Raw genomic sequence first — 72089 nt, 5'->3', positions numbered from 1 at the left:
AGTAATGGCGGCAGCAGAGGCAGCAGAACCAAGACTGGTGGGAGACAGCATGGTGAGATTCCTGGCCCACAGAGCATGAAAGCTGAGCATCTCCAGGCAGGAGGCTTGTTGGCAGATGGGATGCCTCTGGGCACTTGGCAGAGCTAGGCTTGCTGTCCCACAGAGTGAGAGAGCTAATTGCCACCAGGCAGGAGCCTTGCTGGTGGAGTAGGGTGACTCTGGGCACTTGGTGCAGTTAGGAGCAAGAAAGCTGAGACGCTTTGGGCCGAAGCTTACTGGTGGAGTGGGGTGGCTCTAGGCATTTATCAGTGGAGCTACAGAGTTTTGTAACACTTGCTTAAGCAGGGCAGAGGCTAGATCAGCCCAAGATGCCTGAGGGGCTGTGGGGCCGAGAGCCAGAGAGAGTCTGGCCTGTGGGCAAGGCTGAGAAGAGGCTGTTCTGATTGAGGAACTGTATCCTGACTTGTTGCTGATCCTGACTTTCGACCTGCTACTTCCTTAATAAACTCCACAATCATATCGTCTGTGAGTTCTGTGTGGCCATTGTGATGAATTTTTGCACTCAGCAGAGAAGTAGAGAGTGCCTTGTGTGGGAGGGATGGCTAATGTCCAAATTAGTAAAAAGGCTGGAGAGAGGCAGTATGCCTGACCTCCATCTCATAAGACTCGGCTTTGGGTTGATGCTGATGGTGATTCCCTCACCCCTTCATGAAGTTAGAGTAGGTCAGATGCCACCCTCACACAATTTTTACAGGCAGTATATAAATAAATTGCACAATATCCACACTAAACCACATATGGTATCAGAAGCTCTTGTTTAAACTGGATTTACTGCAAGGTGAGCCAAGGCCTGCATAATACTTGGTTCTTTATATTTAGCTCTTACCTTTGCTATATTTTCAGGTAGCTAATACATTTTAAAATCTTAATCCTTATTTTGTGCATTCTCTGAAAAATGATTTAATATCCAGGTAAGGTTGTTAGTGTGTTTCTTGAAGATCCTTCAGGTAAAGACCACTTTCCTGCCTTAGAGGTAGCATGAAAAGATGCTGAAAAGGTGGACTCCTTCACAAATGAATCTCCTTTTTCAGTCAGTATCTCCCAGTGGAGAATTATTGGCATATGTTGTTAATCCTCAAAACTATCTATGTCTTTATTATAGGTATATAAGTTCCTTCAGATCAATATTATAAAGAAGACTTCTACTGTCTCCATTTTAGAAATCGAATTACATGTTGTTGCTGTTGTTGTGTGCCGTTGAGTGGATTCCGACGCATAGTGACCAAATAGGCCAGAGTAGATCTACCCTATATGGTTTCCAAGGAGCTCCTGGTGGATTCAAACTGCTGACACTTTGGTTAGCAGTTGTAGCTCTTAGCACTACACCATCAGGGTTTCCAAATTACATATAGTTACATAAAATGTCATATATTTGATATTAATTTCAATACAAAATCTAATACATATATCCTTATGAATGTTAAAATATACTTTTACTAAAAGAGACTCTGAGAGTCTGTGGTGAATCTCACCCTGATGTTACTGGCATGAATATATATATATATATATATATATATACATATATATATATATATATATATATATAAGAAATGTTGAGGCTGTGGGGAGTTTGAAACTTTTATGCACTGCTGTTTGGAACACAAAATGGTGCAACCATTTTAGAAAACAATATGGTGCTTCCTTAAAAATCCAGAAATAGAAATACCATATGATCCAGCAACCCCACTTCTAGGAATATATCTTAGAGAAATAAGAACAGTCACATGAACAGACATATGCACACCCATGTTCATTGCAGCATTATTCACAATAGCAAAAAGATGGAAACAACCTAAGTGCCCATCAACAGATAAATGAATAAAAAAATTATGGTACATACACACAGTGGAATACTACGCAAAAGAGAAGAACAGTGATAAATCTGTGAAACATCTCACATCATGGATGAATCTGGAAGGCATTACGCTGAGTGAAATAAGGCAATCACAAAAGGACAAATACTGTACGAGACCACTATTATAAAACTCATGAAAAGGTTTACACACAGAAAGAAACAATCTTTGATGGTTACAAAGGAGGGGAGGGGTTGAGAGGGAGAAAAACTAACTAGATAATAGATAAGTGGTAACTTTGTTGAAGGGCAAGACAGTACAAAATACTGGAGAAGTTAGCACAACTTGATCAAGGCAAAGTCATACAAGCTTCATAGACTCATCCAAACTTGCTGGGCTGAGGACTGGGGACCATGGTCTCTGGGGACATCTAGCATAGTTTATAAAGAGAATATTCTACATCCTACTTTGGTGAGTAGCATCTGGAGTCTTAAAAGCTTGTGAGCAGCCATCTAAAATACTCCACTGGTCCCACCCCATCTAGAGCAAGAAAGAATGAAGAAAACCAAAGGCACAAGGGAAAGATTAGTCCGAAGGACCATTGGACTACAATTACCACAGCCTCCAGGAGACTGAGTCCAGCACAACTAGATGGTACCCTGCTACCACCACTCCGACAGGGATCAAATGAGAGGGTCCCAGCGAGAGCTGGGGAAAATGTAGAACAAAATTCAAACTCACAAAAAAAGACCAGACTTACTGGTCTGACAGAGATGGAAAAGCCCTGAGAATATGGCCTTGGACACCCTTTTAACTTTGTACTGATGTCAATTCCAAGGTTCATCCTTCAGCCAAAGATTAGACAAGCCCATAAAACAAACAATAATGCACATAGCCTAACCATGTATAGACTAAATGAGCACACCAGCCCAGGGGCAAGACTGAGAAAGCAGGAGGGGATATGAAAGCTGGACAAATGGGAAGGGAGAACCCAAAGTCGAGAAGGGGAGAGTGTTGACCTGTTTTGGGATAGGCAACCAATGTCACAAAACTATGTGTATTAACTGTTTAATGAGAAACTAATTTGCTCTGTATACTTTCACCTAAAGCACAATTAAGAAAAGAGTCTGGTGAGTGGTGCTTAAGATGGTTAACGGATCTGGTGATGTCTCCGCTGGATGCATTCATTAGTCTAGAAAACGTGGAGATAACACCAGGTTTTTGAACTTTAATGGCAAATGTTGGTTCTTCCTGGAAACAACAAAATTCTTTATCCTTTGTTAAAATTTGCTTAAGCAACAAATAGACTTTTGCTTAAGTCACAAAAACTGGTTTTCACAATTCATCCGCTGATGACTTGATCTCATTTTAATAGTGCACAGTAATAGAAAGAAGGGAAAACATAAACTGAGAACAAATATTTACCTGGCAAAGAACACTAGACTATACACTAAAAAAAATAGGAGTGCACAATTTTTTGATGTTGATAAACTATGCTCAATTAGTGGATTTTTTCATCTGTGTACCTGTGCTGTTGATATTACAGGATATTGTGCATACGGTTCTATGTATGCGAAGTTCTTTCAATGGTACTATGACCTGTAATATAAGAATAAAATGTAATATGATACAAAATAACCCTATTTTATACCAGTATTACAAATCGTTGTGATCTGTAATAGTGATATAAAACTAAAACTCTTAAATCAAGACATTTTAAAATATTCTGCTTGAAAGCAGTATACAAATTAATATCAGGGCACAAATTAATACTTATTTTTACTCTCAGTTCCTCCACTACGCTCATGGTGTTTTAAAGAGATAATAAAAAGTACCGCTCTCATTTCAGGGTAGAAGGTCTTCTGCGCTCCTTCATGTATTCATGATCAACGTGTTTTTGGTTAAAAACAAAACAAAAAAAAACTCCCTTTATTTTAGGAGCCTGGATACACTATACATTGTGAAGAAGAGCCCTATGCTTTGGCCTCTAAATTGCTCTGGTTAAGCATTCTGATATGCTTCCAAGTGAATACGCGAACTAGATGTGGTCATCGATGCATTTGACGTTAGTGAGGCCAGCTGGTCTGAGTGATTGTGGCTAAATTCAATGTGCCTGTACTTGGTAGCCATGTCCAAGTCGGCTCCAAGAAAAATTGAAAGGTAGATAGATTTTACGTTTCTGTGAGAATTTCCATGTTCTCTTATTCATTGCCCTTTCCCACACTTGTTCCTTTTTTCTCCCTTTTCAACAGACACTTGGTATCTTTGTATATCTCACTCTGATGTCCAATCTATGTGTTTCCTGGCTGTACAAGCCTGAAACATGGAACTTCTCACTTCTTTCCCTCCTGCTACTTCCACCCCAGGTAGTTGTTATGCAGTCAAAACTCAATTCTCCTATTTCTTCAGGCTCTCTCTCTGACCTATTACTTTAGGCAGAGTAATTCATTTAAAAGTATTTATTAAGCTTCTTCAGTGTGTCCGTGGATCTTTTAAGTGCTGGAGAAATTGGTGTGAGTATGAAAGATTCCGCTGTCATAGAGCTTATAATCAAGGGATCAACGGTAAGCCTTTAATATGTTTTGTTGATGTTTGATTTGTTTTCTACATATGGCACTATTTTTGCATTTTATGAGGAATATTTAAGGAAGCCCTTTTAAGACGGCAATCTAAGACCTTGAGTCGGGGAGCCCATGACATATTTCTGTATAGGGAGATAATAGCAGGATTCCGCAGATTATACCACATACATGGTTGACTCTTTTACTTTTCTGAGGTTTACTGAGAAGTTACCTAATATGGAAGGACTAGAGTTTATAGATAGATGAAGCGAAAAGCCCAGGAAAATCCCTGAGTCTATGGATTGTCTAAAACTCAGTCTGTTGAGCTTAAAAAAAATTTATTATTATGGCAAAATATATATAACATAGATTTTCCATTTTAATAATTTTGAGTGTACATTTCAGTGGCATGAATTACATTCACAATATTGTGCAATCATCACCACAATCTACTTCCGAAACTTTTTCATCATCCCAAACATATACACTTTACTCCTGTTAAATATTTTTAAAGGATGAATTCACTCAATCGCCCAGGTCCTTTGGGGAATCTTGTCTCTTAATATTTTGTTTGAATTATATTTTTGTACTTCAGTGAATTATCTTATTGTCCTTTAGATATTCCTTTGCCCTATTAACACCAAACCCTACTCTCAGCCATTTCAGTTAATTCATTTTACTTAGAGGTTACTGACAATGGATTTGTTTCAAATTATTATCAATACTTACCCTTCTTGGTTCTGATTATTTCCTAGAAGGGATAGTAATTGTCCAGAGTCACAGCTTAGAGTAAATCCTATGCGTGCAACAAAAAAACAACAAAAAATCCACACATGCTGAATATTTTTGTGATTTAGAGAAGCATTAATTCACATAAAACCAGACCACATTAATGAAACCAAAGGCAATGTATGGGCTTGAAAGAGAAGACATTTCTGGAATAAGATCTCTCCATATTTGCTCTACTTATCAAACAATAAAAATCATCAAAATAAATCTTTCTCTAGCAATTTATCAGTTAGTATATATATTAACTTGAAATCCTTATATATATTAACTTGAAATCCTAAACCACTGTGTAAATATTTCTTAATTTATATCCTGTAAAGGGGTGACAATCAGATGAAAAATATCTCCTAGACTCAGGGAAATAAAAAGAAAAGGTCACATTACTAGGCTTTATTATTATTATTGTTTTTGCTGGTGTTTCATTTGAATCAAACAAAAATATATCCAGTTTTATAAAAGACAAGAAGAAAACACTTTTTTTATTAAAGCAATTAAAGTAAAAACAACAAAAAAATGAGTACTTATGGCTTACATGTTATATGGTTTCCATTCACCCTTTGAATGAATGCTGAGAAGGAGGTTAGAGAGGGGGGATAAAAAATTACTCCCTGGAGAAAAAGGCTTGTGAAAGACACTTGAGAAATTGGATGATACAGTTTGTAACCTCATAGGTTGCAAAAAGTGAATCCTAAAGGAGATTTTCTTGTGGCCTTTTGGGATTTGAGGCTCTCTCTCAGGATTTGATAGTGCTTATTCAATAGAGAAGACTACTTTTTAATTTTCACTTATAATCATACTCCAAGTCTTGCTATTCCCCAAAGAATAGTGTAGCTGTGAAAGTAGATTCTTTTCTTTCCTCTCTAGTATCCAGGCAAATGTTGCAGTTTCCTGGGGAATAATTAAGCAGTAATAGGAATTGTTGTGATAGATACAATAGCAATCTCTACTGTTAGGCAAAGTAAAACAGACTAGGAAGAAGGACCCAGGGGTCTACTTCTGAAAAGAATTAGCCAGTGAAAACCTCGCGAATAGCAGCAGAGGATTGTTTGATATAGTGTGGAAAGATGAGCCCGTCAGGTTGGAAGGCACTCAAAAATGACTGAGGAAGAGCTGCCTCTTCAAAGTAGAGTCAACCATGATGACACGGTTGGAGTCAAACTTTCAGGACCTTCATTTGCTGATGTGGCCTGACCCAAAAAGAGAAGAGACAGTTGCAAACATCTATTAATAATCAGAATATGGAATGTACGAAGTATGAATCTAGGAAAATTGGAAATCGTCAAAAATGAAATGGAAGGCATAAACATCTGTATCCTAGGCATTAGTAAGCTGAAATGGACTGGTATTGACCATTTTGAATTGGACAATCATGTAGTGTACTTTGCCAGGAGTGAGAACTTGAAGAGGAATGGCATTGCATTCATTGTCAAAAAGAACATTTCAGGATCTACCCTGAAGTACTACTCTGTCAGTGATAGGATAATGCCAGAGATTGCATGATAGAATTTTGCAAGACCAAAGACTTCTTCATTGCAGATACCTTTTTCACCAACATAATCGGTGACTGTACACATGGGCCTTGCCAGATGGAATATGCAGGAATCAAATTGACTATATCTGTGGAAAGAGATGTTGGAAAAGCTCAATATCATCAGTCAGAACAAGGTGGGGAGCCACCTGCGGAAAAGGCCATCAATTGCTCATATGCAACTTCAAGTTGAAACTGAAGAAAATTAGAGTAAGTCCAAAAGAGCCAAAGTATGACCTTGAGTATATCCCATCTGAATTTAGAGACCACCTCAAGAATAGATTTGATGTATTGAACACTAATCACTGAAAACTAGACGAGTCGTGGAATGACATCAAGAGCATCATACATGAAGAAAGCAAGAGGTCTTTAAAAACATAGGAAAGAAAGAAAAGACCAAAATGGACGTCAGAAGAGACTCTGAAGCTTGCTCTTAAACATTGAGTAACTAAAGCAAAAGGAAAAAAATGATGAAGTAAAAGAGCTTCTTTTTCCTTTTTCAAAGGACGACCCAAGGAGACAAAGTAAAGTATTATAATAACATGTGAAAAGACCTGGAGATAGAAACCAAAAGGGAAGAACATGCTCTGCATTTCTCAAGCTGAAAGAACTGAAGAAAAAATTTCAAGCCTTGAGTTGCAAGGATTCTACAAGGAAAGTATTAGAAGATATTAGACGACTCAGGAAGCATCAAAAGAAGATGCAAAGAATACACAGAGTCCGTATACTAAAAAGAACTGGTCGATGTTCAACCATTTCAAGAGGTAACGTATAATCAGGAACTGATGGTATTGAAGGAAGAAGTCCATGCCGCACTGAAGGCATTGGCAATTGCCTCCAGAAATTGATGGAATACCAATTGAGATGTTTCAACAAAGGATACAGCTCTAGAAGTGTTCACTCATCTATGCCAAGAAATTTGGAAGGCAGCTACCTGGCTAACTGACTGGAAGAGGTCCCTATTTATGCCTATTCCCAGAAAGGTGATCCAACCAAATGTGGAAATTATTGAATTCTATCATTAATATCACACAAAATTAAAATTTTGCTGAAGTACATTCAAAAGTGGCTGCAGCAGTATACCCATGGGGAGCTCCCAGAAATTCAAGCTGCATTCAGAAGAGGACATGGGACCAGAGATATCATTGCTGATGTCAGGTGGGTCTTGGCTGAAAACAGAAAAAGAAAGTATAGCAAGGAGGTCAGTGTGGTTATAGCAGTGTAAGCAGTGGGCAAAGTAATAGGAGATGATGTCAGAGAGGTAACAGGTGAGGGGAGATCATATAGTGCTTTGCAGGACATTGGTGGTTTGAAAGCACTGGTGGCTCCATGGGTGAAAGATGTGGCAGTCTGTTTCTGTAGAGATTTACAGCCTTGGAAACCCTGTGGGATCGCTACGAGTCAGAATCAATTAGACAGCAGTGAGTTGGCAGTGCTTAGGGTATCATAAGGACTTTGACTTGTAGGAAAGGTCCAGTTTCTCGAAAGTGTATTGGATTTTGTCAAATGCCTTTTCTCCGTTGACTGAGATAATTGTGTGGTTTTTTTTCCCTTCCTTCTAATAATGTGTATTACATTGATTAATTTTCATACGTTGAACTAGTCTTGCATTTCTGGGATAAATCTCACTTGGTTGTGTTTATATAATCCTTTTAACTTGCTGCTGTATTTGATTTTCTACTACTTTGTCGAGAACTTTTTCATCTATATTCATAAGGAATATTGGTCTGTAGTTTTCTTGTGGTGGTGTCTTTGTCTGGCTTTGATAGCAAGGTAATGTTGGCCTTACAGAATGAGAACACAGGAACAACACGTAGTACTATGAAGTGTCTTCTATTTTGTGAAGAGTTTCAAAATAATTGGTGTAATTTTCCTGTTAAATGTTTGGTAGAATTCACCAGTGAAATGATCTGGTCCTGGGCTTTTCTTTTTTAGGAGGTTTTTGATTACCGATTCAATCTTTTTATTCATTATAAAAACAAAACAAAAACCAAATCCGTTACCATTGAGTTGATTCAGACTCATAGCAACCCTATAGGATAGAGTGGAACTGCTCCATAGGGTTTCCAAGGCTATAATTGGTACTGGGTTTGGTTTGGGTTTTTTGGTAATGTTTACGGAAGCAGTCTACCACATCTTTCTCCCACAGAGAGAAATGTTCAAACCAGAGACCTTTCGGTTACCAGCTGAGCACTTAGCCACTGGCCACCAGGGCTCTTTTTACTCATTACACCAAACTAAACCCATTGCCATCAAGTTGATTCGCACTTACAGTGACCCTGTAAGGACAGAGTAGAACTGCCATCTGCTCCATAGGATTTCCAAGGCTGTAAATTCTTACGAAAGCACACTGCCATATCTTTCTCCTGCTGAATGGCTGGTGGATATGTGTCATGTACACTTGAGCAGAATATCTAATTAGCTGTTTTTGAGTGGAGTGTTCTATATATATATTTGCCTGTTACATCTACTAAGTTTATAATGTTCAAGTGATCTATTTCACATAGGGAATTAATTTCCAGGCAATGGAGAAAAAAGAGCAAAAAAGGAAACATGGAAAACCCTCAAATTATGGCTTCATGGTGAAGCTACATCTTCTAGGCCTGGGGAAAGAACAGTAAAGTGTTACCAAAACTTAGAATCTCGGAAGACATTTTTCATGGGGTTGGTGGGCAGGTCTCTGAGGAGTGGTCACTTGGTTGCTGCTCTTATCTCTGAGGGGATATGATGAAGCCACTTTTGAGAGTGCTTAAGGAAGCTAGGGATAGAGCCATCTGTTGCTGCTGGGGCAATGCTAATTGAAATAGAAAAAAAAATCAAACCAAACCGAAAGAAATAAAAGAATTTTCTTTCTCCTCCTATCTTTCATTCTCCCTCTAGTGCCTTCTATTGGCAGAAACTGACAGGAAGCTAGCTACCAAAAAAAAAAGGGCCTATAAAATGTTTTTTTTTTTATATAAAATGTAGTTTGCCAAGTCCCAGCTCCAGCTTCACGGAGCAGTGCATAGAAGAATGAATGTGGGGCTGAGAGCCATTAGGTAAATAGTCACAAGTTTCGATGTGTCATATTTTCAGTATTAATTATTGCAAAAATATTTAATAATTTCCACTGGGATTTCTTTTACCAATGGTTTTTTAGGAGTAATTTCTGCCATATATATATATGGAAAAATGCTAGTATATTTTTGTTATTAGTTTCTAGTTTAATTTTACTCCAGGCAAGAGAATAAACTCCAGATATTTTCCATCCTTTACAGTTTGTTGAGACTTGTTTTATGTATCAGCATATGATCAATTAAAGAAATGCTCTCTGATTATTGAAAATAATGCATTCTGCATTTGTTGGTGAGTAGTTTTTTTTTTATTCTCTGTCAATCAGGTTAAATTAGTTAATTTTGTTGTTCAGATCTCCTGTATTCATATCAATTTTCTGTTTTATTTGTAACTGAGAGAAGTATATTAAAATCTCCTCTGATGATTGTGGACATGTTTATATCTCCTTTACTGTCAGTGATTGAGCCTATGATATTTCGTGTTAAAAAATGAGAATTGTTACTTCTTACTGATGAAACTTTTATCCTGATGAAATGTTAGTCTTCATCTTTAGAAATACTTTTTGCTGTAAAGTGTCTTTTACTGATATTCATATAGGAATATCAGTTGCTCATATGTGGTTGGACTTATACCTGGATTCACAGTTCTGTTCCATTCGTCCATGTGCCTGTTGTTGTACCAGTACCAGGCTGTTTTGACTACTGTGGCAGTATAAAAAAAAAAAAATAGGTTCTAAAATCAGGTAGAGTAAGACCTCCCACTTTGTTCTTCTTTTTCAGTAATGCTTTACTTATCTGGGGCCTCTTTCCCTTCCCTATGAAGTTGGTGATTTGTTTCTCCATCTCGTTAAAAAATGTCATTGGAATTTCGGTCAGAATTGCATTAAATCTGTAGATCCCGTTTGGTAGAATAGACATTTTTATAATGTTAAGTCTTCCTATCCATGAGCAAGATATGTTTTTCCATTTATGTAGGTCTCTTTTGGTTCTTGCTTAAGTAATTTGTAGCTTTTTTTTTTTTTTTTGTATAAGTCTTTTACATCTTTGGTAAGATTTATTCCTAAATATTTTATCTTCTTGGGGGTTACTGTAAATGGTATTGATTTGGTGATTTCCTCTTTGATGTTCTTTTTGTTGGTGTAGAGGAATCCAACTGATTTTTGTATGTTTATCTTGTATCCCGATACTCTGCTGAACTCTTCTATTAAATTCAGTAGTTTTCTTGAGGATTCCTTAGGGCTTTCTGTGTATAAAATCATGTTATCTGCAAATAGAGATACTTTTACTTCTTCCTTGCCAATCTGGATGCCCTTTATTTCTTTCTCTAGCCTAATTGCTCTGGCTAGGACCTCCAGCACAAAGTTGAATAAGAGTGGTGATAAAGGGCATCCTTGTCTGGTTCCCGATCTCAAGGCGAATGCTTTCAGGCCCTCTCCATTTAAGATGATGTTGGCTGTTGGCTATTGGCTTTGTATAAACGCACTTTATTATGTTGAGGGATTTTCCTTCTATTCCTATTTTGCTGAGAGTTTTCATCATGAATGGGTGTTGAACTTTGTCAAATGCCTTTTCTGCATCAATTGATAAAATCATTTGATTCTTATCTTTTGTTTTATTTATATGATGGATTATGTTAATTGGTTTTCTAATATTGAACCATCCCTGCATACCTGGCATGAATCCCACTTGGTCATGGTGAATTATTTTTTTGATATATTGTTGAATTCTAGTGGCTAGAATTTTGTTGAGAATTTTTTGATCTGTGTTCATGAGGGATATAAGTCTGTAATTTCTTTTTTTGTGGTGGCTTTATCTGGTTTTGGTATCAGGGATATGGTGGCTTCATAGAATGAATTTGGTAGTATTCCGTCCTTTTCTATGCTCTGAAATACCTTTAGTATTAGTGGTGTTGCTCTTCTCTGAAAATTTTGGTAGAACTCTGCAGTGAAGCCATCCGGACCAGGGCTTTTTTTTGTTGGGAGTTTTTTGATTACCTTTTCAATGTCTTCTTTTGTTATGGGTCTATTCAGATGTTCTACCTCCGTTTGTGTTAGTTTAGGTAGGTAGTGTGTTTCTAGGAATTCATCCATTTCTTCTGGGTTTTCAAATATGTTAGAGTACAATTTTTCCTAGTAATCTTATATGATTCTTTTAATTTCAGTTGGGTCTGTTGTAATACTGCCCCTCTCATTTCTTATTTGGGTTACTTGTTTCCTCTCCTGTTTTTCTTTTGTCAGTTTGGCCAGCGCTTTATCAATTTTGGTGATTTTTTTAAAGAACCAGCTTTTGGTCTTGTTAATTCTTTCAATTGTTTTTCTGTTTTCTATTTCATTTAGTTCAGCTCTAATTTTTATTATTTGTTTTCTTCTGGTGCTTTTGGGCTTCTTTTATTGCTCTCATCCTATTTGTTCAAGTTGTAGGGAAATTCTTTGATTTTGGCCCTTTCTTCTTTTTGGATGTGTGCATTTATTGATAAAAATTGGCCTCTGAGCACCGCTTTTGCTGTATCCCAAAGGTTCTGATAGGAAGTGTTTTCACTCTTGTTGGATTCTTTGAATTTCTTTATTCCATCCTTAATGTCTCTTATAATCCAGTCTTTTCTGAGCTGGGTATTGTTTAGTTTTCAAGTGTTTGATTTCTTTTCCTGCTTTTCCTGTTATTTATTTTCACTTTTATGGCCTTATAGTCAGAGAAGTTGCTTTGTAATATTTCAATGTTTTGGATTCTGCTAAGGCTTGCTTTATGATCTAATATGTGGTCTATTGTAGAGAGTGTTCTATGCACACTAAAAAAGAAAGCATACTTGGTTGCTGTCGGGTGGAGTGTTCTGTAAATATCTGTGAGGTCAAGTTGGTTGATCGTGGCATTTAGATCTTCCGTGTCTTTATTGAGCTTCTTTCTGGATGTCCTGTCCTTCACCAAAAGTGACGTGTTGAAGTCTCCTACTATTATTGTGAAGCTGACTATCTCACTTTTCAATGCTGATGGAGTTTGTTTTATGTATCTTGTAGCCTTGTCATTGGTTGCGTAAATATTAATGTGATTATATCTTCTTGGTATATTGTCCTTTTAATCATTATATAGTGTCTTTCCTTATCCTTTGTTATGGATTTAACTTTAAAGTCTATTTTGCCAGAAATTAATATTGCCACCCCTCCTCTTTTTTGATTGCTCTTTGCTTATATATTTTTTGCCATCCTTTGAGTTTTAGCTTGTTTGTGTCTCTAAATCTAAGGTGCATCCCTTGTAGGCAGCATAAAGACAGATGGTGTTTTTTGATCCATTCTGCCACTCTGTTTCTTTATTGGTGCATTTAGTCCATTTACATTCAGAGTATTTATGGATAGGTAGGAATTTAGTGCTATCATTTTGATGTTTTTTTTTTGTGTGTGTGTTGTTGACAGTTTCTTCTTCCCACTTAATTTTATGTGCTGAGATGATTTTTTATATTGTCCTTTCCTCATATTCGTTGTTGTTGATTTTGTTTCTGCGGAGTCTCTATTTTTTTCTTGTATTTTTTTTTGATGTGTAGGATAGTTTGTCTCCTTTGTGGTTACCTTATTATTTACCTCTATTTTTCTAGATTTAATTCTAACTTTTATTTCTTTGTATCACCTTATCTTCCTCTCCATATGGAAGAGCTATGACTACATTTCTTAATCACTCTTTGTTGTTTTAAGGTTGTCTTCTTTTACATATTAACATCACCGTTAACCTCTTTTGAGTGTTTTTTTTTAAGTTTTAATCTTAATTTGTTTTTTTGATTCCCCGTCTGGGTTGACTTCTGGTTACTCTGCCCAGTGTTCTAGTCCTGGGTTGATACCTGATATTATTGATTTTCTAACCAAAGGACTCCCTTTAGTTTTTCTTGGGATTTCAGTTTGGATTTTACAAATTCCATAAACTTTTGTTTATCTGGAAATGTCTTAGTTTCGCCTTCACATTTGAGAAATGCTTTTGCTGGATTCTTGGCTGGCAATTTTTTTTTCCTTCAATTTTTAAAATATGTCGTCCCATTGCCTTCTTGCCTGCATGGTTTCTGCTGAGTAGTCAGAGTTTATTCCTACTGGCTCTCCTTTGTAGGTGACTTTTCGTTCATTCCTAGCTGCTCTTAAAATTCTCTCTTTATCTTTGGTTTTGTCAAGTTTGATTATAATATGTCTTGGTGGCTTTCTTTTAACTTCTAACTTATGTGGAGTTTGATGAGCATCTTGGATAGATATCTTCTCATCTTTCACGATATCAGGGAAGTTTTTTGCTGACAAATGTTCAACAATTCTCTCTGTATTTTCTGTTATCACTCACTGCTCTTGTATTCCAATCACCAGTAGGTTATTTTTCCTGATAGAGTCCCACATGATTCTTAAGGTTTCTTCATTTTTTTATTAATTCTTTCATCTGATTTTTCCTCAAATATATTAGTGCCACACGCTTTATCTTCTAGTTCAGAAATCCTGCCTTCCACTTGCTCAAAAATCTGCTTCTCTGACTTTCTATTGAGTTCCTATTTCTGTAATTTTATTGTTAATATTTTGAATTTCTGATTGCTGTCTATCTATGGATTTTTCCAGCTTATTAAATTTTTCATTATGTTCTTAAATAATCTTTTTAATTTCTTCAATTGCTTTATCTGTGTGTTCCTTGGCTTGTTCTATGTATTGCCTCATTTCTTTTGTGATGTCTTCAAGGGTTCTGTATATCAGTCTTTTGTATTCTGCCTCCAGTAAATTCCAGGAAGGCACTTTCATCTAGAAGATCCTTGGATTCTTTGTTTTGAGAGCTTCTTGAGACGATCCTGGTCTGTTTCTTTATGTGACTTGATATTGACTGTTGTCTATGAGACATCTATAAGTTATTAGTTTATTTTATGTTTGCTTACTGTGTTGTAGCTTCTTGCTTTGTTTTGTATTGATATATCCAAATGGGTTTCTTGAGTGAGCTAGCTTGATTATTTTTGCCTTTGGAGCTCAAATGTCCTGTCCCCAGCTGGCTAGAGCTGTTATCAGGTATATCAATCTAGGAGTCCATTCGATTTTCTTGTATGAATTCAGCTCAGGCATACAGGTAGCTGATCATCAAATGCATGGTACAGACTCTGTCCTGCAGTTTATAGGGGCAAGGGTGACTGATTTATGTACCTATTTCTGGTTGCAGCATTCGGTCACACTCTGAACAAGGTAGGGGGCTGAGAATCGTCCCTCACATGTCTCTGAGGAAAGCATGTCCCTGTTCCCTAGAGCATACAGGTGGCTGGGTTCTACAGATGGACGATGGGCACCCAATGTTTTTGATTGTAAGGACTGGAAGGTACCAGTTATCCTTGGACCCCTGTCATGGGTGACTAGGTGACCTGAGTGGAGCTACCAGTCCTTAGGTCCCAGACGTGGGTAGGTGAGGGCCCTGTTTCACAGGCAAAGCAATGTCAAACATCAAACACCCACCTCTCCACCGCACAGCTGAAACGGTTGGAGTCAGGGAACAAGGGTCTATTCTCCTGAAACAGGCCCACACAGGTCCATATAGAGGGGAAAGATACTCAACGTCTACAGACAGTTTATGCCTGGACAGGAGCCACTTCTGTCCTGAGCTTCCCTGGTTAGTGGAGCTGGCAAATAATTGCAAATTTATTTCTTCTCCAGGGCTGGGAGGATGGCTGTATGTGCTCAACCAGGCCTATCTCAGGCCCAGAGGAATCAACAGCTGCTGAAGCCAGCTTGGGTGTGTGGAGGTGAGGGGGGAGGCTGGTAAAATACACACAAGTACTTAGCTTTTGCCCAGAGCGCCATTCTTCTCAGGTTCTGAAGATGTGAGTAGGCTGTGTGGCTGGCTGCTTCTCCCTGAGGAAACTGTGGCCAAATGCTAGTACCAGCCCCCCACCACTCTGGGAATGGTGCCTGAGGGCTCCCTGCAATTCAGGTTCGGTAGCCCCTCTCTGCTTCTGAACCATCTTTCTCCCCCTGCCCCTCATTTTGTTTTCTAAACTTGCCTTTGATGTTCAGGGCTCCTGGCTTGTCATAAATATACTCATTTCACTTGTTTTTTGGGTCTTTGTTGTAAAGAGGGCTCGCCGGAAGCATCTGTCTACTTCACCATCTAGGCTCTGCCTCTGTTTTTTTTTTTTTTTTTTTTAAGTAGAAAAGAAATACACAATTGTTCCATAAAATTATACTGTAATTAGAATAATGGAGGAAGGAAGTACATCAAAGCTCCACAGTGAAAATATGGATAATTTTGCTCTGCTTCCTTATGTTTTTTGGTGATTTAGTAAACATGTTATTTTTTCTCATCAAAACAAAAAATGTTTTAACATTTTTAAATCAAAAAACTCAACTTGACAGTTTTGCAGAATGTTTGTTCTTTGTTTCTAATTCTGCTTTCTAAGTGAAGTGGGGAGAGATCTCGCTTCAGAAACTGAAGGAAGGTCCGCAGTAAGGAAATTCAGTCTGGTGTTCACATGCTGCTTCATAGGAGACTTCAGCATCAAAATCTGAAAGTAATGGGGATGACAGACCCTATTCCTCAAATTAAAGTTGGTTCAGAACTAATATTCTGAACACACATCTAACCCTTCATAGAGAAAATAATATATACATACACATGTATGTGTATGCATATATACATACACAAACAAATTGTTACATGTTGTATTTCCTATAACTAGTCTCAGGCAGTCTGGTGTTAGAGGCCATGCTCACAAGCATAACACTGTAATGTCTCTCAGTGGAAACCATATTTCTAGAGATGAAATTATGCTCTCTGGATATTTTAAAAGAGCATAGTGGACAACTCTCCCACTGATTGCGGATTGCCAAATGTGGAGGCTCTTTTGCCTTTGTTGATTCTTATCTTGGTTTTGCCTTTCCCATCATCCCTGATTCATGTCTCAAAGCTCAGCCCAAGCATGACCTCATCTACTCCCTAGAAGAGTGACCTTTTTTACTCCCTTTTAGGAATGACACAGACTATAATGGCACCACTAAACTTTTACTTGTTTTCATGTAATAGGTAATTGTTATGTGCAAACTAAAACCATAAAATTCTTAGAAGAAAATGGAGCGACAACGTTGTCAGTCCAATGGATTACCTAATATAAGGACAAAAGCACAAACAGTAAAAGATAAAATATATAAATGGCACCTCATAAAAATTAAAAATTTTGTTCCTTAAAAGGTTTTACCAAAAAAGTGAAAAGACAAACTACTGACTGAGAGAATATCTTTGGAAACCATATATCAGATAAGAACCTAATAGCCAAAGTATATATAAAACTTCAACAACTTAACAACAGAAAGATAAGCCAATCATAAAATGGGCAAAGGACTTGAATAGACATTTCACCAATCAGGACATTCAAATAGCCACCGGACACATGAAAAGATGCTCATCATCATTAGCCATCAGAGACACGCAAATCAAAACTACAATGAGATACAGTTTCACTCACATTAGGATGGCTAGATAAAATACAAACAAGCAAACAACAACAACAACAATAAAACCCCAGGAATTAACAAGTGTTGGCAATGATGTGGGGAAATTGGAGCTCTTATCCATTGCTGGTGGGAATGCAAATGGTCCAGCTGTTGTGGAAAACAGTGTGACAGTTCTTCATAAAACTGAAAATAGAACTACCATATGACACAGCAAGTCCACTCCTAGGTATATACCCAAGAGACTTGAAAGTACGGACTCAGAGACTTGTACACCAATGTTCATTGCAACACTATTAACAATAGCTAATAGATGGAAAGAAACTAAATGACCATCAATAGACAAATGGTTAAACAAAATGTGGTATATACATACAATGGAATACTACTCAGCCAGTAGGAGAAATGAAATCTTGATACATGATACAATATGGATGGAGCTTGAAGACATTATGCTGAGTGAAATAAGTCAATCACGAAAGGATAAATATTGTATGACCTCACATATATAAAAAGACAAGAAAAGGCAAATGTACAGAGATCAAAGTTTATTAGCGCTTCCCAGTGGCAGGTGGGAGGGGAAAAGGAGTTCAATGTTGATGGAAAAATCACATTCATTAAGGGTAGGGTTGCACAGCCAATTATTGTAATTGCTGTCAATAAACTACATCTGTAAGAATTTAAATTGGCAAAACCTGTGTGATAGACACATTTACAATGACAGAAAAAAAAAGCTGCTGAGGCTCCTATGTACAACCAAACACCTCGTAGGATTTGGTTCCTTGGTTTGGAGGTTTAGGGTCATGGCTTCATGGGACATCCCACTTAATTGACCAAATAACATGTGTGGTGTTTCTCTTCTATTTTCTAGTTCACTGTGTAGTGACTGGGGCCTTAAAAGCTTGCAAGCAGCCATCTAGGCACAACAATTTGTTTTTACTCACCTGGAGCAAAAAAGGAAGAATAAGCATCAGAAATAGGAGGAAGATATGGAAAGTGTGGCTAATTTCCTCCACTAAAAACCTCCTCCTTTGCAAAGAGACTAGAAGAGCTGGATGATGCCTGGCTACCACAGCTGAATATTTTGATCAAAGATTCCAAAGCAGAATCCTGGTCAAAAGGGGGAAAATGAAGAACAGAATTTCAAATTCTCATGGACTCCAGACTTTCTGAAGCCACGGAAGTTGAATGAACCCTTGAAACTATTGACCTCAGATAATCTTTAAACCTTAAGCCAAAAATATCCCCTAAAGTCATCTTAAAACTGAACAATAGTTTAGCTTACCTAGTAAAAAAGGTCTGCCTTGAGTATTATGTTCTTTTAAGAACTACGTATACAAGATCAAAGTGACAAGAGCAACTTGAAAGATTAGGTAGGAACCTTACAGGGCAGTGAGTTTATGTTAATAAGGGAGGAACAACTGGGAAAAGAGGGAGAGAATGGTTGCACAACTCAAAGACTAATCAATGTCAGTGAAACATACATGCAGAAAATATTGAATTGGTGCATGTTTTGCTGTGTATCTTCTCAACAACAGTAACAACAAAATAAATAAAATTTAGAAAAAAAAGATAGATTCATTTGTGCTTAAAGTTTTAAAGAAATCTCAAGCACGTTTGTGTTGTGAAATATAATTCCAGAGAAAAGAATCCTGAGTATAAAGACTGGGAGGCCTGGAAGGTGACGTGGAAAGCTAAAGCCACACTGCTGAGGAAATGCAGCTTGTTGAAATACATAAACTTCGTCTCTGTCTCGCACACAGGGCTGATAGTTACAAGGCTGAGAAAGAGGCTATTTCAAGGGGACAACTAAGGCCTGAGCTTCATCAGCCTATTTTCCCAAAATGCCTCTTCTAATGCACAGCCATCCCAGAAGTGGTTAACATTCTTTTTGAATTTACATAAAGGTTTTAATCATACTGAGTTGCCTATCACTGTAGGAAATTTTCTCTTCAACTTATTAGGTATTTACAGTAGTTCCACAAAATTTTACACAATTTAAATAATTATTTTAGAAAATAAAACTAAGAAAAATTGACATATATGAAAAAACACAGAAAAAAAATTACTAATGGCAACACTAAACCAAAGAAACAACTCATTGCCACAGAGTCAATTCAGACTCATAGCGACCCTATAGTACAGAGTAGAACTGCCCTGTAGAATTTCTGAGGAGTGGCTGGTGGATTGGAACTGCTGACCTTTTGGTTAGCAGCTGAACTCTTATACACTGCACACCACTAGTCCATCTAAATCAAATCATCTCTAATACCTTGCTGTATTTTCCCATTCCATTCCAACCTATTTATTATAAATACTATAGCTATATTTTGAAGCCTATTTTTCCCTTTTAATATTATATGTTAAGTCTTTAGTCATATTTCAGACAAAAAAAAACTTTAGAATTGTTTAATATCAATAAAGCATTTTATCATGTGTACATATCACAGTGTTCTTAACCATTTCTCTACTGGTGTATGTTTATTTACAGTTTAAGATCTTTCTCCAAGGAAGATTTTGTGATGACGGAACTTGAAGGATTGAGATGGATAAGAGGAATGAAGATGATATAAAGGAGAACAGGTCTGCGGGGAGAGTACAAAACCAAGAAGTTGGAATCCCTATCATACTTTTGTCTATTTATGTGGGGAGACACCAGCAAGGTCCCCGAAACAACACTTGCTACAGTGACACAGAACTTTGTGTTCTAAATGAGCTCGGAACCAACTTGACAGCAAAGGGTGTGGTTTTCTGTTTTATACATAAAAAAAAAAAGTGCTCTCGAGTCGTCTGCTGACTATTTGGTTAGCAGCCATAGCACTTAGCCACTACGCCACCAGGGTTTTATACATACATACATATAAACAGATATATATGTGTATGATTTTTTTTCCTTGCAAGGTTATATATTTTTTCTGCTTACTGGTTCTGAACCAATTTTAATTTTGGGACTAGGGTCTCTCACCCCTACTCTTTTCAGATTTTGCTCCTGAAGTCTCCCGTGAGGTAGCACTCAGACATCAAACGGAAGTCTCTTACTGCTGACCCACCTTTGGTTCCGGAAGCAAGATCTCGCCCCATTTCTGAGAGCAGAATTAGAAACAAAAAACAAGCCTTCTGCAAAACTGTCAAGCTGAGATTTTTGAGTAAAAAAATTTTTAAATATTCTGTTTTCATAAAAAAAAATGCTAGTCATAGTAAATTAGCAAAGCATATGAAGAAGCAGAAAAAATCATCCATAAACACACTACCCAGAGATTGCAGCTATGGAGTTTTGATGTACTTCCTTCCTGTGTTTTCCTAATTATAACATAAATTTAGAAATAATTGTTGGGTCTTTTTCTATTAAAAAACAAACAAAATAACAATTAAACACTTAATAGTGCTGTTGTTATTGTTAGGTGCCATTGAGGCGATCCTATGTACAATAGAACCAAACATTGCCCAGTCCAGCACCATCCTCACAATTTTTATTTTCTTGAGCCCATTGTTGCAGCCACTGTGTCCATCCATCTTATTCAGGGTTTTCCTCTTTTTGGCTGACCCTCTACTTTACCAAGCATGTTGTCCTTCTCCAGGGACTCATCCCTGCTGATAACGTATCCAAAGTATGTGAGATGAAGGCTCCCCATTTTTGGTTCTAAGGAGCATTCTGGCTGTACTTCTTCCAAGACAGATTTGTTCATTCTTTTGGCAGTCCATGGTATATTCAATATTCTTCACCCACACCGTAATTCATAGGCATCAATTCTTCTTCAGCCTTCCTTATTTGTTGCCCAGCTTTCACATGCATATGAGGCCACTGAAAACACCATATCATGGGTAAGGCACACCTTTGACCTTAAAGTGACATCTTTGCTTTTTAACACTTTAAAGAGGTCTTTTGCAGCAGCTTTGCCCACTGCAAATCGTCATTTGATTTCTTGACTGCTGCTTCCATAAGCATTGATTGTAGACCCAAGTAAAGTGAAATCCTTGACAACCTCAATCTTTTCCTTGTTTATCATGATGTTACTCATTCGACCAGTTGTGAGGATTTTTGTTTTCTTTCTGTTGAGGTGTAATCCATATTGAAGGCTGTGGTCTTTGATCTTCATCAGTAAGTGCTTCAAGTCCTCTTCACTTTCAGCAAGCAAAGTTGTGCCATCTGCCTAGTGCAGGTTGTTAATGAGTCTTCCTCCAATCCCGATGCCATGTTCTTCTCTATATAGTTCAGCTTCTTGGATTATTTGCTCAGCATACAGATTGAATAAGTACGGTGAAAGGACACACAGCTGACACCCAGCTTTCCTGACTTTAAACCATGCAGTATCTGCTTGTTCTGTTTGAACAACTGCCTCTTGGTCTGTGAGCAGATTCCTCATGAGCACTATAAAGTGTTGTGGGATTACATTCTTTAAAACGTTGTCCATAATTTGTTGTGATCTACATAGTTGAACACCTTCACATAGTCAATAAAACGCTTAGCATTATATTGTCTCAACTCATGAAATACACGTCAAAACCTTATTTTAAATGTCTGTAAAATATTCCATACTCTGTATGTACCATAATTCAGTTAATTAATTCTAAATTACTGGACATTTGGATTGGTATTATTTTGATCTTATTATCATTCCACTATTTTCACTAAATTTATAAATTTAGTTGGTATAGAATAACAAATTTGCAACAGTTGCTTATCACACCTAGAAACATGATATATGTCTCAATTTACTCATTTCTTTAAAAAAATATTTGAAAGTAAATATTTGTAGTTTTCTCCACGCAGATCTTACCTCTTTTGGGGGAGTTTATTTTGAGATATATTACTTTTTTTTTTTTTTTTTTTGCTATTATAAATACATATCCTTCCTTTATAATTCTTTATTCTAATATCCTCTTTGTATAGTTACTTTCGGAGCCCTGGCGGTACAGTGGTTAAGCACTCGGCTGCTAACCAAACGGTCGGCAGTTCGAACCCATCAGCTGCTCTTCAGGAGAAAGATGTGGCAGTCTGCTTCCATAAAGACTTGCAACTTCGAAAACGCTATGGGGAAGTTCTACTCTGTCCTGTAGGGTCCAAATGAGTCGGAATTCACTTAACAGCAGTGGGTAGTTATTTTCCATCTGGCCACCATTCTAATATTTCACATTGATTCTAATCACTTTAACAACTCCAATCTGCTGTCAGGCTAATTTGCCCACACAAAGGTGTAGGGGAGTGCTGTTTTGGATAAAACGCTGAAGAGACTAGATCTCACATCTGGACTGATGTGATCAAAAAAAGAAAGCAGGTGGATTCAGGAGTGGAAAGAGAAGTGAAGAGATACATCTTCGTGGTGTGCGTGTTTGTGTATATGTGTGTAGAGGGATAGTATTGGAAATTCTAGACGTTTACTGACTGGGAAACTGGGAATTTACCTAATCAGCAAAAGATACAAACGATCCTGTTGACACCTGGGTTGTTTAGGGTTTTATCTTGAATATGCCTGAGAATGTCTGGTATTTTCCTGTTTCTGTGCAATACCCAGGGGGATAGCATATTGATGCACTAAAGCTTAGTAAAAATGGTTTATGTAAACCCTTGTAAGATCTCACATGCTATTTGCTTCATTTAATTTAATTCCTAAAAAGATTCCAGGAAATCTAGAAGCACATATTTGCGTCCCAAGTTTCCTTAAGGCTTCTATGTTTTTATACCACTGTATGTCCTACACACACATAAATTATGAATTCTAGGTCTTGAGAGGCTGTCTTTGAGGTAATCTCAAAGTCCTAAATAGTTTCCTGAGTGCCTCCTTCATCTCCTTATTCCTCAGACTGTAGATCAAGGGGTTGAAAAGTGGAGTCAGCACAGAATAAAATAAAGTTACAATTTTCTGGATCCCAGCTGCATTGCCCGCTGTTGGGCTCACGTACATTACCGTGATGGAGCCATAAAACAAGGACACCACAGCCAGGTGGGAGCCACATGTGGAGAAGGCCTTATGTCGGCCTTCTGCTGAGGGGACCCTCAGCACTGCTCTGATTACCAGGGTGTAGGAACTGCTAATGAAGAGGAACGTGGAGAAAATGAGGACAGAGTTAAAGATGGCACAGGTGACCTCAGTGGCAGGAGCTGGCACACAGGACAGCTTCATAAGGGGTCCTGGGTCACATAGAAAGTGATCAATAGTATTGGGGCCACAAAAAGGGAGCTGAGAGATGAGATAAACTGGGAGGAGGAAACAGGTGAAGCCACACACCCAGCAGCAGGCTCCCATTCTGATGCAGCGTCCGACTGTCATGATGGAGGGGTAGTGCAGGGGCCTGCAGATAGCAAGGTACCTGTCAAAGGCCATGACGGACAAGAGGAAGGTCTCAGTGGTGCCCATGGAAAAGAAGAAGTAGAACTGCAGGAAGCAACCAGAGAAAGAGATGGTTTTGGTCTCAGTGAGAAAGTTGGCTAGCATACTGGGGACCGTGGAGGTGACATACCAGATCTCCAGGAAGGAGAAATTGGCCAGCAGGATGTACATGGGGGTGTGGAGATGGTGGTCCCCCCTCACAGCACATATAATGCACAGATTTCCAACCAGTGTCAGGACGTAGATCACAGAGAAGAGTGCGAAGAGGAAGATCTGGATCTCTGAGGTACAAAGGAATCCAAGAAGAATGAATTCACTCACAGGGTCAGAGTGATTATTCCCTCCTGGGTTTTTCATGTTTTTCCTCCAAACTGCAACGACAAGACATTGACATTTTGCAAATGACTACAGAAATTTTCTCATTAAGATGTTCTCTGAATTTCTTAAAACTGAATTAGTTGCATAGTTTTAGATCACGCCAAGATTTTCAGCATTTTTTTCTGTCCCACTCTGATATTGAGAGGACATAAGGAACCTGTGGGTGTGGATAGTCATGACCTGTTGTCAATGTGTTAGAGTAGAACTGCTCCACACGGTTTTCTTGGCTGTTATCTTCATGGGAGCAGATCAGGAGGACTTTCTCCCACTGTGCAGCTGGGTGGGATTGAGCCACTAACTTTTTAGGTTTATAGCCCAGTGCAAACTGTTTGTGTCACCCAGAGACCTGTGGGTACTTACTACAACCTCCTTTTTGTGCCCATCATTGCCATCACATCCCTTTAAATACCTTCCTTTGTTGAGGGTCCCCAGCACTGCATAAAACAAGACAGATGTTCTCTTGCCATTCAGGGGCTTGCAATCTAGTTCAGAAAAATCAACCTGAGCAAAACGTATATGAGGACATAGAGAAGTTTAAATAATTTGTACAGTGGAAGCCCTGACTAAATACAGAGAAGACAATATTGCAAGAACTTAGAGCCTCAAAGCAAGGTTTATTTGTTTGTTTGCTTTTTCACTATTGTACTCTTTAATAATAACACATGCATAGTTTTAAATGAGGTTCCTGTCCATATAGACTTGGCAACATTAGAAAAGGGATAAGGAAAATGACCTTTAATCAGTGATTGCCTACAGCAAGGCCGTTCATATATTTGTGTGTCTCTTGTTTTTTAAAGACATCAATGAAAGAAATTGAGCACTATGTATTCTTATTTTCTCTCAGTATTTAAGGTCATTAGCACAATGTTCCCCTTTGTGGTTAAAAATTCACTGGCCAAGAGGAGTAAGTTCATGTAGTGTTATTTTCAATAAACATTTTATAATAAAGCTGGCATAAATGAATGAGATACAGAATACAAACTAACACGATTCTCTTTTAACTGAAATATACCCTAAGTAGAGTGTGCAGTCCTGGTGGTGCAGTGGTTAAAGTGCTCAGCTGCTAACCAGGAGGTCAGCAGTTCAAACCCACCAGTTGCTCCATGGGAGAAAGATGTGGTAGTCAGCTTCCCTAAAGATTTATAGCCTTGGAAACCCTATATGGCAGTTCTACTCTGTCCTACAGGGCTGCTATGAGGTGGAATCGATTTGAAGGTAATGGGTTTGGCTTGAGTTTGGGTTTAGAGTGTGCAGGCTTCAGTCTTTAGTTGGAATTTATGAGGTGGAGGAAAGTTCCTCACAGTGGTATTTGATATACATTTTGCCACATAGACCAAAAATATTCACAGCATTGTATCATTGAAAGCACTCTGAAATTTGAATTACGTTAGGTGAAGGTCTGTGCCTTGTCTTTATTCTCATTACTCTTTATGCACATTGTCTGAGACTCCTATGCTAGAGTTCTTTCTGGTTGACCCCTCCTACAAATGTTTTTCCAGGACCCATTCCTTGGATATTTTCTCTTTTCCAGCTGTAATCTCTGTAAGTGACCTGTCATTTAGGCCCTTGTCTGTAACATAATCCACACGAGAGCCCTGGTGGTGCGGTGATTAAGAGCTCTAGTGCTAACCAAACGGTCAGCAGTTCCAATCAACAAGCTGCTTTGGAAACCATATGGGGCAGCTCTACTCTGTCCTCTAGGGTCACCATGACTCGAAATCAACTTGACAGCAACAGGTCTGGTCTTGGTTTTGAGATGTCCTAGCCCGGATGTCACTTCTCCATCCTGGATTTTTCTACCCGACTTCTTACTCAACATCACCATTTGATATTTAACAGGCAACTTAAACATAAACATGCCCAAGACTGAGCTTTTGGCTCTTCTCACCCCAAACATGTGACTTCCTACTTCTTCTCCATCTCAAAGAATGAGACCTCCATTCACTCAGTTGTTTAGGCCACATCCTTTCCTTTTCTCTTAATATCTTTTATCCAAGCCATCAATAAACCCTCTAGACGTCATGTGCAAAGCATATTCAGAATCTGAACAGTTTTCACCATCTCCATAAACTATCCAGTCCTCTGTGAAATTCTCCCCTGGATCTGATTCTATTTTTATATGTTTGGAGATTAACACCCACATAACAGCTAGACTGATATTTAAAAAAGAAAAAGAAATCAGATCCCATCAAGTATTTGCTCTCCATCTTTAAAATATACTTAAAACTCAGATTAGTTGAATTTTAAGTATGGCCTTGCTCCCTGCCCTGGTTTTCTACCACTCTTCATCTTACTTACCCCACTCCTGCCATGCTGTGATACTTGACTATGTCAAGTGTGGGCCATATCAAGGCCTGGAATACTTCCACCTTCTCTCCCCATATTCATGTGCCTTAGTTTGTTACTTCACTCAGAGCTCTGGTAAAGCTCAGAGACTCAGAGAGTCTTTCCTCAACTGTTGTCTGTAATTTAGTGCTCCTGTTGAAACTCAATCCCCAATCCTACTGTATTTTTTTTTCAAAGCCCTTCTCATTACCTGTCAGTGCATTATATACTTTCTATGTATTTTCTGTCTTACCCACCTAAGTATAAGATGAGGACTTTGTTTTGCTCCCAGAATTTAGAACAGTGTCTGGTACAGTATAGGTGCTCAGTAAATATTTGCTGTCTCCAAAAATGAATAAGCCTTTATAGTGACCACTTAAAACAAATGCTTGTATTCAGGACAAAATATTTTAAAAAAAGGTGCAAAGATTGGAATCTCTAGTTTGTTAAAAACAAAAGCAAGACAACAAGGATTTTATTTGTTTTGGTAACATGGCTTCTGTTCAAGTGAATAGCAGGATATCCATGATGGGAGGACACACAAGACAACTCAATAGAGAGATGTCTCTCCCTCTGTCTCACTTCTTCCTTTCTGACCCGTTGTCCACTGTGCTTTCTCATTGTTTGTGAGCAAAAAGCAATCTCTCTCCCTTTTACTGTGTGGATTGTACTCTTCTTTGCTGTCTTTTCTCCAGGTCTCTTTTCACATCTGCTTGTCCATATCTTTAATGACTATTTTTTATCAAATGAGTTTTTATAATTTTTTTTCTTTTATTATATAGGTAAATAAGGGAGCTCTTTTAGTTTATCTCTCTTAAAGAAAACGTGTTTGTGGCCTGTAACTGATATTTTTTTCCTCTGTGGTTATCCACCGTACTTTTTTTTCCCATTGTTTTATTTATTTATTTTTTATTGTACTTTAGATGATGTTTTACGGAGCAAACTGTTTCTCATTTAACAGTAACTGCACATATTGTTTTATGACATTAGTTAGCATCCCCACAACATGTCAACACTCTTGTCTTCTCAACCCTGGGGTCCCTATAGCCAGCTTTCCTGTCCCCTCCTGCCTTCTCGTCTTTGTCCCAGGGCTGGTGTGCCCCTTTGGTATCATTTTGTTTTATGGGCCTGTCCAATCTTGTAGCCACTGTACTTTAATAGAATTTTTTTTTTTCTCTTACTTTTCCCTGGATACTCAGAGTCAGGAAATCTGGTATGTGTGACTTGAATAGCGAAGTAATAAAGCATAGAATAACGTTGTCATTCCAAAATTTCTTCCTGACCGTTATGATTTTGTGGTTCAATTAACATCTCCCTGTGAATAAATGTTTTAATTTTTGTTAAATATTTTAACTCATATGCTTATAAATAAAACATGTATAACTGATGCTGGAAGCTTTGCTCTATAGTTGAGAATCCAACCAACAGTCGTTACGAAGATGTTATCCCAATTTACATTTTCATATGGAGAAAATAAAATGCAGTGTTAGAGGAAAGGGAAAAAGACTTCACAAGATGTCTGAGCTGCACCTTACCTGAAGCTCTTGTGTGAGAATTCTAGAATTCTGTAAGGGTAGACTTCCAAATGTAGGCTGCTCTCCCCTGGAGGATGCAAGTCAGCCGCTGTCTCCTCGGCTTCCCATGTCAGCAATGGAAAGTGTGCAGCAAAGTCAAGGACAGTGGCAATCACATCCACACTTCTTAGGAGGCATCTAAACGGGGGTAGTGTTTGAAGATAACCTCACCAAGTATGGGAATGATTTGAAGCCCAAGTGGTGACTATGTTGCCTAAATAGGCTGAAAATGTGGTGGCATGCTGATATAAAAGGTGCTGAAGTCTTTCCTGATCTGAGAAGGACCTATGACATTCGTGTCTCCAAAGGAGAGGATGTAGCAGACATTTTCTGAACCCTGGCTACTGTTTCCTTGGCAGCCCATCTTGGGGGCTGGTGAATCAGAGCACGCTGTTCTTACTGCTGGTCTCCAGTTCCCCGTGCACTTTTTATTAATTGTGCCAAGGTTTGTTTTTGACCCTCCTGGATTACCCTGCATCTCCCAGTGGCCTCCTCTAAGGATAGCAGTGAGAAACTTTTGGCTAGATCTCCGAAAGCAGTTCTTTAACTGAGATCTAAATTGTTTCAACCTCTATGGGAAAAGGGAAAGATGATGAGGCCTGGGTTAAGCTGAAGAATAAGTTGGCCTTAAGCCTTGGATCACAAGTGTCCATACACATTTTTATAGCAATACAGTTATGTTTTCCCACAAAAGAGATAAGATATGATTTAGGAGAGAAAATGTAAAAGCAAAGGGTTTTGCAAAGCCAAATCATATAAAGACAGAGGTTAGTTTTTGCAAATAATTTACAAAATTCTTCAGAGGCTTACCCCATTTATTTCCTTCTATCACAATTCTACACATATACTAACCTAAGTGTGCTGTGGTAATGCTGGGATTTTTAGATCAGCACCTATTGTTATGCCAGTACTTGACCGTAAGGTATCATCGTATTTGTTTTGTGAATTTGTCCTTTCAATCCCAGTTCAGTGAGAGAAAAGTAATTCAAACATTTAAATCAGCAGTATGATTGCCCTAAGCAATAATGTGATTTTAGATGGTATAAATGGAAGCAGTGATTTAAAACAGAAAGATGATCCTGTTTGATTCTACGTGGGTGAAATATAGAGCCCTACGGAAGCTCTAGTTTTCGTAATCTAATAAATAAATGGGTAAAAGGCAATGAATTTGGGGGAGAACGCTGAAGGGGACTTAAAATACGGAAATTAGTAGAAGGAATAGGATATTTAAGTTGGAGAACAGGAGACTCAATTGGAACAAATGATCACTTAATGGAGGAATTGAATTTGTCCCATTTAAACCTCAAAGTAAGAGCAGTGGATAAAAGTTATAGGAAGGCACATGTTAGCTCAATATAGAGAATAACTTTCTATCAGAGAAATCTGTAGTGATGGAATGAGTAAACCTTGGAAGGAGGCTACCTTCTGTCAAGGATCTGATCAAACAGAGGCTGGGGAAGTGGTAGAAGGGATGCAAGCATCAGATACAAATTTCTTTCAATTCTGAAACTCCATGATACACATCCAAGAAGTGTCAAGAGAAAATGAAAACCTAGCTGGGTAACCTCAGTGACATAAAAGAATGTTATGGAAAATATTGAGGTTAATGAGAAATTGAGGTTTTCATTAAAATGAATACAAAGGCATAGTATTTTCCAAAGGCTACTAGTTGACATCAGGACAAAGGGACAAAGGAAAGGAGATGTTGAACTGTGGCTCGGTCAGCAAAGTTCTGGAGTTATGCCATGGGACTACAAAGAGCCCAGCTCTATTAATTGAAGAAATTGGTCTTTTATCCAGAAAAGATAAATGTGGAAAGCTTCTACTTTCTAAAGTCGAATTTGAGTGACTCTTATTTGGGCTAGGGATGGTTCCGCACAGATAGTCTCTGAAGTGGATACAGTTTGTTTAGTGGCTTTTCAACTCTTTTCCTTTTTTTTTTTTTTAGATTTTAGCACCCATACTTTCTCACAAGCTCCCATTGCTGCTGTGTCACCACAAAGCTGAGAACTATTTAAACTAGCTAAATTATTTTTTATCAGATTATTAGTTAAATTATTTTATGATAAAGCATTGATTTTATTTTATTATGAAGTAAATGTTTATTTTAGAAAAAATGAATAATATATAAATGTATAGGAAGAAATTGAAATCATCTATAATCCCGTTTCTAGCGTCATTTCTAGTTTACATTTCTAGTCTTCTCTCTGTACATATTTTAGACATTAGGTAGATACATATGAAATTCTTTTTTCAAAATTGGAATCATAGTACATGGAGTTTGTAAATTTTTTTTCAATATTATGTCATGAATCTCTTTCTGTAGAACTGAGTATTCCTCAAAGCATGATTATTCGTGGATTCATGATATTCCGTTCTTATGAGTGTATTCTTTCTTATCTAATCATTTGTCTCTTTGGGGGCACTTAAAATATTTTATGTAAATCTACTGGAATTTGTTACTTTTCTTTTAAAAAAAATCTGTTGCCATCAAGTTGATTCCGACTCCTAGAGACTCTATAGGGCAGAGTAGAACTGCCCTGTAGAGTTTCCAAGGAGTGGCTGATGGATTCAAACTCCTGACCTTTTGGTTAGCAGAGGAGTTCTTAACCACTGTACCATAAGTGCTCCTCTTTAGAAACAGTTCTTGAAAATAGATTATACGTATGTGTATTTGAAATATATTTGCCAGGCTTCCTGTTTTAAGTTTGTAGCTTGGTAATTTGTCATTGGTTAGGGATGACTGGAAGACAGTAGAGTAACAAGCGTAGAGAACTGGATTGTGACTCAGAGGTCTAGATTTGAACTTGGTGATATAGTAGCTGTGGGAGTGTGGTACATCACTTAACCTTTATATGCTTAGATTCCCAATGTGTAACATGGGATCAAATTATTGCTCCCACCTACATAATACAGTTATCACGAGAATGTCACGAGTTAGGAAAGCTCTCTGAATTTGTTGGACAATTTGTGAATTTGAAACTTGGTTTCGGTCCAATTTCCAGGCACTAACACATAGCTTATTGATTCTTGGCCTTTCTTCCAGAATAAAGTAGAATATTTAGCAAGTCCAAGTAAATACATTGCTTTCAACAGAGGCAGAACAAATTCATTTTGAAAAATGCGGAAGTCATTTTAGAAAACACATCCCTGTGCTCTTTCTTAGACAGTGCCTATCTTGTGAGGGGACTAGCAGGTAGTAGAGTTATTTATTTATTTATTTTGAATTGATACCTTGTTTGCTTCCAAGTGCTTTTAAATATATTACCCAATGGAATTTGATTTCTTTATTTGTATTATTTTTAGTGGAAAATTGGGCTTTAGCTAAGCATTGCCTAGAGACCCATCTGTGAGCCTGCTTCCAGTGATGTGATGGTAACCCAGGGACCTGTTGGGAGGTATTCCCATATGGCTGAACCTCTCTTTTATAGTCCACTAATCCTCTTTCTCTTGTACAGCTTTCCTCAGCCTTCTCCGAAGCTGCTCCCAGAAAGCCTCCCAGTCGGCACTCCTTTGGGGCAAATGCAAGTAGTCCTCCTTCTGAAGCCACCGGGCAAGACGGTGGTAGCTGCACAGCTGCCGCCGATCAATAGGCTCCAGAAAGAGCAGCAGGAGGCTAGTAGTCCCAGGCTTGGCCACCAAGCGGTAGGTGGCCAGCCTTAATTCTAGATTGCACCAGGGACTGCCCAGGGCCTGGTGGCTGAGCACGCACAGGGTGGTTTTGCTGCTCTCTATGCTGGCCGCCGTTGTTTCCATCCTATCCTGTCCAACCCCAAAATCCCTCTCTGGTAGGCATAACCTCAAGCCCTCGCCAGCTGGAAGAGGCTTTTCCAGGGCAGGAATCAGCTCTGCCAACACCCAGGCTCGGTCTTGCCTGCAATAAGATATAAAGACATCATAGTGGTATTGGCTTCTGTGGTTCCGGCCACCCAACTTCCACCACCAGGCATGAAATAGGGCCTGGAGATGGTGGAGCCAGGACCAGTTAGGGCAGCCAAGCAAAGCAAAAATGATCACCAAGACCACCAGAGTGAAGCTGATTAGAAAGCTCTGAAGCTCAAGATTATCTGGGCAGTGACCAGAAAGGAAAGAGAGCAATGGAGTCTTGAAATAGTCAGAGGCATTGGCCATGCAGATAGATTTCTCTAGCCCATACACAAAGGTATTTGGGGCCCGTGCTGCCCAAGGCCCTACCCAAGAGCTTTCACACTGGCAGATGAAAGTGACATCTGAGAAATACACATATTGAGGCATCTGGGGAATGAATTCCTGGAGGCTGCTGTCCAGCCCCAGGGCCCATTCAGAGTTCAGCAGCAGCAGCTGGAGGAGGCCCAAGCCCCTGAAGCTGGAGACTGAGAGGTTCCCAAGGTTTAGATTGCTCAATGCCAGTACTTCTAATTGAGGCAGATCCTCCAGTAGCACCTCCAGATTCACAGGCCTTGATTCAGAGAGGCTGTCCAGGTTCCCTAGCTCCAGCACTCGCAGCCTGGGCAGCCCAAACAGTTGTAGGCCTTCTGTACCCCCATGATAAGACCAGAAGTGCAGGTGCTCCAAGGAATGCAGCTGTGGGAAGAATCTCTGGGATTTATGGGTAGAGAAAATACCGGGGCTGCAGCCTCTCAGGGTGAGGTGACGCAGGGAAGGGAAATGGACTGTGTTGTTGCCTGGGTGCAGCAACACATAAGATGCTTGTAAGGTAAGGCTCTCCAAGAACTGAAAGGGTTTTCCACGTGGGACTCTGAACTGGATGTACGATTGTGCCCATACTTCTAAGTTGAGCAGTGTCAAAGGCCAGGGAGGGTAGAGCTCCAGAATCTCAGGAGAACCCAGCCATAGATGGCTCAGCTTCTGGGGACCCTGAAGCAGCCGGCCAGAGAAATTCTCTATATAAGTCCCCAGGAGGTTCAGTGAGATGAGAGCAGGAAGAGAGGAGAGCCAGCCCAGTTTCAGCACCTTAATTTGGTTCCAACTTAGATCTAGGGTCTTCAGCCACCTCAACCCCTCTAGGGCCTCACTGGATAAGTTAGAGATGTTGTTACCACCCAGCCAGAGCTCCTCGAGTTGAGGAAGAGAGGAGAAGGCCCCAGAGGGAAGAGCACTGAGCTCATTGTGGGACAGATCTAGCACTCTCAGGTTTGAGCTGACCAGCCCCTCTGGGAGCACTAAGGTTGGGCCCAACTTGTTCATTGACAGGTTAAGCCTTTGAAGCTGGGGCAAGGCACTCAAGAACCTAGTGGGCAGTGAATGCAGACCATTGGCATGAAGGTTGAGATGTTCTAGGGAGTGGTAGCCTGAGAGGTCCTCATCCCCTATGTGCTGGATTTGGTTCCTTCCAAGATCGAGTGTAGAAAGCTCAAAGTAGGCTGTCACATTCCCAGGCAGTTTTTCTGCACCTGTATCCACAAGGGAGAGGGAATCCAGGTGAAGCAGCCCTGAGGCAAGGAGCTCTAATGCACTCAGAGGAGTGCCATCCAGTCTCAGAGAATGGAGTTGGAGGCCACGCAAGGTTTTGACACCAACCCGACTCAGCTGCATGTTGGCAGAGAGATCCAGAACCTCCAGAAATGGGGGCCATGGGCTAGAGATGGCAGTAGGAGAGGAACCAGGCACAAGGCTTGGGAAGAGTCCTTGCAATTCCTGCAGATCTGTCAGACAGCTGTGCCTCAGAGTCAGACGACTAAGACTGAGAGGCAACTGGATGTTCTGGCTAGAATTCAGGCAATAGCCTTGGAATGAAAGGCTGTTGAGGAATCTGAGGGGCTCGAGAGCATCTGAAGGGAGGAGTAGACTCAGGCAACAGGGAGTGGGATGCTCAAAGAAAAGGTGCTGTAGCTGGTCCAATCCCTGAAATGCTCCAGATGTAATTCTGAGAGTGCCTAGCTGCAGCCTCAGTAGCTGTAGTGTAGGGAAGTGTCCAAAAGCATCAGCTGGCAGGACAGGAACTGTGCCCTGGAGGCATAGTGCCTCTAATCTCCTGGGCAGTGCTGTCAGAGTCTGAGCCAGGTCACTAACATTGGAGCATGATGCAAAAAGGTGCAGTCCTGGTGCCAAGGGACACGATGGGATGTAGTAGGAGATGTTAGATAACAGTGAGCTGTCTGCTATGGTGCAATCAGGAGTACTCCATGCCCAACCTGAGCCCAGGCTCATCAAGAAAGAAAGGAGAGTAACGGAGAGCAAAGGTCTTCCCATCCTTGATACTGCTTCTAGGGAAGGAGGAGAAAAAAATATAGTTGTCAATCCTACCAAAGCCAACAATACCAGCCTAAGCCCTTCTGATCCATATAACACCTTGGGGACTTCTACAACATGTTGGAGACACAGTTCTGTGGTTAAGATACAAAAAAATATACTTGATTGACTAGAGGTCTCAGGTTTTACACACTCCTGTGAGCCCCCCTGCAGGTAGAGAGCCAGTGGGGATGAAGACACAGGCCAACAAGAAAAGCTTGTGACACAGGATAGATATCAGCAGAGAAACTGGTGACATTTCACCATCCTCCTGCTGGAGGTGGCTAGTTCAGGCTTCTGAGTTTTTTGGGAGGGAGCCTTCAGCTTATGAGTGCGCTACTTCCAAGACTAGACAGCAAATCTACTTGTCTCATAATAGAATTTGCTGGCTGGGAAAAATGGTGATGATGCACACATGAGAAGGCCATGATCTACACTCTGATTTGATTGTTAACCATATGACTTGTGTGGACCCAATATCATTATCCTTTTTTTACTGATGAGCCAACTGAATATCGGAGAAGCTAAGTGGCTGGCCATAGAAATAGAAAATGAGAGTTGGAGTGACAAGTCCAGGTGTTCTGCCTTTACATTTGGTGTTCTTTCCACTTCAGCCATCTTCAGCCAGGATAAGGGAAATGTTTTAAGTGAATTCTAACCTGCTGAGTTTGTGGGAAATAAATAGGGCCTCGAAAGCTAGTTCAGGAAAACAAGGTAAGTGTACAGTAGAGAAAGAAAGCAGGGGAATGAATAAGTTGAAAAACAATGGAAACATGAAGTCTTGCTATTTTTGTGGTCAGAACACAGGGCTAGAGGTAGGAGGTAGCATTGAGTCTTTCCTCACTGCTTATTTGTTCCTCTCCTTGCTAAGGCCTCCAATTCTCCATTATGAGATGGACGGTAATTGTATATCCCCCATCTAAGCTCCTAAAAATATGGAAAGAGGCAGTAGACCAGACTGGTGCTCTTGGGGAAGTTGTTGTCTGGTGCTGTGGAGTCAACTCATGGTGACTCCATGCACAACAGAACAAAATGCTTACTGGTCCTGTGCCATCTCCATGATAGGTGCAGGGAGCTAGGTGTCAGTTAACCATAGGTGATGGGCATTGTTCTCCTGGGAGGGTTCGAGCTTATTCAGTAACCCATGCTTTTGGTAAAAAGAGGATTTGGCATTAAAAGCCATATTTTTGTCCCTACTGGCTCTCTGCTGGCAGGGAGGGATGCATGAGTGTGGATAACTTGAGTCCCCTGGTCGGCCGCATGTCTACTTTACATTTTCCCCTTGAGTTTGCCATGAGGACAGCATGTCTGTAATGACAATAAAGCTGGTGCTGGAAGCACTGAAGCTGCTTTTCCTCAAGAAATAAGCCTGCAGCTGTTATAGCTTCATGGTCCATACATGCCTCAGACTTCAGAGGAGCAGAGGCCTAAGGAGAAGGGCCTTGGGATTCATTATCTAGATGACTCAACCTTGCAAAACCATCAACCTCATTATAGCCTTTACTCAATACACCTGATAATAATGCCATTTGCCTTCAAATAGATGGTGACCCTATGTGTGCCAGAGTAGAATTGTGTTCCATAGGGTTTTCAATGGCTGATTTTTTTGGAAGTAGGTTGCCAGGTCTTTCTTCTGAGGAGCCTCTGGTTGAACTCAAACCGTCAACCTTTTGGTTAGCAGCTGAGTGCAATCACTGCACCACCCATCATGCTATTTCCATGGCTAGTTCCTTGCATTTTTGAAGGGCTATTTCTTGAGCCCCCGTGTAGCCTCTGACAGCACAATGAATGTGCCATTTTGTGCTTGAATTTTGCACTTTCTTCTATGATCTAGGAAGATTTCAAGGGCTAGATTAGTTATGAAATCTCAAACCAACGAGGTACAATCACCTTGAGATTTTAGGAATACATAACAATCCTTGGCTGAGGAGCAGGATCAAGGACCAGGGATGGTCCTTTGTCTTCAGGAATTACCAGTATTACTCAAAGACATCACTTAAATTGTCTACAAATGACAGTCACTCATTTGCCAGGGGTGGGGGGAGGGGAGAAAGTAAGCCTTAACCTAAATGTTCTCCCGAAGCCTCGCCTAGCTCCTGCCTAGATCCTGGTCCCTGACCTTCCCTAGAGATGGCCAGCATCTCTATATAGGGAAGATGCTCCTTTTTTTACTTTCCTCCCCATCAATTTTCATTACTTGCACTTCTACCTTGTCTACAAAGCTTACCTGGCCCTGGGGCAGACGTCTGCTTACATTTGAACAGAGGAAAGGACATCAACAGAGCCAGAGTCAGAGTCAGAAGGATTCTCTCTCACTTTCTGTTGCAGCAAAAGTGCAAACGCCTTTTCTTCTGTGATTCTTTCCTCCACAATGGCTTGTGCCTTGTCTCACACATAGGTGTGACACCCCTGTCATTAGATCAGGAGTGGGAAATGTCGGGGCGGAGAGGAAGAAAGCCCTTTGCACATTTTGTTTTCCCCTCCAACTCAACTTTTTCTATTTCATGTTTCCTCTTTTCCAATCTGACTTGGAGTTTTCAGTTCTCTATCACATCCTCCTGGGGTCTAAAGAATAAGCTTCTTCTCCATTTTCCAGGAGACTTTGCTCCCTCATAACACCAACCCCAGCCAGCTCCAACATTTCTACCCTGCCCCCAGTCCTCCCAGTCCTCCCAGAGTCTTAATATTAAGCTGCTTTGCAGCAGGGAAATTGAAGAGGAACCCACAATCTTACCATAGGGAACTTGACCCTCAAACTAAGGTTGAAGGGAGAAAAAAGTGAAAAGTAGATGATCTGAGCAGAGAATTTTCTTTTCTAGATGGTATGGGCCATCTAGAAACTTCTTGGAAGGAATCAGTGAAATCTGAGCCAGGACTGGGTAATAAAAGTCAGAGGGTCCCCTAACTCTGATTTTTAAAATGCTTGACTTGCTTGAAACCCTTTTTGAATATTTTTTGTTCTTCTGCCTCTGTTCTTATTGAAACCAACAGTGGCTCCAGGAAAGAAAGATATGGCAGTCTGCTTCTGTAGAGATTTACAACCATGGAAACCCTATGGAGTCACTGTGGGTTGGAAACAACTCAATGGCAGTGGGTTTTTTGGGGGGTGGGTTCTTAGAGTAACAATTGCATAAGCTTGACATGTGTGCATTAAAGTAGTTCTTGTATCCCTTGTCTCAAGCATACATTTTTCAAGTACCAGGTGAGATACTTTTGCTCTGTTTAAACATTGGGGAAACAAATTTATGTTTATTTTTTCTATATATTCACAAGTTGTGATTAAAATCTTAGTCTCTATGTTTCAATTTTTTGCTTATTAATATTTTTGTTTTTCAAATCCCTTTTATCCACCAAATCAGTCTTTTTTGCTGTTTAATCTAATATAAAGATTTGTTTAAGAGGAACTTCAGCCTTTTAAAGCAGAGCATTGATATAATAGGTTACTTCTAAATTTCCATCACTGTATTTACTTTCTTATTTTATGCTCAATACATTGTTGGTAGAGTGGATTAGCTGTGTGCTTAATATTGATTTTTTTTTTCTAATCTTCTTTTTTTTTTTTTTAATCTTCCTACCTAATTCCCAATTCTATCCTGGTAATAATGTACCCAATTTAAAAAATTAAATGTCGCACCCTACCTTGTAAAAGGGGACATTATGTGACACACTTCATGTTACGGATGGAATAATGTCCTCCCAAAAATGTGTGTGTCAGTTGGGGTGGGCCATGATTCCTGGTATTACATGATTCTCCTATGTGTTGTAAATCCCACCTATATGATGATATTGAGGGAGAATGGGCAGCATTGTGTTAGTGAGGCAGGACTCAACCTACAAGATTGGATTGTGTCTTGAGGCAATATCTTCAAATATAAAAAAGAGAAACAAGCAGAGAGACAGGGGGACCTCATAACACCAAGAAAGCAGCACCAGGAGCAGGACGTGTTCTTTGGACCCAGGGTCTCTGTGCCTGAGAAGCTCCTTGACCAGGGGAAGACTGAGGACAAGGACCTTCATCATGAGCCGACAGAGAGAGAAAGCCTTCCCGTGGGGCGGATGCCCTGAATTTGGACTTTTAGCCTACTTCACTGTGAGGAGATAAATTTCTCTTTGTTAAAGGCATCCACAAGTGGTATTTCTGTTACAGCAGCACTAGATGTCTAAGACACTTCTGTTCAATAAAAAAATATAAATGGAATATAGGTCGGCCTCTTTCCTGTTGCCTGAAGCTTCAGCTGTCCTCCATAGATAATAAAGTCACCTAGTGAATGGAAACATGTGTAAGAAGAGTAGATTAAAAAGCTAGGAGAACCTGGTCCCCTGATGGCATCTTGGAATTGCCTCCATCTGGGTTGCCATGGACTGTCTACCTCCAGCTGTTTTGAAGAGAGAACAAGCTAAATCTGTATATTGCATAAACTGCTGTTACTTGGATTTTCTATTCCACGCAGCTGAATCTGAGTCTGGGTTCTTGGGTAGAACCTGAGTTTCTTCTTTGTCTCCATTACTCAAGTGGGTGAAGTGTGGAGAAAATTGATTATTTAACAAAAAATAATTATTTATTCAAATTTATAAGTTCTGGATTCTTTGCTTCTTTGGAGAATAAGCCCATTTTTAAAAAATGACTTTTTGCTAGGATGATTTGAAGTATATGTTTGGATAGATAAATAAGCTTATGTTCTTTAAAAGGGATGGATATTTGAAGTATATTAACAGAAAAAAAGAACAATAAAAAACTGATAGGTGTTCAAGGCATGATTATTCAAATTCTCTGTTTATGAAAATTGGCCCTGGAAGTGGAGGTAAGCAGCGAGCTTGGGTGAGAGGTAGAAACATGTAGCTGGAAAGCCCCTGAGGAAGATTTCTCTGTTTGGGAAGATTCATTGGAAACTTACTTCATTGTGTGGTATATCCAACCCTTTCTGCTCTCTTCTTTCTGTTCCAAGCATCTAGTATGAGAACCTCAAAGCCAGAGTTTTCTTCCAAAAACCTTCGGGGAAAGAGTTGATTCTGAGTGAGATAGAAGCACCAGGGAGCTGAAATTACTCCTTTCCACAAAGTGACAGCAGATTAAAAAGTCTTTGAAAAGCTGTGAAAAGGCTCAAGCTACAAGGCTTAGCAAAGAGGGTAGCATTATCTTTTCCTTTTGTGTAAAAAGAGGAAAGAGAGTTATGTACCTGAAAGTGTTGCTCTAGATTCTATATGCCCTGCCAATCATTAAATTTTAAACTCTACATCCTTTGGAAATTAGATAAAGTATCCATGTTTATCATGGAAAAAAACTATGTATCTATTAACATAAAAGAGGAAAAAATAAATTTAAAACACACATAATACCATCACTATATTCGAATTAAGATTATACAATTATAGTGTTCTGTGGCCCTTTTCCACTTTAATAACATAATAAACATTTTACATCTTAAATATTTCTTATAACTAATCTCCACATAATTTGTGTGCTTCTTGTGTTAAGATAATAGAAAAGAAATTCCGTATAAGTGTGTCTCTTACATTCAATTCTCCTTTACAATATTCATTTCTGGGATATATCCAGGTCTTTGGCCTGCATGGTCATGCAGCTTTTCTGAATGTAGTTACATGAGACATAGCCATAGTCCCAGGGAAGATTATGGTACAGAACTAGAATCCTACTGAACTTGAAGTCAGCAGAACCGGTTCCCTCACTTACTATTTGTGTGACCTTGGACAACACACTTGGTTTCTTTGTATTTCATCTATGAAATGAGCATGAGACTATCTACTCTAACTACGTTACAGACTTTTTGTGAGGATGGACTGAGAGAGTATGTCTAAGTATTTTGTAAATGTTAAAGAACTTTACAAATGAAAGATAATAAGTTAGCTTTACAAATAAAAGATAATATGATAGTATTGACATTTATATTAAGAGATAATATAATGAAAGATCATATTACTAAACACAATAATATTAAGTCCGTTAATAAAATTAATCAACTCTACAATACAATGTATAAGATGATATTCAGATTTACCTCATTTACTCGTTATAGAGACTCTGTGATGAAAGTATTATCACTGACTCCATTTTATAGATAAGAAAAATCAAGGTGGAAAGGTTAAATAATTTGCAGGAGCTCACACGATTAGTAAGTGATGGAATGTATGTTTGAAAACAAACTGATTTCAGAGTGTTGACACTTTGTGTGCAAAGTAGTAAAGAGTGTGGGCTCCGGAGTTAGTCTACCTGAGATCAGATACCATCTCCAACTTAACTAAGTTCTTCTTTGAGCCCGTTTCATCCTCAGTAAATTGAAGTTATAATAGTACCGACCTAAACTCTTTGGGTTGTCATGAGTAGTAAATGAAGTATTACATGTAAAGGATTTAAGACAATGGCTGGCACAAAACAAGTTGTTCGCAATGTTAATTATTATTTCTTTCAATATTGTCAATAAGAGCAAATGGTGTGGTGGTAAGTTTACAAATCTACACTTGTTAGACTAACAATTTCATTCTTTCTTGTGATACTGCTTTCCTGTGGTCCCTACATGCTAATTTTTCCTGAAATACAACCATACCTAATGTTTCATTATATAAATAAATCTTATTTGTGAGGGAGTTGTAATTGAGCTAGATTCAATGCTTGGTCAGCTTACCACAGGGTTAAACACAGCTAATCAACACCATGACTTACAGTTGAAAGTAGAAAATACTGACTTTCTCTTTTCAGTTCCCCTAAGGAAACCACTAACCAGCACCTATTTTTAAATACCATTTTGCTCTGTTCTATTAAAAGTTTTCGTGCTTGGGGGAGAAAACAACAGTATATTTTTACTGTTATTCCTAATTCACTCTCTCTCTCTTTGCCCTCCTTCCCTTTCTTTGGGATGCAGTTTGGCTTTGATAAAATGTCATATATAAATTGTAGTGTTAGGTCAAATAATACTGTGGAAAGGATTGTGACCCAAGCATAGCATCTGGGGTTATAAGAAGAGACAGTTGAAAAGAAACATGCTAATTTAGTAACTCAAAAGAGGGAATTCTCAGCTTATGGTGGAAATATTGCTGACCTTTCCTGCCTGTTCTTCTTGAGCCCTTTACTGATCTGATCTCAGGAAACTTAACAGTCCTTTACCCTGGGAAGGGAATACAGGGCTAGGGCACATTCTCAATGGATTATGTGCGAGATACATAGCAGACTTCTGGTAAGTAAGATTGACTAAGAGGCTTGACAACTTCTCACATCAAAGGCACAGATGGTTTTTCTATTGGGGAAAAAAATGACCATGCTAAAACTCCCAGTTATGTTCTAACTTTTAAACTGAATAATCTGTCTGTCTCTCAGGAAGCTGTTACAAGACAAAAGTGCTAAAATGAAAATTGTCACATGCGTATCGTGTTCTTATACTCTGGATCTTCTGAGAGAGATCTGTTTTTGGATTACATGATGAGTCCTAATTTAGGTTTGGAAGACCTTATCCTGGCAAATCTTCATGAAATTGTATTGAGATTTCTTTTTTTTACGGAAAAAAAGTAGGAACAAAACATTCAGTAAAAAGATTGGTGGTAGATGGAAGGAAGATGTGGGAGTGTTTAAGAATCTTACTTCTGAATGCCAAGTACCAATTCTGTAAGTGGTCATTATTGTGTAGTGGTGGAATTTCTTCTTTTTTCTAAACTGCCTTCTGAAAATTCTCTTTCTTGTTATCCTTTACACACCACCTTCAAGCTACTTGAAAGGAAAATCCTCCTTCTGGGAAAATGTTCAGCTCAACACATAAAATTCATAATCCACACATATTAAAAAAAAAATTAGTTTAGTAAAATAATATATCTCCTAAAAATGATAATTTTAAAAACTTCTCATACAAGAAAACAAGGTTGCCATTATATTAAATAAAACAGACTCAATAAAAACAGTTGTATTAGAGTCACTGAATTATGGATGCTTTTAAAAATTTCCTTAATGTTATCATAATATTGTTCAGCAACAAATAACAATGAACAAATAGCTGTTACTGTTCGGCAACAAATCTAATGCAAATAAACCATTTTCCTCTCCAGTTTTTAGGAGAAGATACTCTCATCAAAAACTCAATTAACCGATCCATCAAGTTTTTGGTGTTACCTCGTTTAGGTAAAAAATAATAGGTAACCAGAATACTATGTTTCTGGATATTTTCACAGGTGTTATTATGCATGGAACTAAAAGCTGCCCTTTAGAAGCATAAAATGAGGTAATATGAAAAGAAAACAACATATGGTTGGATGTCATTGGCTAGAACATTATTATTATTACATAGAAATTTTGGATAAATTGCTTTCTAAGAGTTTATCAGGAATGACCATATCACCCATGTAACAGAGTCAAATAGTCAAATATAAGAACAACAATCAGAAAATATATAGGGTTTTTCTCCTTTTATTTACAGACAAGCAAATAAAGAAATGAACAACAGTTATGATTTTATTAAATTTAAATTATCAAATATAAATAGAGATTTTTATCACAGATGAGCCATATGAACACCATCCAAATAAACACCCAGATGTGTATATTCTTTAATTAATACACAGCTGAAGTGCCAAAGAGAAATCCAACTGTTCAATTTACCTATATAACCTGGCTATTTCATGATTGGAAATGGTCCCATAGGTGTTTAATTTAATAAGTTAATCAAATCAGTATTACCAGACTTACATTTGAAGATTTGGATAACTACGTAACTCTGATTATTTTTTGTTAGACTATACTGGTTAGACTATAATTATTTTTTGTTAGACTATACTGGTTTTTTTTATACTGACTTAACCATGGAGGAATCATATAGTATGTCTTAATTTATGTTGGAACTCCCCAGAACTTTCCTCAAGGCTGCCTTCATCTCCTTATTCCGGAGGCTGTAGATGAGAGGGTTGAAGAGTGGGGTCACCATAGCATAGAACAAGGTTGCGACTTTCTGCATTCCTGCAGAACGTCCGAGTCCTGGGCTCACATACATGACCATCAGAGAGCCATAGAACAGTGATACAACAGCCAAATGAGACCCACAGGTTGAGAAGGCTTTACGTCTCCCGGTAGCTGAAGGCACACGGAACACAGCTAATAGGACAAGAGTATAGGACCCAAGGATGAAAAGGAAGTTACCAAAGATAACTAATGAGCTTAGAGTGTAGCAAAACAGTTGGGTTGTTGGGGCAGAGGCACATGCCAATGCAAATAGTGGCCCAGGGTCACATACAACATGGTCAATAATGTTTGGGCCACAGAAGGGCATCTGAGTGATGAGAACAATGGGGACGAGGAACCACAAAAATCCACAAGCCCAGCAGACAATAACTAGTTTGGCACAGAGATGCCCCGTCATGATATTAGGGTAGTGTAAGGGACGACAGATAGCAAGGTACCGATCAAAGGCCATAATGGCCAAAAGGAAGCATTCAGATGTTCCCAAAGAGAAGAAGAAATAGAATTGGAGGAAACAACCAGCAAAGGAGATGGTCTTTGTCTCTGAGAGAAAGTTAGCCAACATCTTGGGCACTGTAGAAGAGACGTACCAGATCTCTAGAAAGGAGAAATTCCCCAGAAACATGTACATAGGGATGTGAAGTCGCTGGTCACACCACAGTGCACAAACAATGGCCCCATTTCCTGTCATAGTCAGAACATAAGTTGTAGTGAAGAGTGAAAAGAGGAGGACCTGAACTTGCCACTCAAAAGAGAAACCTAGGAGTATAAATTCACTCACAAAAGCAGAACTGGAATCTGGCTTGGAGACATTCATTGGTTCAGTAATCTGCAAATTTAAGAGACACATTGTCAACAGTTATGGATAGTTTAAAATGCGTTCATTTTTAAGAATGAAGGGAAGGCAGTGAACCTGTCATTTTCCAAAAGAATCACCAGTTAAAAAGAGAATGAAGTCTGACTTTTCTAGGCCATATACTCTGAATTTAGGGCACAGCAGGCAGATGTCTGCATACAAACAAAGCTTTACCTATTTCTAAACCTCTCCCTTGCTATGCTACCATGATAGAACCAGGTAAAGTTAGATTCATTTTGTAAGCTTGTTATTTTGGGGCAGGGATGATCGATGATAGTTTCTGGTTGGCATTGAGCACAAAGTTAGCACTTAATAAATGTATTAGTTTCTTACCTAAACCCATTCTATAACACCATAGACTCAGGAAAGGAGGTTTTAAGTATATTATGACTATTTAAGCCTCAGTTAAAGATATTACTTGATGTATCATATAAAGATGTGATGGAAATGGATATACTGTAGACCAAGTTGACAATAATTCCTTTAAAGCTGACATAGCTGACTTTCTGTTGCTGTCATTGTTCATAGAAGCTAAAAAACCAAACCTAGTGCTGTCGAGTTGATCTCAACTCATAGTGACCCTATAGGACAGAGCAGACTGCCCCATAGAATTTCCAAGGAGCACCTGGAGGATTTGAACTGCCAACTCTTTGGTTAGCAGCCGTAGCACTTAGCCACTACGCCACCAGGGTTTCCATTGTTTGTATGTGCATCATAAACATGTAATTCCATAATATTACTTACCAACATTGACTTTTAAGGTTGTAATGTTGCAATATCCTCCGTAGATAGCAATGGCTTTAAATTTATGCTTAATCTTTCACTTTTACAGAAGTTTGCAAAAGGAAAGTCAGATATAAGGCTTTATTTTTTGGATGATATTGCCCCTAAATATTCAGGATTGATTTTTCTTGTACGCTAGTATAAAATTAAACAAAATTTTCCAATACAGAAGCTGTTGACAAAAGTCAAATACTTTGTTTTGTCATAAGTAAACTTCTTTCATTCCACCGTCTCATGCAAAATATATCAGAGATGAAGGTTCCCTGAATTTTTTTTGTGTCTGGCGATATGCAGGGATATGAATTCCAGAAGTTGTGAGCACTTACCTTCTGCACGCAAACACAAGATTTTCGAAAGAATTTCTTCCTCCAACCTACTCTCTACTCCGGCGCTCTGGGAGTCTTTCAGAATGGTTAAGTGGAATTTATGTTTGTACTTCTTTCAGCAACATGTACCCCTTTTTAAAATGCCTTAGACCAGAAGTATTATGAAGTCAGCATTAAGAAATTATGGAATGAAAGAGGATAGACATAGGGGTGTCATAACCCTCAGTAATGCTCAAAAGATGAAATTTTCCTGGCTTTGGTCTGGATCAGATCTCTAAAGGAGCTGTTTGATAAACCATATGCTTCTATCTCAGACTAAATAAACAAAATGCACAGAAATTAAGAATGCACTTTCTCTATCACATATTCACCTGGGACTTGGCCTCTACAGCATTAGAAAAGTTCTTCTTTAAGTCAACGAATGGTTAAAAAGTTTATGATTACATGTTCTCTGAGGAATTAGTAAAGGGTCCTGACAACTTTTCTAAGGCACCATTGTTTACAAATAGCTTGCCCATCTGGAATATGGATTCCAAGGAGTTTCCAGAGGGCATAGTTTGGAGAACTGTAAGACGTGGTGTGTCACCAAAAATTTAGATGTAAAGTTGAGAAACATTTAAAATATCATTGTTGATGCATTGGAGGATAGAGGAGATATGTGGAGAACCAGGTGAGGGAAATGGTGAGATAGAGAACATTATAGGACATTCACAATAAAATACGGAGAAATTAGAAATGACTTTTTAGAAGAGCTGTTGTTGTTGTAGTTAGGAGCCATCGAGTTGATTTCCACTCATAGTGACCCCATGGGACAAAGTAGAACTTCCTCATATGGTTTTCAAGGCTGTAATCTTCACAGGAAGAGATCACTGGGTCTTTCTTCTGTGGAGCTACTGGATGGGTTCGAACGGCCAGCCTTTAGGTTGGCAGCCACTTTAAAGACTTCATTGGTGGTTATGTATAGTTTACCAAACACGTTAGAGCTAAGGTCATATTTATATTTCTTATCTCGATGACTAGGTTGATCTTTGTCAGTTAGTACTTAACCCTTGCATCAGCAGGGCTCCTTAGCATGGATGTGAAGGAAAACAGCAAGAAATATTGCTATTTCAGCCAATTGATTAAAATGCTTCTAGAACATGTGATTTGCCAATCAATATAAGTATTTACTTTCATTGATCAATGTCTCTTCCATTTTTACTTTAAGGCAGTTAGGGTGTACATGGTATGATTAATTTGTTCAGGTAGAAATGAATGCACACACCATGTGTTGTTGTTTTTAGGTACAGTCAAGTTGGTTCTGACTCATAGCAACCCTATGTACAACAGAACCAAACACTGCCCAATCCTGCACCATCCTCATAATCGTTGTTATGCTTGAGCCCATTGTTGCAGCCACTGCGTCAGTCCATCTTGTTGAGGGTCAGCCTCATTTTTTCCGACCCTGCACTTTACCAGGTATGATGTCCTTCTCCAGGGACCGATCCCTCCTGACAACATGTCCAAAGTATGTGAGATGTAGTCTCACCATCCTTGCTTTTAAGGAGCATTCTGGCTGTGCTTCTTCCAAGACAGATTTGTTCGTTCCTTTGGCAGTTCATGGTATATTCAATATTCTTTGCCAGAACCATATTTCAAAGGCATCAATTATTTTCAGTCTTCCTTATTCATTGTCCAGCTTCGGCATGTATATGAGGCAACTGAAAACACTATGGCTTGGGTCAGGTACACCTTAGTCTTCAAAGTGATATCTTTGCTTTTTAACACTTTAAAGAGGTCTTTTGCAGCAGATTTGCCCAATGCAATGCATCATTTTATTTCTTGACGACTGCTTCCACGGACATTGATTGTGGATCCAAGTAAAATGAAAACTTTTACAACTTCAATCTTTTCTCTGCTTATGATGATGTTGCTTCTTGGTTCAGTTGTGAGCATTTTTGTTTTCTTTATGCTGAGGTATAATCCATACTGAAGGTTGTGTATCCTAGATGGTGACTCACAGGCTTTTAAGACACCAGATAGCTACAGCCACTTTTGAATGATCTTCAGTAAAATTTTACTTGCATGTGATATTAATGATATTGTCTGATAATTTCCAAATTCAGTTGGATCACCTTTCTTTGAAATAGGAATTAACATGAATCTCTTCCAGTCAGTTGGCCAGATAGCTGTCTTCCAAATTTCTTGGCATAGACATGTGAGCACTTCCAGGGCTGTATCTGTTTGTTGAAACATCTTAATTGATATTCCTTCAATTCCTGGAGCCTTGTTTTTTGCCAGTGCCTTCAGTGCAACTTGGGCCTCTTCCTTCAGTACCATGGGTTCCTGATCATATGCTACCTCCTGAAATGTTTGAACGTTGACCAATTCATTTTGGTATAGTGACTCTGTGTATTCCTTCCACTTACCATGTAGTATACGATAATTGAGGAGATTAAGTATCTTTGCCCTAGGAAAACTGGCCTGTGGTTCACAGATTGTTTGAATAACATCTAAAAGCAAATTCCTCACACAGAGAAACTAAGGAGGAAAAAACGATTATTTAGATCTTTCTTATCTCTTAGCCTGACTACATCAGTTCTTAGCAATTTCTAAAACAAAACTTTGTTTTTCTTATTTCCCTGCTAAAGAACTATTTATGGTTTCTATTACTCACAAAAGAGACACCAAAGTTCTCCATAATCTGGCTTCAAATTATTTTTTTTTCTTAGTTTTTATTACTTGCATTTACAGATAAATTGAACAGCATTTTATTCTCTGATTAGTTTTTGGTTTCCCATATTCACTTCTTTGTGGTAATATCTATATTTGAAATTCCCTTTATATCCATCTACACCTGCAAAAATCCCATCTACTTTCAAGATCCTGTTCAAATGTAATTTTCCTACCTATAATGCTTAACCTTACTCCCATAATTAAAAGCACTTTTTCCACCTCTGGATTTTCATCTAATCACCTTTTTATCATTCTTATGATATTTATCGCAAGCTGCTCCATATTATACTTATGTTGGACTTATTTTTCCTTCCCTTCCAGATTCTAGGTTTGTTGAAGGCAGAGAACAAGTATTATACATCTTGGTATTAATTAAGGTGACAAAAATACATTAGATTTATTGCTTCTCATTAAATAGTTGTTGAATAAATGCCTTTTTTTTATTATATGGGTTTAACTACCCATGCATTCTTTATTTTCTGCCTTTTAGGTTGCTGGAATTGGGTGAGGGTGCGATAAGTATTAACGTTTTACTATTCAATTTTCTCAAAGCCTAAACACTGTGCAAGGAGTGCAAACTTAGGCACAAATTGCTCAGTTAGAACACATTCTATAAGGGAGGCTCCTTACATGGTTTTGTCACTCTGCATATCAGGATCTGGAGCACAAAAGTCAAGTAAGTCACACTTAGACATCCACTAAAAATTGCATTTGTCAACAGTACATGTAGAATTATCTACAGCATTTCTGTTACAGAATTGACAGATTGAAATCCATCTACATCTGCTGAATTAGAATCTCCAGGGACAGGGTTCAGGAATATATAATTTGAAAAGAAGGTCCAATTAATTTTGATACATACTCCAAGTTGAAAATCAATAGGGGAGGGCAGTTAATTGGGAATTTAAAAGACAGTGAAAGGATTAGCAGAATAAGAGCAACAAATACATCAAAATGAGAAATATAAATGTGATCGTAGCTCTAATGTGTTCGATAAACTATATATATTATGCAATGAACTCTTTAAAGTGGAAATTTGATATTGAATTCAAGTTCCTTTTCATGAAATAAGTGGCTATGATAATGATGTTTGTTTTTTCTAGGCTGCTTTTTTTTTAAATTTATTTGTTGTGTTTTAAGTGAAAGTTTACAATTAGTCTCTCATACATAAACTTATACACACCTTGCTATGTACTCCTAGCTGCTCTCCCCCTGATGTGACAGCACATTCCTTCTCTCCACCTTGTATTCCCTGTGTCCATTCAACCAGCTCCTGTCCCCCTCTGCCTTCTCATCTCACACCAGGTAGGAGCTGCCCACATAGTCTTCTGTGTCTACTTGAACCAAGAAACTCTCCCCTCACCTGTATCATTTTCTGTCTTATAGCCCAGCCCAACCCCTGTCTGAAGAGTTGGCTTTGGGAATGGTTCCAATCTTGGGCTAACAAAGGGTCGTACAGGGCTGCTAAGTCCTACAAGGTTGCTATGAGTTGGAATTGACTCAGTGGCACACAACAACAACAGCTATGCTCTCTTTTCCCTCACTGATCTGAATGTAAGTGTTTTGATTAGTTAACTCTTTGTTCTAATGCTCATGTTTCTGGCTGCACTCTAGTAATGGGGACGGCTACTGTTATTTTATTTTATTTTTTTAATTAACTTTTATTGAGCTTCAAGTGAACATTTACAAAACAAGTCAAACTGTCACATATAAGTTTATATACACCTTACTCCGTACTCCCACTTGTTCTCCCCCTAATGAGTCAGCCCTTCCAGTCTCTCGTGACAATTTTGCCAGCTTCCAACTCTCTCTATCCTCCCATCCCCCCTCCAGACAGGACATGCCAACACAGTCTCAAGTATCCACCTGATACAAATAGCTCACTCTTCAGCAGCATCTCTCTCCTACCCACTGTCCAGTCCCTTTCATGTCTGATGAGTTGTCTTCGGGAATGGTTCCTGTCCTGGGCGAACAGAAGGTTTGGGGACCATGACCGCCGGGATTCCTCTAGTCTCAGTCAGACCATTAAGTATGGTCTTTTTGTGAGAATTTGGGGTCTGCATCCCACTGATCTCCTGCTCCCTCCCTCCCTCCCCTCCTCGTAACCACAAAAGTATGTGTTCTTCTCAGTTTATACTATTTTTCAAGATCTTGTAATAGTGGTCTTATACAATATTTGCCCTTTTGCCTTTGACTCATTTCACTCAGCATAAGGCCTTCCAGGTTCCTCCATGTTATGAAATGTTTCACAGATTCTTCACTGTTCTTTATCGATGTGTAGTATTCCATTGTGTGAATATTCCACAATTTATTTATCCATTCATCTGTTGATGGACACCTTGGTTGCTTCCAGCTTTTTCCTATTGTAAACAGAGCTGCAATAAACATGGGTGTGCGTATATGTTTGTGTAAAGGCTCTTGTTTCTCTAGGGTATATTCTGAGGAGTGGCATTTCTGGGTTGTATGGTAGTTCTATTTCTAACTGTTTAAGATAACGCCAGATAGATTTCCAAAGTGGTTGTACCATTTTACATTCCCACCAGCAGTGTATAAGAGTTCCAATCTCTCCACAGCCTCTCCAACATTTATTATTGTGTGTTTTTTGGATTAATGCTAGCCTTGTTGGAGTGAGATGGAATCTCATCGTAGTTTTAATTTGCATTTCTCTAATGGCTAATGATCGAGAGCATTTTCTCATGTATCTGTTAGCTGCCTGAATATCTTCTTTAGTGAAGTGTGTGTTCATATCTTTGCCCACTTCTTGATTGGGTTGTTTGTCTTTTTGTGGTTGAGTTTTGACAGAATCATGTAGATTTTAGAGATCAGGCGCTGGTCGGAGATGTCATAGCTGAAAATTCTTTCCCAATCTGTAGGTGGTCTTTTTACTCTTTTGGTGAAGTCTTTAGATGAGCATAGGTGTTTGATTTTTAGGAGCTCCCAGTTATCTGGTTTCTCTTTGTCATTTTTGGTAATGTTTTGTATTCTGTTTATGCCTTGTATTAGGGCTCCTATGGTTGTCCCTATTTTTTCTTCCATAATCTTTATTGTTTTAGTCTTTATGTTTAGGTCTTTGATCCACTTGGAGTTAGTTTTTGTGCATGGTGTGAGGTATGGGTCCTGTTTCATTTGTTTGCAAATGGATATCCAGTTATGCCAGCACCATTTGTTAAAAAGACTATCTTTTCCCCAATTAACTGACACTGGGCCTTTGTCAAATATCAGCTGCTCATATGTGGATGGATACATCTGGGTTCTCAATTCTGTTCCATTGGTCTATGTGTCTGTTGTACCAGTACCAGGCTGTTTTGACTACTGTGGCTGTATAATAGGTTCTGAAATCAGATAGAGTGAGGCCTCCCACTTTCTTCTTCCTTTTCAGTAATGGTTTACTTATCCGAGGCTTCTTTCCCTTCCATATGAAGTTGGTGATTTGTTTCTCCATCATATTAAAAAATGACATTGGAATTTGGATCGGAAATGCATTGTATGTATAGATGGCTTTTGGTAGAATAGACATTTTTACTATGTTAAGTCTTCCTATCCATGAGCAAGGTATGTTTTTCCACTTATGTAGGTCCCTTTTAGTTTCTTGCACTAGTACTTTGTAGTTTTCCTTGTATAGGTCTTTTACATCTTTGGTAAGATTTATTCCTAAGTATTTTATCTTCTTGGGGGCTACTGTGAATGGTATTGATTTGGTGATTTCCTCTTCGATGTTCTTTTTGTTGATGTAGAGGAATCCAAGTGATTTTTGTATGTTTATCTTATAACCTGAGACTGCCAAACTCTTCTATTAATTTCAGTAGTTTTCTGGAGGATTCCTTAGGGTTTACTGTGTATAAGATCATGTCATCTGCAAATAGAGATAATTTGACTTCCTTCTTGCCAATCCGGATGCCCTTTATTTCTTTGTGTAGCCTAATTGCTCTGGCTAGGACCTCTAGCACGATGTTGAATAAGAGCGGTGATAAAGGGCATCCTTGTCTGGTTCCCATTCTCAAGGGAAATGCTTTCAGGCTCTCTCCATTTAGAGTGATGTTGGCTGTTGGTTTTGTATAGATGCCCTTTATTATGTTGAGGAATTTTCCTTCAATTCCTATTTTGGTGAGAGTTTTTATGATAAATGGATGTTGGACTTTGTCAAATGCCTTTTCTGCATCAATTGATAAGATCATGTGGTTTTTGTCTTTTGTTTTATTTATATGGTGGATTACATTAATGGTTTTTCTAATATTAAACCAGCTTTGCATACCTGGTAGAAATCCCACTTGGTCATGGTGGATTAATTTTTTGATATGTTGAATTCTATTGGCTAGAATTTTGTTGAGGATTTTTGCATCTATGTTCATGAGGGATATAGGTCTGTAATTTTCTTTTTTTGTGATGTCTTTACCTTGTTTTGGTATCAGGGAAATGGTGGCTTCATAGAATGAGTTAGGTAGTATTCCGTCATTCTCTATGCTTTGAAATACCTTTAGTAGTAGTGGTGTAAACTATTCTCTGAAACTTTGGTAGAACTCTGCAGTAAAGCCATCCGGGCCAGGGCTTTTTTTTGTTGGAAGTTTTTTATTACCATTTCCATCTCTTTTTTTTGTTATGTGTCTATTTAGCTGTTCTACTTCTGATTGTGTTAGTTTAGGTAGGTAGTGTTTTTCCAGGAATTCATCCATTTCTTCTAGGTTTGCAAATTTGTTAGAGTACAATTTTTCGTAATAATCTGATATGATTCTTTTAATTTCAGTTGGGTCTGTTGTGATGTGGCCCATCTCGTTTCTTATTCGGGTTATTTGTTTCCTTTCCTGTATTTCTTTAGTCAGTCTGGCCAATGGTTTATCAATTTTGTTAATTTTTTCAAAGAACCAGCTTTTGTCTTTGTTAATTCTTTCATTTGTTTTTCTGTTCTCTAATTCATTTAGTTCAGCTCTAATTTTTATTATTTGTTTTCTTCTGGTGCCTGATGGATTCTTTTGTTGCTCACTTTCTATTTGTTCAAGTTGTAGGGACAGTTCTCCGATTTTGGCTCTTTCTTCTTTTTGTATGTGTGCATTTATCGATAGAAATTGGCCTCTGAGCACTGCTTTTGCTGTGTCCCAGAGGTTTTGATAGGAAGTATTTTCATTCTCGTTGCATTCTATGAATTTCCTTATTCCCTGCTTAATGTCTTCTATAACCCAGTCTTTTTTCAGGAGGGTATTGTTCAGTTTCCAAGTATTTGATTTCTTTTCCTTAATTTTTCTGTTATTGATTTCCACTTTTATGGCCTTGTGGTCTGAGAAGATGCTTTGTAATATTTCGATGTTTTGGATTCTGCAAAGGTTTGTTTTATGACCTAATATGTGGTCTCTTCTAGAGAATGTTCCATGTGTGCTAGAAAAAAAAGTATACTTTGCAGCATTTGGGAGGAGAGTTCTGTATAAGTCAATGAGGTCAAGTTGGTTGATTGTTGTAATTAGGTCTTCCGTGTCTCTATCGAGCTTCTTACCGGATGTCCTTCTCCGAAAGTGGTGGTGTCTATCTCATTTTTCAGTTCTGTTAAAGTTTGTTTTATATATCTTGCAGCCCTGTCATTGGGTGCATAAATATTTAATATGGTTATTTCTTCCTGGTCAATTGTCCCTTTTATCATTATGTAGTGTCCTTCTTTATCCTTTGTGGTGGATTTAAGTTTGAAGTCTATTTTGTCAGAAATTAATATTGCTACCCCTGCTCTTTTTTGCTTATTGTTTGCTTGATATATTTTTTTCCGTCCTTTGAGTTTTAGTTTGTTTGTGTCTCTAGGTCTAAGGTGTATCTCTTGTAGGCAGCATATAGACAGATTGTGTTTCTTTATCCAGTCTGAGACTCTCTGTCTCTTTATTGGTGCATTTAGTCCATTTATATTCAGCATAATTATACATAAGTATGCGTTTAGTGTTGTCATTTTGATGCCTTTTTACGTGTGTTGTTGACAATTTCATTTTTCCACTTACTTTTTTGTGCTGAGACGTTTTTCTTTGTAAATTGTGTGTTCCTCATTTTCATAGTATTTGACTTTATGTTTGCTGAGTTGTTATGTTTTTCTTGGTTTTTATTTTGAGTTATGGAGTTGTTATACCTCTTTGTGGTTACCTTAATATTTACCCCTATTTTTCTAAGTAAAAACCTAACTTGTATTGTTCTATATCGCCTTGTATCCCTCTCCATATGGCAGTTCAATGCCTCCTGTATTTAGTCCCTCTTTTTGATTATTGTGATCTTTTACATATTGACTTCAATGATTCCCTGTTTTGAGCATTTTTTTTTAATTAATCTTAATTTGTTTTTGTGATTTCCCTATTTGACTTGATATAAGGATGTTCTGTTCTGTGACCTTGTGTTGTGCTGGTATCTGATATTATTGTTTTTCTGACCAAATTATTTCCTTTAGTATTTCTTGTAGCTTTGGTTTGGTTTTTGCAAATTCTGTAAACTTGTGTTTATCTGTAAATATCTGAATTTCGCCTTCATATTTCAGAGAGAGTTTTGCTGGATAAATGATCCTTGGCTGGCAGTTTTTCTCCTTCAGTGCTCTGTATATGTCATCACATTGCCTTCCTGCCTGCATGGTTTCTGCTGAGTAGTCTGAACTTATTCTTATTGATTCTCCTTTGTAGGAGACCTTTCTTTTATCCCTGGCTCCTTTTAAAATTTTCTCTTTATCTTTGGTTTTGGCAAATTTGATGATAATATGTCTTGGTGTTTTTCTTTTTGGATCAATCTTAAATGGGGTTCGATGAGCATCTTGGATAGATATTCTTTCGTCTTTCATGATGTCAGGGAATTTTTCTGTCAGGAGATCTTCAACTATTCTGTGTTTTCTGTCCTCCCTCCCTGTTCTGGGACTCCAATCACACGCAAGTTATTCTTCTTGATAGAGTCCCACATGATTCTTAGGGTTTCTTCATTTTTTTTAATTCTTTGCTCTGATTTTTTTTCAGCTATGTTGGTGTTAATTATCTGGTCCTCCAGATTTCCCACTCTGCATTCTAATTGCTCAAGTCTTCTCTTCTGACTTCCTAATGCATTGTCTAATTCTGTAATTTTATCGTTAATCTTTTGGATTTCTGAATGCTGTCTCTCTATGGATTCTTGCAACTTATTAATTTTTCCACTATGTTCTTGAATAATCTTTTTGAATTCTTCAACTGTTTTATCAGTGTGTTCCTTGCCTTTTTCTGCAGATTGCTTTATTTCATTTCTGAGGTCATCCCTGATGTCTTGAAGCATTCTGTAAATTAGTTGTTTATATTCTGTATCTGATAATTACAGGATTGTATCTTCATTTGGGAAAGATTTTGATTCTTTTGTTTGGGGGGGTTGTAGAAGCAGTCATGGTCTGCTTCTTTATGTGGTTTGATATCGACTGCTGTCTCCAAGCCATCACTAAGATATTGTAGTGATTTATTCTATATTTGCTCACTGAGTCTTACCTTGTTTTGTTTTCTTTCAATACACGTGGATGGGCTACTACATTGTGCTGTCTTGATTGTTGTAGCCCTTGAATCACTTATGACATATTACCAGCTGTTTTGGGCTGTTACCAGGTATATATGCCTGAGTCCACTCACTATTCTTGAGTAGAATCTGATTTTGGGTCATCAAGTGTGTGATGCACCCTATCACCTATCCACCTTGAGAAGTAGTGTTGATAGTTGTGTGCACCAGATTCTAGTAGCAGCTGGGTTTCACACTCCAGGGGGGGTAGGATGCTGACAGGCTTTCCCCAAGTGTCAGTGCGGTAGGTGTGTCTCTATTCCTAAAGAACTTTGGTGGGTGGGCTCTGCAGCTGTACCTTAGGCCCCCAATGCATGTACCTCTACAGTTTGGTAGGTATCACCCTCCTTAGACCCCTAAGGCAGGAGGCTAGGTTGTCTGGGGGGAGCTTCAGCCCTCAGTTCCCTGTTGTGGGTCAGTGAGGGCTCTGTTGAATAAGCAGAGATATCATACCTGGGAAACTTGTCTTTCCAGTAAATCCGCTAAAGAAAAATGCAGTCACATCCCTATTAGAAATGCTTTTGCATTATAATAGCCACCTTATTCCCTGTAGGGTTGAAAGCCGGAGATTGTGGATCACAAATTCTTGGCTGGAGCTGGTTCTGTGTTTTTAGTCCAATTAGGGAAGGATTTTTGGTCCCTGGGTTTTTTGTGGTTGCTGCTCTCAGGCCGGAAGAATCGGTTAGGAAAAGACCAAAAAAAAAAAGGGTGGAAAAGAAAAGCCCCGGAGCAGTTCTCCCTCTGGCTCAGGAAATTCCAATGTTAATGAAGCCACCTGGGAAGGGGAGGGGAGGGTTCATAAAAACAGGAGAGAGTAGCACCCCGGAATATAGACAAAGTTACTTATCTTGCTTGGGATGACTATTTTATCTGAGATTCCCGAGGGGCGTGTCGCCTATGTGTGCTGGCTGGGTAGAGATTGCCCCTGAGGGTCAGGCCCACAGAAGCCGCGGTCAGTTCCTCCGCTGCCAGTTCAAAGCCCTGTGTCAAGGTTTCCCGGCTGGGATGCTGCACTCCCGGTTCCAAAAACAGTCGCTGCCTCCCGGGGACTTCTCCTCCCGCCAGCCATGTCACCGCGCTGCCTGCACGGACCGGCTGGGCCCCCTCCTGGGGTCAGTTCAGGGGCGTAGAGCTGTGCCCCGTGTTTGCACTGTGACAGGATGCCGTGCTCAGCTCCCCTGCGCCCAGTCCAAGGCCAGAAGCCAAGGTTCCCCAGCTGGGACGCTGCACTCCCGGCTCCAAAACCAGTCACTGCCTCCCAGGGACTTCTTCTCCCCCCGACTTCTCCTCCTGCCAGCTGTGTCGCTGCGCCGCCCGCGCTGACCAACTGGGCCCCCCCAGATCAGTTCAGGGGGCTGGGGCTGCACCCCATGTAAGCACCGTCACAGGATATGGTGCTCAGCTCCCCTGTGCCCAGTCCTGAGCATGGTGCCAAGGTTACCTGACTGGGACACTGGCTCCAGGCTCCGAAAACAGTCTCTGCTTCCCCGTAGTTGTTCGTTCTCTGTCTCTGTCACTCACATCCTCTTTAAATTTGTGTTTGTTGGTCAGGGTTCGTAGATTGTCATGTATGTGATCGATTCACTTGTTTTTCTGAGTCTTTGTTGCAAGAGGGATCCGAGGTAGCGTCTATTTAGTCAGCCATCTTGGCCCCCGTTCCCTACTGTTATTTGATTTTGGATGGAAGTCATTTTCAAATTAGACCCTGTTCTGAGAATAATCGTCCTTTGGAAAGCATGAAATATATTGATGAAAGTATTTTAGTGTTCACACTTTGACAGGCTATCTGATAAGAAAATTGATTTATTTCATCGTCACAACAACACTTTGAAAAAATTTCTATTATTGTTGCTACATTATATATGGGATAATGGAGACACATATGAAGACATACAGTTAGTGGATCCAAGGTTTGAATTCCAGGAAATGTTTTTGAGGGTCCATGTCTGGTCTCCAGACCTATCTCAGACGTAAGCTCTTGTCATGGATTGAATTATGCACCCCCTCCCCCCAAAAAGTGTGTATCAATTGTGCTGAGCCATGATTCCTGGTATTGTGTGATTTTCCTATATGTCGTAAATCCTGCCTCTATAATGTTAATGAGGAAGAATGGGAGGCAGTTGTATTAGTGAGGCAGGACTCAACCTACAGGATTGGATTATGTCTTGAGGCAATCTCTTGAGATATAAAAGATAGAAGCAAGCAGAGAGACAGGGGGACTTCATAGCACCAAGGAAGCAGCACTGGGAGCAGAGTTTATCCTTTGGACCCGGGATCCCTGTGCCTGAGAAACTCCCGTGGGAAAATTGAGGACAAAGACCTTCCTCCAGAGCTGACGGAGAAAGCATTTCCCTGGAGCCGATGCCCCGAATTTGGACTTTTAGCCTACTTTACTGTGAGGAAACAAATTTCTCTTTGTTAAAGCCATCCAGTTGTGTTACTTCTGTTATAGCAGCGCTAGATGACTAAAACAGGTGTAGAGGTCGTGAGCAGTTTGTTGGAAGCTCAGAATCAGCTGGACGCCATCCCTGCCACATCAAAACATGTCTTTGTGTCTTTCTTCTTTCTTCTCAGGGACTTTCCTGAAGCCAAGGGTATTGGCTTAGCCCACCAATCAATGCATCTTGGCAATATGGGGGAGTTAACGTCTTCAGGGGCAACCAGGGACTGGTTGATTAATGCCTCTGCCTGATGCCATTCAGATGGACAATTCTCAGAGTTTCCAGTGGAATTAAGTCCCAATTGATTATAGCAGGTTCTCTTCAATCCTTATTTCAGCATCCTGGGACCTTTTCCCAATAAACTACTTGTACACAAGTCTTTGCCTCAGGTTCTTCTTTTGGGACAACCTAAACTATGACATCCTCCTTCAAGTGTGTTAAAAACAAATGATTACCATCTATTGCAAAAAGAGGAAACTCTGGTGGCATAGTGGTTAAGTGCTACAGCTACTACCCAAAAGGTCACCAGTTTGAATTCACCAGGCACTCCTTGGAAACTCTATTGGGCAGTTCTACTCTGTCCTGTATGTTCACTATGAGTCAGAATCAACTCGATGGCAACGAGTTTTTATTGGAAAAGGATTTATTTTCTGATAGTTAAAATCACTTGCTTTCACAATGAGAGAGCAGTACTTGAAATTATTCATTTAATGCCCTAACTAGAAGCAGTGAATCATTTTAAGAGTCAGAATAGGGAAATGGGAGAAGAACAATTGAGAAAGAGGATGTGTGAAATAAGAACCATTTAGAGGTTCAACCATAGGTATGTTCCTTGATAGACTGGCTTTAGGAAAATGGACATATGTAAACTGAGGATCCAGAAATTGAAACTCTTCATGCTTCTGTACTTCTTGGAAAGTTCTCATGTAGCCTCAGGGGTATACAAAACCCAGTTTAAAGACCACTTTTATAGTATAATGTGAACGAAACACATGATATTTTGAGTTGAAATGGAGGAACAATATCTACTCTCAGTCTCAACTGAAGATTGAGGTCTGTTGTAAAGGACTTTGCCAAAGGTAATTAGGAAGTGACTTTCATAGGGAGATCTGTGATTTCTTTTGATTATGACAAAGCACAGGAGAACATAGAATTAATCAAAATTCATATTCGATTAACATTTATTGAGTGTTTTATACATGTCAGGGATTGTTTTAGGAAATTTTTGTACCCGTTTATCTCATTAAAACCTCATACTAACAGTTCTGTAGTGTAGAAATTCCCATTTCCATTTTACAGTTGAAGTTGTGACATGCCAAATGCACACAGCTGATAAATGGAAAAATTAAGTCCAGATCCAGATCTTCTGACTTAAAATCCCATCTGTTTTTGAAGACATCACCATAGATTGATAAAGAATCTAGCTAGAAGTTGGATAGAAATACAAGGCCTTCTCCCTCCCTACTACGTTCTGTTGACTGAAGACTTCCCTAACACTTAAACTCCACCCACAACTCCAGGCGTTCAGTGAGTATTTACTGAATGAATGACTTTGCCAACGAGAGAGAGTAGAAGGGTGGTTACTGCACCCACATCACACTAAACTAGATTATTCCATACTCCTCCTGGCCCTGCTGCCAAAGACTTTTAAAGACATTGTAAACATCTCCAGAAATTTCCATAGAGCATTTTTCATCTCCTTATTCCTAAGACTGTAAATCAGGGGGTTGAAGAGTGGAGTTACCATTGCATAAAACAAGGTCATGATCTTAGGCATCAAGGTGGAGTGGCTAGATCCAGGGCTCACATGCATCACCATGATGGTACCATAGAATAGCAGTACCACAGCCAGGTGGGACCCACAGGTTGAAAAGGCCTTATGCTGACTGGACGCTGAGGGTAAACGAAACACAGCAAGTAGAACGAGAGCATAGGAAATGAGGATGAAAAGGAAGCTAAGGAGGATAATGAGGGAGCTTAGGGTGTAGCTGGCAAGCCTGGACATGGGGGCAGGACCACATGAAAGGGTCAGCAATGGGCCCGAGTCACATACAAAGTGGTCAATTATATTAGAGCCACAGAAAGGCAGCTGGGAAATGAGAATAACAGGCACCAGATACCAGAGAAAGCCACATACCCAACAGGAGATCACAAGGTTGAAACAATGTGGTCCAGTCATAATTGTGGCATAATGGAGAGGACGACAGATGGCAAAATATCGATCAAAAGCCATTGCAGAAAGAAAAAAGCACTCAGTGGAGCCCATGGAAAAGAAAAAATACAACTGGAGGAAGCAACCGATAAAAGATATGGCCTTGGTCTCAGAGAGGAAGTTGATCAAAGTGTTTGAGACTGTGGAGTTGACATACCAGATCTCCAGGAATGCAAAATTGCCTAGCAGGATGTACATGGGGGTGTGGAGATGCTGATCCCACCACACAGCGCAGATAATGGCTCCGTTTCCCATGAGAGTCAGGAGGTAGATAATGGAGAAGACTGTGAATAAGACAATCTGAATCTCCCGGCTGCAGGGAAAGCCCAGAAGGATAAATTCACTCACTGACTCGGTGTAGGATCCTGACCCAGAGATGTTCATTTAGTCTGTAAGCTGTGCTGCAATGAGACAGTATCATCATGAAGCCAAATCCAAACAACTGAGCGTAGCATGCAAGGCTCTTTATGACCTAATCTTTATCTACTTCCTCAGCCTCTTCTTCTTCCCTGTGTCCCTTGAGCCCTTTGCTCTAGTAAGAAAAGAATAGCTGTGGTCCACCAAACGACATTTTGTTCTTGCAACCTAATATGTCTGTTGCTTCTCCTTTTCTTCTGTCTCTCTTTGTCCAAACCTCTTGAACCCCTTCCTTTTCTCTCTCCATCTTCATTTATTTTTTATTTTCTGGGTAGGGACCTGGGTAACTTGCACTTGCAATTTACAACACTGTTCAATGATTGCCTCCTATAAGAAGTATTGCTGGACCACCCAATCATGTAGTAATTCTTTGTGCTTCTGTACTAACCAACGAATTTGTGCGCAGACTTATTATACTCTATTGTAACTGTTTTGTTTTTTTTTTAATGCCTTTAACAGCCTGTAAGCTTCATGAAGGCAGGGAATGTATTTTTCATCTGTGTTCTACTAATGTCTGGTACAGTGCAAGCAATTATGTAAGTGTATCAACAGTTTGTTGAATTAATATTAAACCAATGTATCATTATTTTCCAAGATAGAAGAAATGAGAAATAACATTCTAAAAACTATGGAATGGGATTTTTCTGTACCAAGGACTTTACCATTTTATACTTTCTATCATGGATATTTCTTTGCATTTCTTAATCTACCAGCTAAACTGTAAACTTCTGATAATAGGGGCCAACTGTGTATACACACACACACACACACACACACACACATATATATATATGTATATATATATATTTTTGTTTTCTTTTTCCCTCAAGGCTGAATTGCTCTGTAATTCTGGCACTTTTGATCTTAAAATATTTTCTTGGAGCAATTCTGCTTTTCTCCTTCTGGCAGTTGCTACTTTAATTCGATTTTCTGTAAAGATATAGTTAAAAGAAAAAGACTTCATGAAACCTTTGGAAAGGGAGAAATATAACTGAAAGATGCAGCCAGAGAGACAGATTGACTTGGCATTTAAGAAGAAACAGGGGTTGGTATTACAGCCTATGAGGACATTGGTGGTTCGGTGTTAGAATTCTCACCTTTTCACCTTTCTTACTGGAGACCAGGTTTAATGCTTGGCCAGTGCCAAGGCACATAATGTGCAGCCACCGCTCACCTGTCAGTGGAGGCTCGTGTGTTGCTATGACACTGAACAGGATTCAGTGGCGCTTCTAGGCTAAGACAGACTAGGAAGAAAGTCCTGTTGTTCTACTTCTGGAAATCAGTCGACCTAAACCCCAGTGGATCATAAGGGTCCGATCTGTCACTGATCACAGGAATGGCGCTGGACCACACAGCATTTCATTCTACTGTGCATGGGGTCGTCATGAGTTGCGGGCTAACTCTATGCCGCTAACAACGACAACAACAACATTCTGGTTTATATCATTTGCATGATTTTCTAAAATATTTAATGACCTTGTCTCTGATGATCATCTAATGAAAATTTATAGCAACTTGGGGAAAGAAAGATCTAAAGTAGTTTAATTTTGTTTCCTCACTTAAGGGAGGAAAATACTTTTTTCAGGGATCATTCTGATATTGCTATTAAGTACATTCAGGTATGTTCGACTCATTAACTTCTTCTTTTGGAGGAACTCCCAGCCAGTCGCTCTCATGGTTTGGCCTGGCTTTCTGCCTGGGTTTGTCTCTCCCAGCTAGTAGTGATATTATGCAGTCTGTTTTTACCAGATAAAACCATCTCTGACTTGCCCAACCTTGGCTCCTACTAGTTAGACAATTTTATTCACATGTAAGTTAAAACAAAACAAAAAATTAAAATTATTTTCATTTCAAAATACATTTATGGGCCACCAGAAAACAAACTTGCTTTTCCTAATTCTTCAACCTACCTGGACGTCCTAATGAATGGTAATTGTTTAGTATAGCTTTTCTCTTCAGTTCTGTATCTCTTTGGGACCCTGTAGAAATGTGGATGTGGATACAGCCCCTAAAATGGAACCAGGGAAACAGAGCTTTTAATCCTGTTTAACATTATCCTCTGTGGGTTATTGGTCATAACAGAACTCTTATTATTTTCAAAGGAAAGCATACTGTAACTTACTTAAAGTTCCAAAAAACTAAGGAAATTAAAGTTTTAGAAAGCAGGTTTCTCAGCACTTACCCCAGTTAATGACAAACACCACAGTTTTGCCCCGGAATTGAAGCTATTTGGATTTTATCTTTTAAATCTTTCATCAAGGATACCAAGAACAACAAAACAAAAATTTGCAGTTATCTGTCTAAAAAAAAAAAAAAAAAACGTGGACATGATGTGATTTCTGCATTCCTGGAGCCTAGGCTTGGGTAGGAACCATACAACGAAGGTCAGCCGTGCTCTTTCTTCTCTGCCTCAGTCTCAAAGTGTGGATTCCCAGAACCTTCACTGAGAAACAAACTCCACTTCATACAATTAACTTTGCAATGACTGCCAAGAGTCTCGTCAGGGGAGATATCTGGAAGATGATGTAGAGGAGACTTTGGGAGTAGTCTCTGATTTTTTAATTTGGAAGAAAGAGTTCAAGCACCACCTATGAGAAAAGTCTAATCTAAATGGAGTGCATGCTGAGGTACTCTCTATTTATCCTTGATTGGCATTTTCAGTATTTCCAGAGATTTGATACCTTGTGTATTTTTTAAGAAAAAGTGATTTCTTACCTCAGGGTGACCTATGGGTAAGCCAGTCTCCCAGGCTAGCATCTGCTTTTACCTTGTGTAATTAGATGCCTCGGGGAGAGGGACTAGGAGAAATAAAAAGCAGGCATGTGAGGTAAGTATGTGGCTGTGTCTCATGAATTCACAGCTAATTATGGATGGTCCTATATACTCTAAAACTAAGGTTTCCTTAGGCAAAGGAAATATGTAGTTCAGCCATATAGTCAATCTCCAGAGATATGTAGAAAATTAAAAATACAAAAACAAAAATTTCCTTTTGTGAGAAAGAAAAAAGAGAAAAGTTAAAGAATATGGGAGCTTTGTGTCTAGTGGATAAAGTAAATCCCATTGTGGTAAAATTTATGTTTTCTTCAGAATTAATGGTCTAACATTAACTCTGTCTTGTCATAGCATGAGTTTTCTCTTACTGTTTTTGAAAAAATTCTCAACATTCTTTTAAGTTTTATGTGTAAAAAAAGAGTTAACTTTTCTAATGACTGGAAGGGGCCATATGCCAAAAGTACCTCTTCTAATGTATTTCTTACATATTACATTAAGATCTCACTAACTCAATCACTGTTTAGAGAATTTGTGGAGTCCAGGGTAGTAGCACAGAATAATATAATCAGTCTATTAACATCTACTTCCAATTAACAGTGAGAGGGTGAGTGAGGGTGAGATATGTATATATATGTGTGTGTGTGTGTGTGTGTGTGTGTGTATACACATACATAGCAGCAGTACTATAGTCCCTTTCTGGGACCTCCCTAAAGGGCAGTGGTGAAACAAAATCCTCCCAACTGGCAGAGCTTTGAGTGGTGCACCTGGCTGTCCACTTTCCATTGAAGGAGAAATGGCCCGATGCGCAATCGTATACTGGTTCATGGGCTGTGGCCAGTGGTTTGGGTAGATGGTCGGGGACTTGGATGAAACATGATTGGAAAATTGCTGACAAGGATTTATGGAGGAGACATCTGTAGATAGACCTCTCTTAATGGGCCAAAAAAGTGAAGATATTTGCATCTCATGTGAATGCTTACCAAAGGTTGACCTCAGCAGAGAAAGATTTTAACAATGAAGTGGATAAGATAATGTGTTCTATCAAAAGAAATTATCCTTTTTCTCCAGCCACTCCTGTCATCGTCACCCAAGGCATTCATCAACAATGTGGCCAAGGTGGCAGGGATGGAGGTTATGCATGGGCTCAGCAACATGGACTTCCACTCACCAATGGTGACTTGGCTATAGCCACTGCTAATTGACCAATCTGTCAGCGGCAGAGATGAACACTGCATCCCCGATAAGACACCATTCCTCAAGGAGGTCATCCAGGAGGTTGATTAGTTGAACTGATTCCATCAGGGAAAGGGCAGTGTTTCATTCTTACTGGGATAAACACTCTGAATATGCATGCAATGCCTCTGCCAAAACTACCGTCCATGGACTCACAGGATGTCTTATCCACTCTCATGGTGTCCCACACAGTATTCCTCAGATCAAGAGACTCACTTCACAGCATATGAAGTGCAGCAATGGGACCATGCTCATGGAATTCACTGGTCTTACCACATTCCCCATCATTCTGAACCAGCTGTCTTGATAGAACAATGGAATGGTCTTCTAAGGACACAATTACACTACCATGTAGGTGGCAACATTCTACAGGGTTGGGGCAATGTTCCAATGTATATGCTCTAAACCAGCATCTAATATATGGTGCTGCTTCTCCCATAGCTAGGATTCATGGTTTCAGGAATCAAGGGGTGTAGATAGGATTGGTGCCACTCACTATTACTCATAGTGACCCAATTGCAAAATTTTTGCTTCCAATCCCCGTGACCCTATGCTTTGCATGTCTAAAGGTCATAGTTTCAAAGGGAGGAATGCTTCCACCTAGAGACACAACATGTATTCTGTTGAACTGGAAGTTAAGAATGTCACCCAGCCACTTCGGGCTCCTCATGCCTCTGGATCAACAGGCAAGGAAGGGAGTTAATGTATTGGCTAGTGTTATTGACCCTAACTACCAAGGCAAAATTGGATTGATGTTGCATAATGGAGGTAAAAAAGAGTATGTTTGGAATACAGGAGATACCTACGGGCATCTCTTAATACTACCATGGTCTGTGATTAAAGTCAATGGAAACTACAGCAACCCAAGTCCCACAGGACTGATAATGTCCCAGACCCTTCAGGAATGAAGGTTTAGGTCTCCCCACCAGGTAAAGAGCGACAACCAGCTGAGGTGATATCTGAGGGCAAAGGGAATATGGAACGGGTGTTGAAAGAATGTAGTTCTAAATATCACTTACAACAATGTGACCAACTGAAGAAACAAGGACCGTAATTACTATAAGCATTTCTTCTTTGTATGTGTGCATCAGATATTTTTGTTTCCTTCACTTATAAGATGTAAACTAAGCCAGTGAATCTTAGGTTGTATGCGTTTTAGTTGTATCATGTTAGATGCAAGTATGACTTTGTGATTGTCTTTATTTAGAGATTATGTATGGCTTAAGGAGATGTGTACAGGTGCCAAGTTGAAAAGGGGTGGATTGTGATCGTTAGGTTGTATATCAACTTGACTAGACCATGATTTTCAGTGGTTTGGCAGTTAAGTAATGATGTAATCATCTTCCGTGATGTAATCTGATCAGGCAATTAGTTGTAAGGGGAGTTTCCTCGGGGTGTGTGGTCTGCATCCAATGTATGTATGGATGTTCGGGCAAAGTTCACTTCCTTGCTCTGGATCCTGCATCTGGCTCATCATCATCTAACCTCTAGTTCTTGGAGCTTGAGCCAATGGCCTGCCATCTCACCTGCTATTCTTGGGATTCATCAGCCTTCACAGTCACTGAGACAGTGGCTTTTCCTCTGACCTGCCAATCTTGGGTTTGTCAATCCATACAGCTGTGTGAGTCAAGAGAAACCTCCAGCCTGACACCTGACTTGGGACTTGCCAGTCTCTACAGCTGTGTGGGCCATTTCCTTGAGGTAAATCTCTTTTTCTCTGCATATATATGCTTCTAAAAACAACAAAAAAAATTCTTTTTCTTTATATATGCTTCACTGTTTTAGTGTCTCTAGAGAACCAAGCCTAGGACACCTATGTTTATCTGTTTTAAATTATTGTTGGTATTATTTTTAATGTTCTTGTTTTAGTTGGGCACATGACAAAGTTTTTTGTTTTTTTTTTTCTCTTCATCTATTGTTAACCCTCAGTTGGTTAGGGTATGTTTGCAGAAACTGAAACAAAACACTTATCAAATATTTTTTTTATTTTTATTTTTTATACTGACCTCTCAGAAACAGAAATATTTTTACTGAGTCTTTTTGCATTTCATCCCAATACATGTTATTTGCATGTGTTAAGAAAAGAATATACTGTCCTTTTGACAGAAATAGTTGGACAAATTAATTATGCAACCAAGTCCAAACTGTTAGTGTCATATTTGAAAAGAGGTTATATTTAATCAGGTAATGACAAGCCCATGATTTCAGGGCAATGACTGTTCTTCATATGCAGAAAAGATGCCTACAAAACCCTCCCAAGAAAATGAGCCGGTACCAACCCATGGCCTACAGAGTTCCAGATTAACATGTGGTAATTTTTTTTTTAAGGAAGGTTATGTCTTGACCGGCCTCCAGAAAATTTAGAGGATATTGAGGAGGCAGGAATTCACTTACATGCAGCAAAACCTAATGTAGAAAGATTTTGTTGCTGTTGTTGTTGTGCTAAATATGTGTGTCACAAAACATTTGCCCTTTCAACATTCTTCACATATACAATTCAGAGACATTAATTATGTTTATCATGTTGTTCAACTACCACAATTATCCATTTCAAAAATTTCCATATCCCTTAACGGAAGGTCAGTGTCACCTAAGCAATGAGCCCCCTTTTCTCCTCCCTCCTTCCCATCCCCCTGTAACCACTAATAAACTTTGGTCTCTATAAGCTTGCCTATTCTAGATATTTTAAATAAGTGGAATGCAATATTTGTCCTTTTGTGAATGACTTGATTGACTCAGCACAGGACAGTATTTTCAAGATTCATCCATGTTGTAGCATGTATCAGAACATCATTTCTCTTTATGGTTGGGTAATATTCCATTGTATCTATGTATCACGTTTTATCTATTCATCTGTTGATAACACCTGTGGCTATTGCAAATAGTGCTGCAATGAGCAGTGGTATACTGATGGAATTGTAAAATGGTATGGCTGCTGTGAAAAACTATTTGGTATTCCTCAAAAAACTAAACATAGAATTACCATATAATCCAGACATTCCAATTCTAGGTATATACCCCAAAGAATTGAAAACAGAAGTGCACATGGATAATTTTTTTAGGTTTAGTTTCCTAGCCTCTACATAGACAAATAAAAGCAATAAGAAAGCACTTCTGGAAATATAAAGCTATTGAAAAATGCAGTCTTAGACTGTTTACATGACTTTCAGACAGAAGTGAATTCTCTGGCCTTAGTTGCTCGTGATTTGCTGACTATATAATGAGATTTTTGTGTATTAATTAACACCTCTTGCTGTACCTATAAAATAAAAATGCAATGAAATAAAATGTTTTCATGATTTAGAATATCTTTGGAACTTTTTTTTTTTTTTAAGAACTGTTTATGATCACAAAGGGGGATTCTTAATAAAAATTATCCAAAACTTGGAAATAAGAAAAAGCAACAATTGTGTGATCTTTTGACATCATGTTAAAACGTTGTTTAACAAGCTCACCTAAGGGTCCTCTGACTGTCAAGGGGATGTAATTTTGTTTAATTTACTATTTATGAGAACTTAAACATTGTACAATTACATAAGTTAAAAGTTAAAGAAAAGTGTTAAATTGTGTTGATTTCTTTCTTTTTTTAGCGAGGCAGAAAAGATAAGCTTGTACTGCCCTTTCAGGTATTAGCTACTTTAACTTTAGTTCAGAAATCATATTTCAGCATTCTGTTTTATTCTCTGATTATATAAAATCTAATTTCTCCTATTCTCTTTTGAACTGGCTTTGTCACCCTGCCATCACTCCTTAATGAGTTAAATACAATTTTGACATGTGTTCATTATTTGCACGAGAATTGTTTTTTAGCACTTACAAATCATACTTAGCAACATTTTCTAAGCAGTATTTTTCTTTTTTAAATAATTTATTTCATTTTCTTTTGTTGAGAATATTCACAGTAGAACATACACCAATTCAACAATTTCTACATGTATAATTCAGCGACCATGATTACATTCTTTGAATTGTACAACCATTCTCACCCTCCTTTTCTAAGTTGTTCCTCTCCCGTTAACATAAACTCATTGCCCCCTAAGGTTCCTTTCTAATCTTCCAAGTTATTGCTGTCAATTTAATCTCGTACAGATAGACCTTAAAAGAGCACAATGCTCAAGGCATACAAATTGATCTTAAAAGAGCACAATGCAGAATAGTCAAGCTATTGTTTGGTTTTAAGAAGACTGCAGGGGATATTTTTGGCTTAAGGTTTAAAGACTATCTCAGGGCACTAGTTTCAGAGATTCATCTAGCCTTCATGGATTCTAGAAAGTCTGGATTGCTAAGCAATATCTAATTACTACTAACAACAGCTTTGTTTTCTGGATAAGATCCATAGATAAGATCCACGAACAGGTTAGATAAACTGCTTGAGGTATGTATCATCAAGAGACTCAGGTGTTATACCTTGGCTCTGTAACACCTTCAAGGAAGTATTTCTAATTCTACAGGTTCTAGGTATAACTTGACAGTATGCAGTCACTATGAGTTGGAATGGACTTGACAGCAAACGGTTTGTGCTTTTTTTTTTTTTTTTTTGGTAACCCACTACAGGGAGTGTGATTCTTTTTACTCAGGTGATAAAGGGGTGGTAAACACGCAGCGTTAGTCCAAAGTAAGTAAAAAGAGTAGGCTGTGTTCAACAATCAGGTTGGGCTGTTTCTAAGCCTGCAGGGTCCAGGATCAGCTTTCTAGCATGAACTGAGATTCAGTTAATTTAGACAACAGCAGCCTAGGGAATTCCAGGGCTCATTAGCCTGAGCAGTGGTATAAGGACCTTAAAAACCTTACATACTGCCAGAGCCCTGGGGGCAAGAGATCTTTCCAGTTCACACAGCTAGCCCTTAACTAGGGTTTGGATTATAAGGAAGGAGTTAGGGCACAGACTGGGCAACTATGATGGTCATCTGAGGATTTCTCATTTTGTTGGCTTAAGACTGTAAAGAGGAGGCTGATGAGATGAATGGGAGGGTAACATTTTCCTCCCTTGAAACCACGCAACTTCTGACATGCAATGATGTAAGTTTCTCAGACGTGTTTATTCAAAGCTACATGCAAACCCTTGTCCTTCTTTCTGTCTCTGATACCATTTTTATGCCTCCTGTTGTCCCTACCCTACCCCCTTTAAAAATATATATTCTAACATCAGTTTTAAATTTAGGAAGTCCTTTGAGTTTTGTTGTTATAGTTTTAACATCTAGAAGCATTCACAGAACTATGAAATTCTCATAGCATCAGGGAAGCCTAGGGCTGGTGGCATCACGGTAGGTGGTTATAAGGTTTGGATAAGATATGGACTTTATATAAAAAGGCAATGGATTCGTGTTAATATTCTCTTCAGGTTACCTAATGCTACCACAGTCCCTCCTAGATGCTATTTTCTATTCCTTTAATTATTTTAGTGGCTTTTTTACTAAATTCGGTTCACTCCACCACCCAATGCAACTTAAAATGTAGAAACAGGCCAAAAATGTTTAGAGCAGAAAGGTTATGTTCTTCTCAGGAAATTTTATCACGAGCACCATCTCCAACTAATGGTGACCATTTCTTGGTATTTCAGGAGAAATTAGAAAACATAGTATATATCCCCAAAAACATTCACATGAAATTTAAATTCCAACGGGCACAGCGTTTTCTGTCCTCAGTGTAGTCTGGTTTCTTACTGTAAGACAGAATGCTTTCTGTTCAACACAGACAAAAATCAACAGAAAAAATACCAATACTCTGATGTAAAAAACAAACAACAAATAAAAAATGTACAACTCCCATGAGAAAAACTTTACTCTCCCTCTCGGTGTTGTCCTTATAGACTTCTCTTGTTCCCTGCTTAGAAAAAACTAGAGAATAGCTGTTTGGCTTTCCCTCGTAGCCCTTGGTTATTTAAAGACCTTCATTGTATAGTTTTCTCCCTCCATTCAGCAGTGGGCCTTTCCATAAAGACTTTAATTTCTTATTAAGTATTCTCAACTCCTTCAGCTTATTTTTGTAACCTAAAAATATTTTTATTACCATTTGTAATTTTTCTAGGTTATTTTTTTAGGTTGTGAAGCATGAAAAGTTTGATTTGGCCTGATCCTACTGCTAGCAATGTAGTGATGGAGCTGCCATTCTTGAATATTTCTTCCGTGGCTCCTGGAGGGGTTTGACATCAGAAACTGTTGTGGTGGGAGATGGTTTTGGGGGATGGACATTCATTCATGATGACAAACATAATGCTGTTTTCATTATTCACAGTAATAGGCTGAGCTTCTTATTGTAATTAGAGACCTCAGGAAAATAGAAGCTGGAAGAGCTCTTCACCAAATGTGGCAATTTTATTAACACCCAAAGTGAACTTTCTATCTTGGTTAGCATTATTTTTTCATATTATCTAAAGGGAGAAAATTCCTCAAGCTGGTAAGAAAATCCTAGAATAACTAGTATTCAGCCCTTACCTTGAATACAGTTCAAATAGCCAAGGTACAGACAGGGTGGTCTATTTTTTTTGTTGTTGTTGTTGTCATTTGTCTGATGTATTCAAATATTTATTGAGCACCTAGGGAGCTACATGGTCAAAAAGATAAATGCACAAGTACTAAGAGAGCAGAAACAGTTCACTAAATCACAGCAGTCAAAGGAAAGTCTTTAGGGAATCAAGAGTGAGATTCCTTCCAGCCTGCAACGGGGTGTGAGTGGGTGGTAAATCAAGAAAGGGGATTGAGATTAAAATAGAAGCCTTCAGTCCGGATTGTTCATGATACTCAGTATGGACTATATTTGTCTCTCCTTTTCCTCTCCTCAACATTGGGCTTAATTTACCAGTCATGCCCAGGACTGTTCAGTGTGGTTTTTCTACACTTGTTTGCATTTTTGCTTTAATGTCTTCTACAGAACTAGTTCCTTTTGGTGTTTTAGGGTTTTTTTTTTTTTCCCCTGTTTTTTGAAGGGTTCTTGACTTCATGATCTTGGTATTGACGGTTTTGAGTCTTTTCCAATCTAGTTAGATTTTTGTGCATTTTTGGCTGGATTATCCAGTATACATTTCTTCACTGGATACTTTTCTTCAGTTTCTTCATCATCAAAATCATCATCATCATCCATCATCATAGTCTCCATCAGCAGCAAGGTCCATTTTTTTCTGTGGGATCTTGTTACCACCTGCAGGGGCCGATGGCTTTCGTAATATACCTAAGAGTTTCACATCCTTATACTCTTCATCATCTGACTCTGCATCTTCCTCCACAGCTGCTAAGTGCTGTCCACTAATGTGCACAAGCGCTGAGCCAGACTTCAGCCTAAGGCTCAAGGTGGCGTGATTTCAAAGCCCCCAAGGGAGACTGTGGGCTGTACAGATATGTTTACAGTTGCCAATGTTACTTTAATGGCACAGCCTTCATAATTCATTGCCGTCTGCTTCAACAACGTGCAATTCACCTTTTGCACCAGCGCCTAAACTGACCGTTCTTAAGGATAACTGGTGTTCATTTTCATTACTATCCACCTTAAAGTGATAATCTTTGTTGGCCTTTTGTTTGTGACAAAAAGACAGTTTGGGAGCCTCAGGGGGTTCGTGTCCATCGAATCTTCCAAGGGGTGGTGGCAGGCACTTAGGTGGGAGAGGAGAATAGAGATAAACCACTACTGCTGTTAGAAACAGCCTCACGGGACACATTCACACCAGGCAGGTTGTCCATTTTATCTTACGAAAATATAAAGTTGTAATTACTATTAGCCAAAATCCTATTACAGCAACATCCTAGGAACTATTCAAAAATATTTATTGTACTGAAATTATCTGAAGTTAAATATCAATTTAAAGAGGTATGTCATAGACTAGGG

The 72089-nt window shown here is 38.9% G+C and overlaps 4 protein-coding genes and 1 pseudogene across 4 annotated transcripts; all 5 read right to left on the bottom strand.

Moving 5' to 3' along the window:
• Positions 1-21479: 21479 nt before the first annotated feature.
• On the bottom strand, positions 21480-26839 carry LOC100671531 (olfactory receptor 11H6-like). The gene is made up of 2 exons (XM_064292233.1): positions 24331-26839; positions 21480-23914 (listed from the first exon to the last, which is right to left on the bottom strand). The coding sequence occupies exons 1-2, from the start codon at positions 24386-24388 to the stop codon at positions 22932-22934; spliced, it is 1041 nt and encodes a 346-aa protein (XP_064148303.1). The 5' UTR covers positions 24389-26839; the 3' UTR covers positions 21480-22931.
• Positions 26840-29829: 2990 nt separating this feature from the next.
• Positions 29830-36777, bottom strand: LOC100655137 (toll-like receptor 11). The gene is made up of 2 exons (XM_003423338.3): positions 36306-36777; positions 29830-34026 (listed from the first exon to the last, which is right to left on the bottom strand). The coding sequence occupies exon 2, from the start codon at positions 34010-34012 to the stop codon at positions 31256-31258; it is 2757 nt and encodes a 918-aa protein (XP_003423386.3). The 5' UTR covers positions 34013-34026; positions 36306-36777; the 3' UTR covers positions 29830-31255.
• Positions 36778-42817: 6040 nt separating this feature from the next.
• Positions 42818-43854, bottom strand: LOC100654851 (olfactory receptor 11H12-like). Its single transcript, XM_003423337.4, has one exon. It carries the CDS (start codon positions 43852-43854, stop codon positions 42874-42876), a length of 981 nt encoding a protein of 326 aa, XP_003423385.2. The 3' UTR covers positions 42818-42873.
• Positions 43855-58415: 14561 nt separating this feature from the next.
• Positions 58416-60642, bottom strand: LOC100654566 (olfactory receptor 11G2-like). The gene has a single exon (XM_023542448.2). It carries the CDS (start codon positions 60231-60233, stop codon positions 59247-59249), a length of 987 nt encoding a protein of 328 aa, XP_023398216.2. The 5' UTR covers positions 60234-60642; the 3' UTR covers positions 58416-59246.
• A 10117-nt stretch (positions 60643-70759) lies between these two features.
• The window catches only part of LOC135232564 (nucleophosmin-like), a 2229-nt pseudogene continuing 899 nt past the window's right edge, over positions 70760-72089 (bottom strand).

The sequence above is a fragment of the Loxodonta africana genome, chromosome 10 (assembly GCF_030014295.1).
Source record: "Loxodonta africana isolate mLoxAfr1 chromosome 10, mLoxAfr1.hap2, whole genome shotgun sequence".
NCBI classification, from domain to species: Eukaryota; Metazoa; Chordata; class Mammalia; order Proboscidea; family Elephantidae; genus Loxodonta; species Loxodonta africana.
Note: the sequence above shows the minus strand (reverse complement) of the source record. Positions and strands in the feature narration are given on the sequence as shown.

Excerpts from the sequence above, each read along its gene's own strand:
- LOC100654851 (XM_003423337.4), bottom strand. The coding sequence starts at position 43,854 with ATGTGTCTCTTAAATTTGCAGATTACTGAACCAATGAATGTCTCCAAG.
- LOC100654566 (XM_023542448.2), bottom strand. The coding sequence starts at position 60,233 with ATGAACATCTCTGGGTCAGGATCCTACACCGAGTCAGTGAGTGAATTT.
- LOC100671531 (XM_064292233.1), bottom strand. The coding sequence starts at position 24,388 with ATGGCAAGAGAACATCTGTCTTGTTTTATGCAGTGCTGGGGACCCTCA. Across the intron at positions 23,915-24,330 it reads GGGACCCTCAACAAAGGAAG|TTTGGAGGAAAAACATGAAA; the intron begins GTATTTAAAGGG and ends TTGTCGTTGCAG.
- LOC100655137 (XM_003423338.3), bottom strand. The coding sequence starts at position 34,012 with ATGGGAAGACCTTTGCTCTCCGTTACTCTCCTTTCTTTCTTGATGAGC.